We start from the raw sequence: 72089 nt of genomic DNA, 5'->3' as shown, positions 1-72089 counted from the left end.
CTTTGGTTCTGTTTATATGCTGTATTACATTTATTGCTTTGCGTATATTGAACCAGCCTTGCATCCCAGGGATGAAGCCCACTTGATCATGGTGGATAAGCTGTTTGATGTGCTGCGAGATTCGGTTTGCCAGTAATTTATTGAGGAATTTTGCATCAATATTCATCAAGGATATTGGTCTAAAATTCTCTTTTTTGGTTGTGTCTCTGCCCAGCTTTGGTATCAGCATGATGCTGGCCTCATAAAATGAGTTAGGAAGGATTCCCTCTTTTTCTATTGATTGGAATAGTTTCTGAAGTAATGGTTCCAGTTCCTCCTTGTACCTCTGGTAGAATTCGGCTGTGAACGCATCTGATCCTGGACTCCTTTTGGTTGGTAAGCTATTGATTATTGCCGCAATTTCAGCTCCTGTTATTAGTCTATTCAGAGATTCAACTTCTTCCTGGTTTAGTCATGGGAGAGTGTATGTGTCGAGGAATTTATACCTTTCTCTTTTTTTTAATTTTTTTTCTTTTTATCATTATTATTATGATTATTACCATTATTATTATTGTTATACTTTAGGCTCTATGGTACATGTGCGCAACGTGCAGGTAAGCTACATATGTATACATGCGCCATGCTGGTGCGCTGCACCCAGCAACTCGTCATCTAGCATTAGGTATATCTCCCAATGCTGTCCCTCCCCCCTCCCCCCACCCCACAACAGTCCCCGAAGTGTGATGTTCCCCTTCCTGTGTCCATGTGTTCTCATTGTTCAATTCCCACCTATGAGTGAGAATATGTGGTGTTTGGTTTTTTGTTCTTGCGATAGTTTACTGAGAACGATGATTTCCAATTTCATCCATGTCCCTACAAAGGATATGAACTCATCAGTTTTTATGGCTGCCTAGTATTCCATGGTGTATATGTGCCATATTTTCTTAATCCAGTCTATCATTGTTGGACATTTGGGTTGGTTCCAAATCTTTGCTATTGTGTATAATGCCGCAATAAACATACGTGTGCATGTGTCTTTATAGCAGCATGATTTATAGTCCTTTGGGTATATACCCAGTAATGGGATGGCTGGGTCAAATGGAATTTCTAGTTCTAGATCCCTGAGGAATCGCCACAGTGACCTGCACAAGGGTTGAACTAGTTTACAGTCCCACCAACAGTGTAAAGTGTTCCTATTTCTCCACATCCTCTCCAGCACCTGTTGTTCCCTGACTTTTTAATGATTGCCATTCTAACTGGTGTGAGATGGTATCTCATTGTGGTTTTGATTTGCATTTCTCTGATGGCCAGTGATGGTGAGCTTTTTTTCACGTGTTTTTTGGCTGCATAAATGTCTTCTTTTGAGGAGTGTCTGTTCATGTCCTTCGCCCACTTTTTGATGGGGTTGTTTGGTGTTTTCTTGTAAATTTGTTGGAGTTCATTGTAGATTCTGGATATTAGCCGTTTGTCAGATGAGTAGGTTGCGAAAATTTTCTCCCATTTTGTAGGTTGCCTGTTCACTCTGATGGTAGTTTCCTTTGCTGTGCAGAAGCTCTTTAGTTTAATTAGATCCCATTTGTCAATTTTGGCTTTTGTTGCCATTGCTTTTGGTGTTTTAGACATGAAGTCCTTGCCCATGCCTATGTCCTGAATGGTATTGCCTAGGTTTTCTTCTAGGGTTTTTATGGGTTTAGGTCTAACGTTTAAGTCTTTAATCCATCTTGAGTTGACTTTTGTATAAGGTGTAAGGAAGGGATCCAGTTTCAGCTTTCTACACGTGGCTAGCCAGTTTTCCCAGCACCATTTATTAAATAGGGAATCCTTTCTCCATTTCTTGTTTTTGTCAGGTTTGTCAAAGATCAGATAGTTGTAGATATGTGGCATTATTTCTGACGGCTCTGTTCTGTTCCATTGATCTATATCTCTGTTTTGGTACCATTACCATGCTGTTTGGGTTACTGTAGCCTTGTAGTATAGTTTGAAGTCAGGTAGCGTGATGCCTCCAGCTTTGTTCTTTTGGCTTAGGATTGACTTGGTGATGCGGGCTCTTTTTTGGTTCCCTATGAACTTTAAAGTAGTTTTTTCCAATTCTGTGAAGAAAGTCATTGGTAACTTGATGGGGATGGCATTGAATCTGTAAATTACCTTGGGAAGGATGGCCATTTTCATGATATTGATTCTTCCTACCCATGAGCATGGAATGTTCTTCCATTTGTTTGTATCCTCTTTTATTTCCTTGAGCAGTGGTTTGTAGTTTTCTCCTTGAAGAGGTCCTTCACATCCCTTGTAAGTTGGATTCCTAGGTATTTTATTCTCTTTGAAGCAATTGTGAATGGGAGTTCACTCATGATTTGGCTCTCTGTTTGTCTGTTATTGATGTATAAGAATGCTTGTGATTTTTGTACATTGATGTTGTATCCTGAGACTTTGCTGAAGTTGCTTATCAGCTTAAGGAGATTTTGGGCTGAGACAATGGGGTTTTCTACATATACTATCACGTCATCTGCAAACAGGGACAATTTGACTTCCTTTTTTCCTAATTGAATACCCTTGATTTCCTTCTCTTGCCTAATTGCCCTGGCCAGAACTTCCAACACTATGTTGAATAGAAGTGGTGAGAGAGGGCATCCCTGTCTTGTGCCAGTTTTCAAAGTGAATGCTTCCAGTTTCTGCCCATTCGGTATGATATTGGCTGTGGGTTTGTCATAAATAGCTCTTATTATTTTGAGATACGACCCGTCAATACCTAATTTATTGAGAGTTTTTAGCATGAAGGGTTGTTGAATTTTGTCAAAGGCCTTTTCTTCATGTATTGAGATAATCATGTGGTTTTTGACTTTGGTTCTGTTTATATGCTGTATTACATTTATTGCTTTGCGTATATTGAACCAGCCTTGCATCCCAGGGATGAAGCCCACTTGATCATGGTGGATAAGCTGTTTGATGTGCTGCGAGATTCGGTTTGCCAGTAATTTATTGAGGAATTTTGCATCAATATTCATCAAGGATATTGGTCTAAAATTCTCTTTTTTGGTTGTGTCTCTGCCCAGCTTTGGTATCAGCATGATGCTGGCCTCATAAAATGAGTTAGGAAGGATTCCCTCTTTTTCTATTGATTGGAATAGTTTCTGAAGTAATGGTTCCAGTTCCTCCTTGTACCTCTGGTAGAATTCGGCTGTGAACGCATCTGATCCTGGACTCCTTTTGGTTGGTAAGCTATTGATTATTGCCGCAATTTCAGCTCCTGTTATTAGTCTATTCAGAGATTCAACTTCTTCCTGGTTTAGTCATGGGAGAGTGTATGTGTCGAGGAATTTATACCTTTCTCTTTTTTTTAATTTTTTTTCTTTTTATCATTATTATTATTATTATTACCATTATCATTATTGTTATACTTTAGGCTCTATGGTACATGTGCGCAACGTGCAGGTAAGCTACATATGTATACATGCGCCATGCTGGTGCGCTGCACCCAGCAACTCGTCATCTAGCATTAGGTATATCTCCCAATGCTGTCCCTCCCCCCTCCCCCCACCCCACAACAGTCCCCGAAGTGTGATGTTCCCCTTCCTGTGTCCATGTGTTCTCATTGTTCAATTCCCACCTATGAGTGAGAATATGTGGTGTTTGGTTTTTTGTTCTTGCGATAGTTTACTGAGAACGATGATTTCCTATTTCATCCATGTCCCTACAAAGGATATGAACTCATCAGTTTTTATGGCTGCCTAGTATTCCATGGTGTATATGTGCCATATTTTCTTAATCCAGTCTATCATTGTTGGACATTTGGGTTGGTTCCAAATCTTTGCTATTGTGTATAATGCCGCAATAAACATACGTGTGCATGTGTCTTTATAGCAGCATGATTTATAGTCCTTTGGGTATATACCCAGTAATGGGATGGCTGGGTCAAATGGAATTTCTAGTTCTAGATCCCTGAGGAATCGCCACAGTGACCTGCACAAGGGTTGAACTAGTTTACAGTCCCACCAACAGTGTAAAGTGTTCCTATTTCTCCACATCCTCTCCAGCACCTGTTGTTTCCTGACTTTTTAATGATTGCCATTCTATCTGGTGTGAGATGGTATCTCATTGTGGTTTTGATTTGCATTTCTCTGATGGCCAGTGATGGTGAGCTTTTTTTCACGTGTTTTTTGGCTGCATAAATGTCTTCTTTTGAGGAGTGTCTGTTCATGTCCTTCGCCCACTTTTTGATGGGGTTGTTTGGTGTTTTCTTGTAAATTTGTTGGAGTGCATTGTAGATTCTGGATATTAGCCGTTTGTCAGATGAGTAGGTTGCGAAAATTTTCTCCCATTTTGTAGGTTGCCTGATCACTCTCATGGTAGTTTCCTTTGCTGTGCAGAAGCTCTTTAGTTTAATTAGATCCCATTTGTCAATTTTGGCTTTTGTTGCCATTGCTTTTGGTGTTTTAGACATGAAGTCCTTGCCCATGCCTATGTCCTGAATGGTATTGCCTAGGTTTTCTTCTAGGGTTTTTATGGGTTTAGGTCTAACGTTTAAGTCTTTAATCCATCTTGAGTTGACTTTTGTATAAGGTGTAAGGAAGGGATCCAGTTTCAGCTTTCTACACGTGGCTAGCCAGTTTTCCCAGCACCATTTATTAAATAGGGAATCCTTTCTCCATTTCTTGTTTTTGTCAGGTTTGTCAAAGATCAGATAGTTGTAGATATGTGGCATTATTTCTGACGGCTCTGTTCTGTTCCATTGATCTATATCTCTGTTTTGGTACCATTACCATGCTGTTTGGGTTACTGTAGCCTTGTAGTATAGTTTGAAGTCAGGTAGCGTGATGCCTCCAGCTTTGTTCTTTTGGCTTAGGATTGACTTGGTGATGCGGGCTCTTTTTTGGTTCCCTATGAACTTTAAAGTAGTTTTTTCCAATTCTGTGAAGAAAGTCATTGGTAACTTGATGGGGATGGCATTGAATCTGTAAATTACCTTGGGAAGGATGGCCATTTTCATGATATTGATTCTTCCTACCCATGAGCATGGAATGTTCTTCCATTTGTTTGTATCCTCTTTTATTTCCTTGAGCAGTGGTTTGTAGTTTTCTCCTTGAAGAGGTCCTTCACATCCCTTGTAAGTTGGATTCCTAGGTATTTTATTCTCTTTGAAGCAATTGTGAATGGGAGTTCACTCATGATTTGGCTCTCTGTTTGTCTGTTATTGATGTATAAGAATGCTTGTGATTTTTGTACATTGATGTTGTATCCTGAGACTTTGCTGAAGTTGCTTATCAGCTTAAGGAGATTTTGGGCTGAGACAATGGGGTTTTCTACATATACTATCACGTCATCTGCAAACAGGGACAATTTGACTTCCTTTTTTCCTAATTGAATACCCTTGATTTCCTTCTCTTGCCTAATTGCCCTGGCCAGAACTTCCAACACTATGTTGAATAGAAGTGGTGAGAGAGGGCATCCCTGTCTTGTGCCAGTTTTCAAAGTGAATGCTTCCAGTTTCTGCCCATTCAGTATGATATTGGCTGTGGGTTTGTCATAAATAGCTCTTATTATTTTGAGATACGACCCGTCAATACCTAATTTATTGAGAGTATTTAGCATGAAGGGTTGTTGAATTTTGTCAAAGGCCTTTTCTTCATGTATTGAGATAATCATGTGGTTTTTGACTTTGGTTCTGGTTATATGCTGTATTACATTTATTGCTTTGCGTATATTGAACCAGCCTTGCATCCCAGGGATGAAGCCCACTTGATCATGGTGGATAAGCTGTTTGATGTGCTGCGAGATTCGGTTTGCCAGTAATTTATTGAGGAATTTTGCATCAATATTCATCAAGGATATTGGTCTAAAATTCTCTTTTTTGGTTGTGTCTCTGCCCAGCTTTGGTATCAGCATGATGCTGGCCTCATAAAATGAGTTAGGAAGGATTCCCTCTTTTTCTATTGATTGGAATAGTTTCTGAAGTAATGGTTCCAGTTCCTCCTTGTACCTCTGGTAGAATTCGGCTGTGAACGTATCTGATCCTGGACTCCTTTTGGTTGGTAAGCTATTGATTATTGCCGCAATTTCAGCTCCTGTTATTAGTCTATTCAGAGATTCAACTTCTTCCTGGTTTAGTCATGGGAGAGTGTATGTGTCGAGGAATTTATACCTTTCTCTTTTTTTTAATTTTTTTCTTTTTATCATTATTATTATTATTATTACCATTATTATTATTGTTATACTTTAGGCTCTATGGTACATGTGCGCAACGTGCAGGTAAGCTACATATGTATACATGCGCCATGCTGGTGCGCTGCACCCAGCAACTCGTCATCTAGCATTAGGTATATCTCCCAATGCTGTCCCTCCCCCCTCCCCCCACCCCACAACAGTCCCCGAAGTGTGATGTTCCCCTTCCTGTGTCCATGTGTTCTCATTGTTCAATTCCCACCTATGAGTGAGAATATGTGGTGTTTGGTTTTTTGTTCTTGCGATAGTTTACTGAGAACGATGATTTCCTATTTCATCCATGTCCCTACAAAGGATATGAACTCATCAGTTTTTATGGCTGCCTAGTATTCCATGGTGTATATGTGCCATATTTTCTTAATCCAGTCTATCATTGTTGGACATTTGGGTTGGTTCCAAATCTTTGCTATTGTGTATAATGCCGCAATAAACATACGTGTGCATGTGTCTTTATAGCAGCATGATTTATAGTCCTTTGGGTATATACCCAGTAATGGGATGGCTGGGTCAAATGGAATTTCTAGTTCTAGATCCCTGAGGAATCGCCACAGTGACCTGCACAAGGGTTGAACTAGTTTACAGTCCCACCAACAGTGTAAAGTGTTCCTATTTCTCCACATCCTCTCCAGCACCTGTTGTTTCCTGACTTTTTAATGATTGCCATTCTAACTGGTGTGAGATGGTATCTCATTGTGGTTTTGATTTGCATTTCTCTGATGGCCAGTGATGGTGAGCTTTTTTTCACGTGTTTTTTGGCTGCATAAATGTCTTCTTTTGAGGAGTGTCTGTTCATGTCCTTCGCCCACTTTTTGATGGGGTTGTTTGGTGTTTTCTTGTAAATTTGTTGGAGTTCATTGTAGATTCTGGATATTAGCCGTTTGTCAGATGAGTAGGTTGCGAAAATTTTCTCCCATTTTGTAGGTTGCCTGTTCACTCTGATGGTAGTTTCCTTTGCTGTGCAGAAGCTCTTTAGTTTAATTAGATCCCATTTGTCAATTTTGGCTTTTGTTGCCATTGCTTTTGGTGTTTTAGACATGAAGTCCTTGCCCATGCCTATGTCCTGAATGGTATTGCCTAGGTTTTCTTCTAGGGTTTTTATGGGTTTAGGTCTAACGTTTAAGTCTTTAATCCATCTTGAGTTGACTTTTGTATAAGGTGTAAGGAAGGGATCCAGTTTCAGCTTTCTACACGTGGCTAGCCAGTTTTCCCAGCACCATTTATTAAATAGGGAATCCTTTCTCCATTTCTTGTTTTTGTCAGGTTTGTCAAAGATCAGATAGTTGTAGATATGTGGCATTATTTCTGACGGCTCTGTTCTGTTCCATTGATCTATATCTCTGTTTTGGTACCAGTACCATGCTGTTTGGGTTACTGTAGGCTTGTAGTATAGTTTGAAGTCAGGTAGCGTGATGCCTCCAGCTTTGTTCTTTTGGCTTAGGATTGACTTGGTGATGCGGGCTCTTTTTTGGTTCCCTATGAACTTTAAAGTAGTTTTTTCCAATTCTGTGAAGAAAGTCATTGGTAACTTGATGGGGATGGCATTGAATCTGTAAATTACCTTGGGAAGGATGGCCATTTTCATGATATTGATTCTTCCTACCCATGAGCATGGAATGTTCTTCCATTTGTTTGTATCCTCTTTTATTTCCTTGAGCAGTGGTTTGCAGTTTTCTCCTTGAAGAGGTCCTTCACATCCCTTGTAAGTTGGATTCCTAGGTATTTTATTCTCTTTGAAGCAATTGTGAATGGGAGTTCACTCATGATTTGGCTCTCTGTTTGTCTGTTATTGATGTATAAGAATGCTTGTGATTTTTGTACATTGATGTTGTATCCTGAGACTTTGCTGAAGTTGCTTATCAGCTTAAGGAGATTTTGGGCTGAGACAATGGGGTTTTCTAGATATACTATCACGTCATCTGCAAACAGGGACAATTTGACTTCCTTTTTTCCTAATTGAATACCCTTGATTTCCTTCTCTTGCCTAATTGCCCTGGCGAGAACTTCCAACACTATGTTGAATAGAAGTGGTGAGAGAGGGCATCCCTGTCTTGTGCCAGTTTTCAAAGTGAATGCTTCCAGTTTTTGCCCATTCAGTATGATATTGGCTGTGGGTTTGTCATAAATAGCTCTTATTATTTTGAGATACGACCCGTCAATACCTAATTTATTGAGAGTTTTTAGCATGAAGGGTTGTTGAATTTTGTCAAAGGCCTTTTCTTCATGTATTGAGATAATCATGTGGTTTTTGACTTTGGTTCTGTTTATATGCTGTATTACATTTATTGCTTTGCGTATATTGAACCAGCCTTGCATCCCAGGGATGAAGCCCACTTGATCATGGTGGATAAGCTGTTTGATGTGCTGCGAGATTCGGTTTGCCAGTAATTTATTGAGGAATTTTGCATCAATATTCATCAAGGATATTGGTCTAAAATTCTCTTTTTTGGTTGTGTCTCTGCCCAGCTTTGGTATCAGCATGATGCTGGCCTCATAAAATGAGTTAGGAAGGATTCCCTCTTTTTCTATTGATTGGAATAGTTTCTGAAGTAATGGTTCCAGTTCCTCCTTGTACCTCTGGTAGAATTCGGCTGTGAACGCATCTGATCCTGGACTCCTTTTGGTTGGTAAGCTATTGATTATTGCCGCAATTTCAGCTCCTGTTATTAGTCTATTCAGAGATTCAACTTCTTCCTGGTTTAGTCATGGGAGAGTGTATGTGTCGAGGAATTTATACCTTTCTCTTTTTTTTAATTTTTTTTCTTTTTATCATTATTATTATTATTATTACCATTATTATTATTGTTATACTTTAGGCTCTATGGTACATGTGCGCAACGTGCAGGTAAGCTACATATGTATACATGCGCCATGCTGGTGCGCTGCACCCACCAACTCGTCATCTAGCATTAGGTATATCTCCCAATGCTGTCCCTCCCCCCTCCCCCCACCCCACAACAGTCCCCGAAGTGTGATGTTCCCCTTCCTGTGTCCATGTGTTCTCATTGTTCAATTCCCACCTATGAGTGAGAATATGTGGTGTTTGGTTTTTTGTTCTTGCGATAGTTTACTGAGAACGATGATTTCCTATTTCATCCATGTCCCTACAAAGGATATGAACTCATCAGTTTTTATGGCTGCCTAGTATTCCATGGTGTATATGTGCCATATTTTCTTAATCCAGTCTATCATTGTTGGACATTTGGGTTGGTTCCAAATCTTTGCTATTGTGTATAATGCCGCAATAAACATACGTGTGCATGTGTCTTTATAGCAGCATGATTTATAGTCCTTTGGGTATATACCCAGTAATGGGATGGCTGGGTCAAATGGAATTTCTAGTTCTAGATCCCTGAGGAATCGCCACAGTGACCTGCACAAGGGTTGAACTAGTTTACAGTCCCACCAACAGTGTAAAGTGTTCCTATTTCTCCACATCCTCTCCAGCACCTGTTGTTTCCTGACTTTTTAATGATTGCCATTCTAACTGGTGTGAGATGGTATCTCATTGTGGTTTTGATTTGCATTTCTCTGATGGCCAGTGATGGTGAGCTTTTTTTCACGTGTTTTTTGGCTGCATAAATGTCTTCTTTTGAGGAGTGTCTGTTCATGTCCTTCGCCCACTTTTTGATGGGGTTGTTTGGTGTTTTCTTGTAAATTTGTTGGAGTGCATTGTAGATTCTGGATATTAGCCGTTTGTCAGATGAGTAGGTTGCGAAAATTTTCTCCCATTTTGTAGGTTGCCTGTTCACTCTGATGGTAGTTTCCTTTGCTGTGCAGAAGCTCTTTAGTTTAATTAGATCCCATTTGTCAATTTTGGCTTTTGTTGCCATTGCTTTTGGTGTTTTAGACATGAAGTCCTTGCCCATGCCTATGTCCTGAATGGTATTGCCTAGGTTTTCTTCTAGGGTTTTTATGGGTTTAGGTCTAACGTTTAAGTCTTTAATCCATCTTGAGTTGACTTTTGTATAAGGTGTAAGGAAGGGATCCAGTTTCAGCTTTCTACACGTGGCTAGCCAGTTTTCCCAGCACCATTTATTAAATAGGGAATCCTTTCTCCATTTCTTGTTTTTGTCAGGTTTGTCAAAGATCAGATAGTTGTAGATATGTGGCATTATTTCTGACGGCTCTGTTCTGTTCCATTGATCTATATCTCTGTTTTGGTACCAGTACCATGCTGTTTGGGTTACTGTAGCCTTGTAGTATAGTTTGAAGTCAGGTAGCGTGATGCCTCCAGCTTTGTTCTTTTGGCTTAGGATTGACTTGGTGATGCGGGCTCTTTTTTGGTTCCCTATGAACTTTAAAGTAGTTTTTTCCAATTCTGTGAAGAAAGTCATTGGTAACTTGATGGGGATGGCATTGAATCTGTAAATTACCTTGGGAAGGATGGCCATTTTCATGATATTGATTCTTCCTACCCATGAGCATGGAATGTTCTTCCATTTGTTTGTATCCTCTTTTATTTCCTTGAGCAGTGGTTTGCAGTTTTCTCCTTGAAGAGGTCCTTCACATCCCTTGTCAGTTGGATTCCTAGGTATTTTATTCTCTTTGAAGCAATTGTGAATGGGAGTTCACTCATGATTTGGCTCTCTGTTTGTCTGTTATTGATGTATAAGAATGCTTGTGATTTTTGTACATTGATGTTGTATCCTGAGACTTTGCTGAAGTTGCTTATCAGCTTAAGGAGATTTTGGGCTGAGACAATGGGGTTTTCTAGATATACTATCACGTCATCTGCAAACAGGGACAATTTGACTTCCTTTTTTCCTAATTGAATACCCTTGATTTCCTTCTCTTGCCTAATTGCCCTGGCGAGAACTTCCAACACTATGTTGAATAGAAGTGGTGAGAGAGGGCATCCCTGTCTTGTGCCAGTTTTCAAAGTGAATGCTTCCAGTTTTTGCCCATTCAGTATGATATTGGCTGTGGGTTTGTCATAAATAGCTCTTATTATTTTGAGATACGACCCGTCAATACCTAATTTATTGAGAGTTTTTAGCATGAAGGGTTGTTGAATTTTGTCAAAGGCCTTTTCTTCATGTATTGAGATAATCATGTGGTTTTTGACTTTGGTTCTGTTTATATGCTGTATTACATTTATTGCTTTGCGTATATTGAACCAGCCTTGCATCCCAGGGATGAAGCCCACTTGATCATGGTGGATAAGCTGTTTGATGTGCTGCGAGATTCGGTTTGCCAGTAATTTATTGAGGAATTTTGCATCAATATTCATCAAGGATATTGGTCTAAAATTCTCTTTTTTGGTTGTGTCTCTGCCCAGCTTTGGTATCAGCATGATGCTGGCCTCATAAAATGAGTTAGGAAGGATTCCCTCTTTTTCTATTGATTGGAATAGTTTCTGAAGTAATGGTTCCAGTTCCTCCTTGTACCTCTGGTAGAATTCGGCTGTGAACGCATCTGATCCTGGACTCCTTTTGGTTGGTAAGCTATTGATTATTGCCGCAATTTCAGCTCCTGTTATTAGTCTATTCAGAGATTCAACTTCTTCCTGGTTTAGTCATGGGAGAGTGTATGTGTCGAGGAATTTATACCTTTCTCTTTTTTTTAATTTTTTTTCTTTTTATCATTATTATTATTATTACCATTATTATTATTGTTATACTTTAGGCTCTATGGTACATGTGCGCAACGTGCAGGTAAGCTACATATGTATACATGCGCCATGCTGGTGCGCTGCACCCAGCAACTCGTCATCTAGCATTAGGTATATCTCCCAATGCTGTCCCTCCCCCCTCCCCCCACCCCACAACAGTCCCCGAAGTGTGATGTTCCCCTTCCTGTGTCCATGTGTTCTCATTGTTCAATTCCCACCTATGAGTGAGAATATGTGGTGTTTGGTTTTTTGTTCTTGCGATAGTTTACTGAGAACGATGATTTCCTATTTCATCCATGTCCCTACAAAGGATATGAACTCATCAGTTTTTATGGCTGCCTAGTATTCCATGGTGTATATGTGCCATATTTTCTTAATCCAGTCTATCATTGTTGGACATTTGGGTTGGTTCCAAATCTTTGCTATTGTGTATAATGCCGCAATAAACATACGTGTGCATGTGTCTTTATAGCAGCATGATTTATAGTCCTTTGGGTATATACCCAGTAATGGGATGGCTGGGTCAAATGGAATTTCTAGTTCTAGATCCCTGAGGAATCGCCACAGTGACCTGCACAAGGGTTGAACTAGTTTACAGTCCCACCAACAGTGTAAAGTGTTCCTATTTCTCCACATCCTCTCCAGCACCTGTTGTTTCCTGACTTTTTAATGATTGCCATTCTAACTGGTGTGAGATGGTATCTCATTGTGGTTTTGATTTGCATTTCTCTGATGGCCAGTGATGGTGAGCTTTTTTTCACGTGTTTTTTGGCTGCATAAATGTCTTCTTTTGAGGAGTGTCTGTTCATGTCCTTCGCCCACTTTTTGATGGGGTTGTTTGGTGTTTTCTTGTAAATTTGTTGGAGTTCATTGTAGATTCTGGATATTAGCCGTTTGTCAGATGAGTAGGTTGCGAAAATTTTCTCCCATTTTGTAGGTTGCCTGTTCACTCTGATGGTAGTTTCCTTTGCTGTGCAGAAGCTCTTTAGTTTAATTAGATCCCATTTGTCAATTTTGGCTTTTGTTGCCATTGCTTTTGGTGTTTTAGACATGAAGTCCTTGCCCATGCCTATGTCCTGAATGGTATTGCCTAGGTTTTCTTCTAGGGTTTTTATGGGTTTAGGTCTAACGTTTAAGTCTTTAATCCATCTTGAGTTGACTTTTGTATAAGGTGTAAGGAAGGGATCCAGTTTCAGCTTTCTACACGTGGCTAGCCAGTTTTCCCAGCACCATTTATTAAATAGGGAATCCTTTCTCCATTTCTTGTTTTTGTCAGGTTTGTCAAAGATCAGATAGTTGTAGATATGTGGCATTATTTCTGACGGCTCTGTTCTGTTCCATTGATCTATATCTCTGTTTTGGTACCAGTACCATGCTGTTTGGGTTACTGTAGCCTTGTAGTATAGTTTGAAGTCAGGTAGCGTGATGCCTCCAGCTTTGTTCTTTTGGCTTAGGATTGACTTGGTGATGCGGGCTCTTTTTTGGTTCCCTATGAACTTTAAAGTAGTTTTTTCCAATTCTGTGAAGAAAGTCATTGGTAACTTGATGGGGATGGCATTGAATCTGTAAATTACCTTGGGAAGGATGGCCATTTTCATGATATTGATTCTTCCTACCCATGAGCATGGAATGTTCTTCCATTTGTTTGTATCCTCTTTTATTTCCTTGAGCAGTGGTTTGTAGTTTTCTCCTTGAAGAGGTCCTTCACATCCCTTGTAAGTTGGATTCCTAGGTATTTTATTCTCTTTGAAGCAATTGTGAATGGGAGTTCACTCATGATTTGGCTCTCTGTTTGTCTGTTATTGATGTATAAGAATGCTTGTGATTTTTGTACATTGATGTTGTATCCTGAGACTTTGCTGAAGTTGCTTATCAGCTTAAGGAGATTTTGGGCTGAGACAATGGGGTTTTCTAGATATACTATCACGTCATCTGCAAACAGGGACAATTTGACTTCCTTTTTTCCTAATTGAATACCCTTGATTTCCTTCTCTTGCCTAATTGCCCTGGCCAGAACTTCCAACACTATGTTGAATAGAAGTGGTGAGAGAGGGCATCCCTGTCTTGTGCCAGTTTTCAAAGTGAATGCTTCCAGTTTTTGCCCATTCAGTATGATATTGGCTGTGGGTTTGTCATAAATAGCTCTTATTATTTTGAGATACGACCCGTCAATACCTAATTTATTGAGAGTTTTTAGCATGAAGGGTTGTTGAATTTTGTCAAAGGCCTTTTCTTCATGTATTGAGATAATCATGTGGTTTTTGACTTTGGTTCTGTTTATATGCTGTATTACATTTATTGCTTTGCGTATATTGAACCAGCCTTGCATCCCAGGGATGAAGCCCACTTGATCATGGTGGATAAGCTGTTTGATGTGCTGCGAGATTCGGTTTGCCAGTAATTTATTGAGGAATTTTGCATCAATATTCATCAAGGATATTGGTCTAAAATTCTCTTTTTTGGTTGTGTCTCTGCCCAGCTTTGGTATCAGCATGATGCTGGCCTCATAAAATGAGTTAGGAAGGATTCCCTCTTTTTCTATTGATTGGAATAGTTTCTGAAGTAATGGTTCCAGTTCCTCCTTGTACCTCTGGTAGAATTCGGCTGTGAACGCATCTGATCCTGGACTCCTTTTGGTTGGTAAGCTATTGATTATTGCCGCAATTTCAGCTCCTGTTATTAGTCTATTCAGAGATTCAACTTCTTCCTGGTTTAGTCATGGGAGAGTGTATGTGTCGAGGAATTTATACCTTTCTTTTTTTTTTAATTTTTTTTCTTTTTATCATTATTATTATTATTATTACCATTATTATTATTGTTATACTTTAGGCTCTATGGTACATGTGCGCAACGTGCAGGTAAGCTACATATGTATACATGCGCCATGCTGGTGCGCTGCACCCAGCAACTCGTCATCTAGCATTAGGTATATCTCCCAATGCTGTCCCTCCCCCCTCCCCCCACCCCACAACAGTCCCCGAAGTGTGATGTTCCCCTTCCTGTGTCCATGTGTTCTCATTGTTCAATTCCCACCTATGAGTGAGAATATGTGGTGTTTGGTTTTTTGTTCTTGCGATAGTTTACTGAGAACGATGATTTCCAATTTCATCCATGTCCCTACAAAGGATATGAACTCATCAGTTTTTATGGCTGCCTAGTATTCCATGGTGTATATGTGCCATATTTTCTTAATCCAGTCTATCATTGTTGGACATTTGGGTTGGTTCCAAATCTTTGCTATTGTGTATAATGCCGCAATAAACATACGTGTGCATGTGTCTTTATAGCAGCATGATTTATAGTCCTTTGGGTATATACCCAGTAATGGGATGGCTGGGTCAAATGGAATTTCTAGTTCTAGATCCCTGAGGAATCGCCACAGTGACCTGCACAAGGGTTGAACTAGTTTACAGTCCCACCAACAGTGTAAAGTGTTCCTATTTCTCCACATCCTCTCCAGCACCTGTTGTTTCCTGACTTTTTAATGATTGCCATTCTAACTGGTGTGAGATGGTATCTCATTGTGGTTTTGATTTGCATTTCTCTGATGGCCAGTGATGGTGAGCTTTTTTTCACGTGTTTTTTGGCTGCATAAATGTCTTCTTTTGAGGAGTGTCTGTTCATGTCCTTCGCCCACTTTTTGATGGGGTTGTTTGGTGTTTTCTTGTAAATTTGTTGGAGTTCATTGTAGATTCTGGATATTAGCCGTTTGTCAGATGAGTAGGTTGCGAAAATTTTCTCCCATTTTGTAGGTTGCCTGTTCACTCTGATGGTAGTTTCCTTTGCTGTGCAGAAGCTCTTTAGTTTAATTAGATCCCATTTGTCAATTTTGGCTTTTGTTGCCATTGCTTTTGGTGTTTTAGACATGAAGTCCTTGCCCATGCCTATGTCCTGAATGGTATTGCCTAGGTTTTCTTCTAGGGTTTTTATGGTTTTAGGTCTAACGTTTAAGTCTTTAATCCATGTTGAGTTGATTTTTGTAGAAGGTGTAAGGAAGGGATCCAGTTTCAGCTTTCTACATGTGGCTAGCCAGTTTTCCCAGCACCATTTATTAAATAGGGATTCCTTTCTCCATTTCTTGTTTTTGTCAGGTTTGTCAAAGGTCAGATAGTTGTAGATATGTGGCATTATTTCTGACGGCTCTGTTCTGTTCCATTGATCTATATCTCTGTTTTGGTACCAGTACCATGCTGTTTGGGTTACTGTAGCCTTGTAGTATAGTTGGAAGTCAGGTAGCGTGATGCCTCCAGCTTTGTTCTTTTGGCTTAGGATTGACTTGGTGATGCGGGCTCTTTTTTGGTTCCATATGAACTTTAAAGTAGTTTTTTCCAATTCTGTGAAGAAAGTCATTGGTAACTTGGTGGGGATGGCATTGAATCTGTAAATTACCTTGGGAAGGATGGCCATTTTCATGATATTGATTCTTCCTACCCATGAGCATGGAATGTTCTTCCATTTGTTTGTATCCTCTTTTATTTCCTTGAGCAGTGGTTTGTAGTTTTCTCCTTGAAGAGGTCCTTCACATCCCTTGTAAGTTGGATTCCTAGGTATTTTATTCTCTTTGAAGCAATTGTGAATGGGAGTTCACTCATGATTTGGCTCTCTGTTTGTCTGTTATTGATGTATAAGAATGCTTGTGATTTTTGTACATTGATGTTGTATCCTGAGACTTTGCTGAAGTTGCTTATCAGCTTAAGGAGATTTTGGGCTGAGACAATGGGGTTTTCTAGATATACTATCACGTCATCTGCAAACAGGGACAATTTGACTTCCTTTTCTCCTAATTGAATACCCTTGATTTCCTTCTCTTGCCTAATTGCCCTGGCCAGAACTTCCAACACTATGTTGAATAGAAGTGGTGAGAGAGGGCATCCCTGTCTTGTGCCAGTTTTCAAAGTGAATGCTTCCAGTTTTTGCCCATTCAGTATGATATTGGCTGTGGGTTTGTCATAAATAGCTCTTATTATTTTGAGATACGACCCATCAATACCTAATTTATTGAGAGTTTTTAGCATGAAGGGTTGTTGAATTTTGTCAAAGGCCTTTTCTTCATGTATTGAGATAATCATGTGGTTTTTGACTTTGGTTCTGTTTATATGCTGGATTACATTTATTGATTTGCGTATCTTGAACCAGCCTTGCATCCCAGGGATGAAGCCCACTTGATCATGGTGCATAAGCTGTTTGATGTGCTGCTGGATTCGGTTTGCCAGTAATTTATTGAGGATTTTTACGTCAATATTCATCAAGGATATTGGTCTAAAATTCTCTTTTTTGGTTGTGTCTCTGCCCAGCTTTGGTATCAGCATGATGCTGGCCTCATAAAATGAGTTAGGAAGGATTCCCTCTTTTTCTACTGATTGGAATAGTTTCTGAAGTAATGGTTCCAGTTCCTCCTTGTACCTCCGGTAGAATTCGGCTGTGAACCCATCTGATCCTGGACTCTTTTTGGTTGGTAAGCCATTGATTATTGCCGCAATTTCAGCTCCTGTTATTAGTCTATTCAGAGATTCAACTTCTTCCTGGTTTAGTCAGGGGAGAGTGTATGTGTCGAGGAATTTATACCTTTCTTTTTTTTTTTAATTTTTCTTCTTTTTGTCATTATTATTATTATTATTATCATTATTATTATTATTATACTTTAGGCTCTATGGTACATGTGCGCAACGTGCAGGTAAGCTACATATGTATACATGTGCCATGCTGGTGCGCTGCACCCACCAACTCGTCATCTAGCATTAGGTATATCTCCCAATGCTGTCCCTCCCCCCTCCCCCCACGCCACCACAGTCCCCGAAGTGTGATGTTCCCCTTCCTGTGTCCATGTGTTCTCATTGTTCAATTCCCACCTATGAGTGAGAATATGTGGTGTTTGGTTTTTTGTTCTTGCGATAGTTTACTGAGAACGATGATTTCCAATTTCATCCATGTCCCTACAAAGGATATGAACTCATCCTTTTTTATGGCTGCCTGGTATTCCATGGTGTATATGTGCCACATTTTCTTAATCCAGTCTATCACTGTTGGACATTTGGGTTGGTTCCAAGTCTTTGCTGTTGTGTATAATGCCGCAATAAACATACGTGTGCATGTGTCTTTATAGCAGCATGATTTATAGTCCTTTGGGTATATACCCAGTAATGGGATGGCTGGGTCAAATGGAATTTCTAGTTCTAGATCCCTGAGGAATCGCCACAGTGACCTCCACAAAGGTTGAACTAGTTTACAGTCCCACCAACAGTGTATAAGTGTTCCTATTTCTCCACATCCTCTCCAGCACCTGTTGTTTCCTGACTTTTTAATGATTGCCATTCTATCTGGTGTGAGATGGTATCTCATTGTGGTTTTGATTTGCATTTCTCTCATGGCCAGTGATGGTGAGCATTTTTTCACGTGTTTTTTGGCTGCATAAATGTCTTCTTTTGAGGAGTGTCTGTTCATGTCCTTCGCCCACTTTTTGATGGGGTTGTTTGGTGTTTTCTTGAAAATTTGTTGGAGTGCATTGTAGATTCTGGATATTAGCCCTTTGTCAGATGAGTAGGTTGCGAAAATTTTCTCCCATTTTGTAGGTTGCCTGTTCACTCTGACGGTAGTTTCCTTTGCTGTGCAGAAGCTCTTTAGTTTAATTAGATCCCATTTGTCAATTTTGGCTTTTGTTGCCATTGCTTTTGGTGTTTTAGACATGAACTCCTTGCCCATGCCTATGTCCTGAATGGTATTGCCTAGGTTTTCTTCTAGGGTTTTTATGGTTTTAGGTCTAACGTTTAAGTCTTTAATCCATGTTGAGTTGATTTTTGTAGAAGGTGTAAGGAAGGGATCCAGTTTCAGCTTTCTACATGTGGCTAGCCAGTTTTCCCAGCACCATTTATTAAATAGGGATTCCTTTCTCCATTTCTTGTTTTTGTCAGGTTTGTCAAAGGTCAGATAGTTGTAGATATGTGGCATTATTTCTGAAGGCTCTGTTCTGTTCCATTGATCTATATCTCTGTTTTGGTACCAGTACCATGCTGTTTGGGTTACTGTAGCCTTGTAGTATAGTTGGAAGTCAGGTAGCGTGATGCCTCCAGCTTTGTTCTTTTGGCTTAGGATTGACTTGGTGATGCGGGCTCTTTTTTGGTTCCATATGAACTTTAAAGTAGTTTTTTCCAATTCTGTGAAGAAAGTCATTGGTAACTTGGTGGGGATGGCATTGAATCTGTAAATTACCTTGGGAAGGATGGCCATTTTCATGATATTGATTCTTCCTACCCATGAGCATGGAATGTTCTTCCATTTGTTTGTATCCTCTTTTATTTCCTTGAGCAGTGGTTTGTAGTTTTCTCCTTGAAGAGGTCCTTCACATCCCTTGTAAGTTGGATTCCTAGGTATTTTATTCTCTTTGAAGCAATTGTGAATGGGAGTTCACTCATGATTTGGCTCTCTGTTTGTCTGTTATTGATGTATAAGAATGCTTGTGATTTTTGTACATTGATGTTGTATCCTGAGACTTTGCTGAAGTTGCTTATCAGCTTAAGGAGATTTTGGGCTGAGACAATGGGGTTTTCTAGATATACTATCACGTCATCTGCAAACAGGGACAATTTGACTTCCTTTTCTCCTAATTGAATACCCTTGATTTCCTTCTCTTGCCTAATTGCCCTGGCCAGAACTTCCAACACTATGTTGAATAGAAGTGGTGAGAGAGGGCATCCCTGTCTTGTGCCAGTTTTCAAAGTGAATGCTTCCAGTTTTTGCCCATTCAGTATGATATTGGCTGTGGGTTTGTCATAAATAGCTCTTATTATTTTGAGATACGACCCATCAATACCTAATTTATTGAGAGTTTTTAGCATGAAGGGTTGTTGAATTTTGTCAAAGGCCTTTTCTTCATGTATTGAGATAATCATGTGGTTTTTGACTTTGGTTCTGTTTATATGCTGGATTACATTTATTGATTTGCGTATCTAGAACCAGCCTTGCATCCCAGGGATGAAGCCCACTTGATCATGGTGAATAAGCTGTTTGATGTGCTGCTGGATTCGGTTTGCCAGTAATTTATTGAGGATTTTTACATCAATATTCATCAAGGATATTGGTCTAAAATTCTCTTTTTTGGTTGTGTCTCTGCCCAGCTTTGGTATCAGCATGATGCTGGCCTCATAAAATGAGTTAGGAAGGATTCCCTCTTTTTCTATTGATTGGAATAGTTTCTGAAGTAATGGTTCCAGTTCCTCCTTGCACCTCCGGTAGAATTCGGCTGTGAACCCATCTGATCCTGGACTCTTTTTGGTTGGTAAGCCATTGATTATTGCCGCAATTTCAGCTCCTGTTATTAGTCTATTCAGAGATTCAACTTCTTCCTGGTTTAGTCATGGGAGAGTGTATGTGTCGAGGAATTTATACCTTTCTTTTTTTTTTTAATTTTTCTTCTTTTTGTCATTATTATTATTATTATTATCATTATTATTATTATTATACTTTAGGCTCTATGGTACATGTGCGCAACGTGCAGGTAAGCTACATATGTATACATGTGCCATGCTGGTGCGCTGCACCCACCAACTCGTCATCTAGCATTAGGTATATCTCCAAATGCTGTCCCTCCCCCCTCCCCCCACCCCACAACAGTCCCCGAAGTGTGATGTTCCCCTTCCTGTGTCCATGTGTTCTCATTGTTCAATTCCCACCTATGAGTGAGAATATGTGGTGTTTGGTTTTTTGTTCTTGCGATAGTTTACTGAGAACGATGATTTCCAATTTCATCCATGTCCCTACAAAGGATATGAACTCATCAGTTTTTATGGCTGCCTAGTATTCCATGGTGTATATGTGCCATATTTTCTTAATCCAGTCTATCATTGTTGGACATTTGGGTTGGTTCCAAATCTTTGCTATTGTGTATAATGCCGCAATAAACATACGTGTGCATGTGTCTTTATAGCAGCATGATTTATAGTCCTTTGGGTATATACCCAGTAATGGGATGGCTGGGTCAAATGGAATTTCTAGTTCTAGATCCCTGAGGAATCGCCACAGTGACCTGCACAAGGGTTGAACTAGTTTACAGTCCCACCAACAGTGTAAAGTGTTCCTATTTCTCCACATCCTCTCCAGCACCTGTTGTTTCCTGACTTTTTAATGATTGCCATTCTAACTGGTGTGAGATGGTATCTCATTGTGGTTTTGATTTGCATTTCTCTGATGGCCAGTGATGGTGAGCTTTTTTTCACGTGTTTTTTGGCTGCATAAATGTCTTCTTTTGAGGAGTGTCTGTTCATGTCCTTCGCCCACTTTTTGATGGGGTTGTTTGGTGTTTTCTTGTAAATTTGTTGGAGTTCATTGTAGATTCTGGATATTAGCCGTTTGTCAGATGAGTAGGTTGCGAAAATTTTCTCCCATTTTGTAGGTTGCCTGTTCACTCTGATGGTAGTTTCCTTTGCTGTGCAGAAGCTCTTTAGTTTAATTAGATCCCATTTGTCAATTTTGGCTTTTGTTGCCATTGCTTTTGGTGTTTTAGACATGAAGTCCTTGCCCATGCCTATGTCCTGAATGGTATTGCCTAGGTTTTCTTCTAGGGTTTTTATGGGTTTAGGTCTAACGTTTAAGTCTTTAATCCATCTTGAGTTGACTTTTGTATAAGGTGTAAGGAAGGGATCCAGTTTCAGCTTTCTACACGTGGCTAGCCAGTTTTCCCAGCACCATTTATTAAATAGGGAATCCTTTCTCCATTTCTTGTTTTTGTCAGGTTTGTCAAAGATCAGATAGTTGTAGATATGTGGCATTATTTCTGACGGCTCTGTTCTGTTCCATTGATCTATATCTCTGTTTTGGTACCAGTACCATGCTGTTTGGGTTACTGTAGCCTTGTAGTATAGTTTGAAGTCAGGTAGCGTGATGCCTCCAGCTTTGTTCTTTTGGCTTAGGATTGACTTGGTGATGCGGGCTCTTTTTTGGTTCCCTATGAACTTTAAAGTAGTTTTTTCCAATTCTGTGAAGAAAGTCATTGGTAACTTGATGGGGATGGCATTGAATCTGTAAATTACCTTGGGAAGGATGGCCATTTTCATGATATTGATTCTTCCTACCCATGAGCATGGAATGTTCTTCCATTTGTTTGTATCCTCTTTTATTTCCTTGAGCAGTTGTTTGTAGTTTTCTCCTTGAAGAGGTCCTTCACATCCCTTGTAAGTTGGATTCCTAGGTATTTTATTCTCTTTGAAGCAATTGTGAATGGGAGTTCACTCATGATTTGGCTCTCTGTTTGTCTGTTATTGATGTATAAGAATGCTTGTGATTTTTGTACATTGATGTTGTATCCTGAGACTTTGCTGAAGTTGCTTATCAGCTTAAGGAGATTTTGGGCTGAGACAATGGGGTTTTCTAGATATACTATCACGTCATCTGCAAACAGGGACAATTTGACTTCCTTTTTTCCTAATTGAATACCCTTGATTTCCTTCTCTTGCCTAATTGCCCTGGCCAGAACTTCCAACACTATGTTGAATAGAAGTGGTGAGAGAGGGCATCCCTGTCTTGTGCCAGTTTTCAAAGTGAATGCTTCCAGTTTTTGCCCATTCAGTATGATATTGGCTGTGGGTTTGTCATAAATAGCTCTTATTATTTTGAGATACGACCCGTCAATACCTAATTTATTGAGAGTTTTTAGCATGAAGGGTTGTTGAATTTTGTCAAAGGCCTTTTCTTCATGTATTGAGATAATCATGTGGTTTTTGACTTTGGTTCTGTTTATATGCTGTATTACATTTATTGCTTTGCGTATATTGAACCAGCCTTGCATCCCAGGGATGAAGCCCACTTGATCATGGTGGATAAGCTGTTTGATGTGCTGCGAGATTCGGTTTGCCAGTAATTTATTGAGGAATTTTGCATCAATATTCATCAAGGATATTGGTCTAAAATTCTCTTTTTTGGTTGTGTCTCTGCCCAGCTTTGGTATCAGCATGATGCTGGCCTCATAAAATGAGTTAGGAAGGATTCCCTCTTTTTCTATTGATTGGAATAGTTTCTGAAGTAATGGTTCCAGTTCCTCCTTGTACCTCTGGTAGAATTCGGCTGTGAACGCATCTGATCCTGGACTCCTTTTGGTTGGTAAGCTATTGATTATTGCCGCAATTTCAGCTCCTGTTATTAGTCTATTCAGAGATTCAACTTCTTCCTGGTTTAGTCATGGGAGAGTGTATGTGTCGAGGAATTTATACCTTTCTCTTTTTTTTAATTTTTTTTCTTTTTATCATTATTATTATTATTATTACCATTATTATTATTGTTATACTTTAGGCTCTATGGTACATGTGCGCAACGTGCAGGTAAGCTACATATGTATACATGCGCCATGCTGGTGCGCTGCACCCACCAACTCGTCATCTAGCATTAGGTATATCTCCCAATGCTGTCCCTCCCCCCTCCCCCCACCCCACAACAGTCCCCGAAGTGTGATGTTCCCCTTCCTGTGTCCATGTGTTCTCATTGTTCAATTCCCACCTATGAGTGAGAATATGTGGTGTTTGGTTTTTTGTTCTTGCGATAGTTTACTGAGAACGATGATTTCCTATTTCATCCATGTCCCTACAAAGGATATGAACTCATCAGTTTTTATGGCTGCCTAGTATTCCATGGTGTATATGTGCCATATTTTCTTAATCCAGTCTATCATTGTTGGACATTTGGGTTGGTTCCAAATCTTTGCTATTGTGTATAATGCCGCAATAAACATACGTGTGCATGTGTCTTTATAGCAGCATGATTTATAGTCCTTTGGGTATATACCCAGTAATGGGATGGCTGGGTCAAATGGAATTTCTAGTTCTAGATCCCTGAGGAATCGCCACAGTGACCTGCACAAGGGTTGAACTAGTTTACAGTCCCACCAACAGTGTAAAGTGTTCCTATTTCTCCACATCCTCTCCAGCACCTGTTGTTTCCTGACTTTTTAATGATTGCCATTCTAACTGGTGTGAGATGGTATCTCATTGTGGTTTTGATTTGCATTTCTCTGATGGCCAGTGATGGTGAGCTTTTTTTCACGTGTTTTTTGGCTGCATAAATGTCTTCTTTTGAGGAGTGTCTGTTCATGTCCTTCGCCCACTTTTTGATGGGGTTGTTTGGTGTTTTCTTGTAAATTTGTTGGAGTGCATTGTAGATTCTGGATATTAGCCGTTTGTCAGATGAGTAGGTTGCGAAAATTTTCTCCCATTTTGTAGGTTGCCTGTTCACTCTGATGGTAGTTTCCTTTGCTGTGCAGAAGCTCTTTAGTTTAATTAGATCCCATTTGTCAATTTTGGCTTTTGTTGCCATTGCTTTTGGTGTTTTAGACATGAAGTCCTTGCCCATGCCTATGTCCTGAATGGTATTGCCTAGGTTTTCTTCTAGGGTTTTTATGGGTTTAGGTCTAACGTTTAAGTCTTTAATCCATCTTGAGTTGACTTTTGTATAAGGTGTAAGGAAGGGATCCAGTTTCAGCTTTCTACACGTGGCTAGCCAGTTTTCCCAGCACCATTTATTAAATAGGGAATCCTTTCTCCATTTCTTGTTTTTGTCAGGTTTGTCAAAGATCAGATAGTTGTAGATATGTGGCATTATTTCTGACGGCTCTGTTCTGTTCCATTGATCTATATCTCTGTTTTGGTACCAGTACCATGCTGTTTGGGTTACTGTAGGCTTGTAGTATAGTTTGAAGTCAGGTAGCGTGATGCCTCCAGCTTTGTTCTTTTGGCTTAGGATTGACTTGGTGATGCGGGCTCTTTTTTGGTTCCCTATGAACTTTAAAGTAGTTTTTTCCAATTCTGTGAAGAAAGTCATTGGTAACTTGATGGGGATGGCATTGAATCTGTAAATTACCTTGGGAAGGATGGCCATTTTCATGATATTGATTCTTCCTACCCATGAGCATGGAATGTTCTTCCATTTGTTTGTATCCTCTTTTATTTCCTTGAGCAGTGGTTTGCAGTTTTCTCCTTGAAGAGGTCCTTCACATCCCTTGTCAGTTGGATTCCTAGGTATTTTATTCTCTTTGAAGCAATTGTGAATGGGAGTTCACTCATGATTTGGCTCTCTGTTTGTCTGTTATTGATGTATAAGAATGCTTGTGATTTTTGTACATTGATGTTGTATCCTGAGACTTTGCTGAAGTTGCTTATCAGCTTAAGGAGATTTTGGGCTGAGACAATGGGGTTTTCTAGATATACTATCACGTCATCTGCAAACAGGGACAATTTGACTTCCTTTTTTCCTAATTGAATACCCTTGATTTCCTTCTCTTGCCTAATTGCCCTGGCGAGAACTTCCAACACTATGTTGAATAGAAGTGGTGAGAGAGGGCATCCCTGTCTTGTGCCAGTTTTCAAAGTGAATGCTTCCAGTTTTTGCCCATTCAGTATGATATTGGCTGTGGGTTTGTCATAAATAGCTCTTATTATTTTGAGATACGACCCGTCAATACCTAATTTATTGAGAGTTTTTAGCATGAAGGGTTGTTGAATTTTGTCAAAGGCCTTTTCTTCATGTATTGAGATAATCATGTGGTTTTTGACTTTGGTTCTGTTTATATGCTGTATTACATTTATTGCTTTGCGTATATTGAACCAGCCTTGCATCCCAGGGATGAAGCCCACTTGATCATGGTGGATAAGCTGTTTGATGTGCTGCGAGATTCGGTTTGCCAGTAATTTATTGAGGAATTTTGCATCAATATTCATCAAGGATATTGGTCTAAAATTCTCTTTTTTGGTTGTGTCTCTGCCCAGCTTTGGTATCAGCATGATGCTGGCCTCATAAAATGAGTTAGGAAGGATTCCCTCTTTTTCTATTGATTGGAATAGTTTCTGAAGTAATGGTTCCAGTTCCTCCTTGTACCTCTGGTAGAATTCGGCTGTGAACGCATCTGATCCTGGACTCCTTTTGGTTGGTAAGCTATTGATTATTGCCGCAATTTCAGCTCCTGTTATTAGTCTATTCAGAGATTCAACTTCTTCCTGGTTTAGTCATGGGAGAGTGTATGTGTCGAGGAATTTATACCTTTCTCTTTTTTTTAATTTTTTTTCTTTTTATCATTATTATTATTATTACCATTATTATTATTGTTATACTTTAGGCTCTATGGTACATGTGCGCAACGTGCAGGTAAGCTACATATGTATACATGCGCCATGCTGGTGCGCTGCACCCAGCAACTCGTCATCTAGCATTAGGTATATCTCCCAATGCTGTCCCTCCCCCCTCCCCCCACCCCACAACAGTCCCCGAAGTGTGATGTTCCCCTTCCTGTGTCCATGTGTTCTCATTGTTCAATTCCCACCTATGAGTGAGAATATGTGGTGTTTGGTTTTTTGTTCTTGCGATAGTTTACTGAGAACGATGATTTCCTATTTCATCCATGTCCCTACAAAGGATATGAACTCATCAGTTTTTATGGCTGCCTAGTATTCCATGGTGTATATGTGCCATATTTTCTTAATCCAGTCTATCATTGTTGGACATTTGGGTTGGTTCCAAATCTTTGCTATTGTGTATAATGCCGCAATAAACATACGTGTGCATGTGTCTTTATAGCAGCATGATTTATAGTCCTTTGGGTATATACCCAGTAATGGGATGGCTGGGTCAAATGGAATTTCTAGTTCTAGATCCCTGAGGAATCGCCACAGTGACCTGCACAAGGGTTGAACTAGTTTACAGTCCCACCAACAGTGTAAAGTGTTCCTATTTCTCCACATCCTCTCCAGCACCTGTTGTTTCCTGACTTTTTAATGATTGCCATTCTAACTGGTGTGAGATGGTATCTCATTGTGGTTTTGATTTGCATTTCTCTGATGGCCAGTGATGGTGAGCTTTTTTTCACGTGTTTTTTGGCTGCATAAATGTCTTCTTTTGAGGAGTGTCTGTTCATGTCCTTCGCCCACTTTTTGATGGGGTTGTTTGGTGTTTTCTTGTAAATTTGTTGGAGTTCATTGTAGATTCTGGATATTAGCCGTTTGTCAGATGAGTAGGTTGCGAAAATTTTCTCCCATTTTGTAGGTTGCCTGTTCACTCTGATGGTAGTTTCCTTTGCTGTGCAGAAGCTCTTTAGTTTAATTAGATCCCATTTGTCAATTTTGGCTTTTGTTGCCATTGCTTTTGGTGTTTTAGACATGAAGTCCTTGCCCATGCCTATGTCCTGAATGGTATTGCCTAGGTTTTCTTCTAGGGTTTTTATGGGTTTAGGTCTAACGTTTAAGTCTTTAATCCATCTTGAGTTGACTTTTGTATAAGGTGTAAGGAAGGGATCCAGTTTCAGCTTTCTACACGTGGCTAGCCAGTTTTCCCAGCACCATTTATTAAATAGGGAATCCTTTCTCCATTTCTTGTTTTTGTCAGGTTTGTCAAAGATCAGATAGTTGTAGATATGTGGCATTATTTCTGACGGCTCTGTTCTGTTCCATTGATCTATATCTCTGTTTTGGTACCAGTACCATGCTGTTTGGGTTACTGTAGCCTTGTAGTATAGTTTGAAGTCAGGTAGCGTGATGCCTCCAGCTTTGTTCTTTTGGCTTAGGATTGACTTGGTGATGCGGGCTCTTTTTTGGTTCCCTATGAACTTTAAAGTAGTTTTTTCCAATTCTGTGAAGAAAGTCATTGGTAACTTGATGGGGATGGCATTGAATCTGTAAATTACCTTGGGAAGGATGGCCATTTTCATGATATTGATTCTTCCTACCCATGAGCATGGAATGTTCTTCCATTTGTTTGTATCCTCTTTTATTTCCTTGAGCAGTGGTTTGTAGTTTTCTCCTTGAAGAGGTCCTTCACATCCCTTGTAAGTTGGATTCCTAGGTATTTTATTCTCTTTGAAGCAATTGTGAATGGGAGTTCACTCATGATTTGGCTCTCTGTTTGTCTGTTATTGATGTATAAGAATGCTTGTGATTTTTGTACATTGATGTTGTATCCTGAGACTTTGCTGAAGTTGCTTATCAGCTTAAGGAGATTTTGGGCTGAGACAATGGGGTTTTCTAGATATACTATCACGTCATCTGCAAACAGGGACAATTTGACTTCCTTTTTTCCTAATTGAATACCCTTGATTTCCTTCTCTTGCCTAATTGCCCTGGCCAGAACTTCCAACACTATGTTGAATAGAAGTGGTGAGAGAGGGCATCCCTGTCTTGTGCCAGTTTTCAAAGTGAATGCTTCCAGTTTTTGCCCATTCAGTATGATATTGGCTGTGGGTTTGTCATAAATAGCTCTTATTATTTTGAGATACGACCCGTCAATACCTAATTTATTGAGAGTTTTTAGCATGAAGGGTTGTTGAATTTTGTCAAAGGCCTTTTCTTCATGTATTGAGATAATCATGTGGTTTTTGACTTTGGTTCTGTTTATATGCTGTATTACATTTATTGCTTTGCGTATATTGAACCAGCCTTGCATCCCAGGGATGAAGCCCACTTGATCATGGTGGATAAGCTGTTTGATGTGCTGCGAGATTCGGTTTGCCAGTAATTTATTGAGGAATTTTGCATCAATATTCATCAAGGATATTGGTCTAAAATTCTCTTTTTTGGTTGTGTCTCTGCCCAGCTTTGGTATCAGCATGATGCTGGCCTCATAAAATGAGTTAGGAAGGATTCCCTCTTTTTCTATTGATTGGAATAGTTTCTGAAGTAATGGTTCCAGTTCCTCCTTGTACCTCTGGTAGAATTCGGCTGTGAACGCATCTGATCCTGGACTCCTTTTGGTTGGTAAGCTATTGATTATTGCCGCAATTTCAGCTCCTGTTATTAGTCTATTCAGAGATTCAACTTCTTCCTGGTTTAGTCATGGGAGAGTGTATGTGTCGAGGAATTTATACCTTTCTTTTTTTTTTAATTTTTTTTCTTTTTATCATTATTATTATTATTATTACCATTATTATTATTGTTATACTTTAGGCTCTATGGTACATGTGCGCAACGTGCAGGTAAGCTACATATGTATACATGCGCCATGCTGGTGCGCTGCACCCAGCAACTCGTCATCTAGCATTAGGTATATCTCCCAATGCTGTCCCTCCCCCCTCCCCCCACCCCACAACAGTCCCCGAAGTGTGATGTTCCCCTTCCTGTGTCCATGTGTTCTCATTGTTCAATTCCCACCTATGAGTGAGAATATGTGGTGTTTGGTTTTTTGTTCTTGCGATAGTTTACTGAGAACGATGATTTCCAATTTCATCCATGTCCCTACAAAGGATATGAACTCATCAGTTTTTATGGCTGCCTAGTATTCCATGGTGTATATGTGCCATATTTTCTTAATCCAGTCTATCATTGTTGGACATTTGGGTTGGTTCCAAATCTTTGCTATTGTGTATAATGCCGCAATAAACATACGTGTGCATGTGTCTTTATAGCAGCATGATTTATAGTCCTTTGGGTATATACCCAGTAATGGGATGGCTGGGTCAAATGGAATTTCTAGTTCTAGATCCCTGAGGAATCGCCACAGTGACCTGCACAAGGGTTGAACTAGTTTACAGTCCCACCAACAGTGTAAAGTGTTCCTATTTCTCCACATCCTCTCCAGCACCTGTTGTTTCCTGACTTTTTAATGATTGCCATTCTAACTGGTGTGAGATGGTATCTCATTGTGGTTTTGATTTGCATTTCTCTGATGGCCAGTGATGGTGAGCTTTTTTTCACGTGTTTTTTGGCTGCATAAATGTCTTCTTTTGAGGAGTGTCTGTTCATGTCCTTCGCCCACTTTTTGATGGGGTTGTTTGGTGTTTTCTTGTAAATTTGTTGGAGTTCATTGTAGATTCTGGATATTAGCCGTTTGTCAGATGAGTAGGTTGCGAAAATTTTCTCCCATTTTGTAGGTTGCCTGTTCACTCTGATGGTAGTTTCCTTTGCTGTGCAGAAGCTCTTTAGTTTAATTAGATCCCATTTGTCAATTTTGGCTTTTGTTGCCATTGCTTTTGGTGTTTTAGACATGAAGTCCTTGCCCATGCCTATGTCCTGAATGGTATTGCCTAGGTTTTCTTCTAGGGTTTTTATGGTTTTAGGTCTAACGTTTAAGTCTTTAATCCATGTTGAGTTGATTTTTGTAGAAGGTGTAAGGAAGGGATCCAGTTTCAGCTTTCTACATGTGGCTAGCCAGTTTTCCCAGCACCATTTATTAAATAGGGATTCCTTTCTCCATTTCTTGTTTTTGTCAGGTTTGTCAAAGGTCAGATAGTTGTAGATATGTGGCATTATTTCTGACGGCTCTGTTCTGTTCCATTGATCTATATCTCTGTTTTGGTACCAGTACCATGCTGTTTGGGTTACTGTAGCCTTGTAGTATAGTTGGAAGTCAGGTAGCGTGATGCCTCCAGCTTTGTTCTTTTGGCTTAGGATTGACTTGGTGATGCGGGCTCTTTTTTGGTTCCATATGAACTTTAAAGTAGTTTTTTCCAATTCTGTGAAGAAAGTCATTGGTAACTTGGTGGGGATGGCATTGAATCTGTAAATTACCTTGGGAAGGATGGCCATTTTCATGATATTGATTCTTCCTACCCATGAGCATGGAATGTTCTTCCATTTGTTTGTATCCTCTTTTATTTCCTTGAGCAGTGGTTTGTAGTTTTCTCCTTGAAGAGGTCCTTCACATCCCTTGTAAGTTGGATTCCTAGGTATTTTATTCTCTTTGAAGCAATTGTGAATGGGAGTTCACTCATGATTTGGCTCTCTGTTTGTCTGTTATTGATGTATAAGAATGCTTGTGATTTTTGTACATTGATGTTGTATCCTGAGACTTTGCTGAAGTTGCTTATCAGCTTAAGGAGATTTTGGGCTGAGACAATGGGGTTTTCTAGATATACTATCACGTCATCTGCAAACAGGGACAATTTGACTTCCTTTTCTCCTAATTGAATACCCTTGATTTCCTTCTCTTGCCTAATTGCCCTGGCCAGAACTTCCAACACTATGTTGAATAGAAGTGGTGAGAGAGGGCATCCCTGTCTTGTGCCAGTTTTCAAAGTGAATGCTTCCAGTTTTTGCCCATTCAGTATGATATTGGCTGTGGGTTTGTCATAAATAGCTCTTATTATTTTGAGATACGACCCATCAATACCTAATTTATTGAGAGTTTTTAGCATGAAGGGTTGTTGAATTTTGTCAAAGGCCTTTTCTTCATGTATTGAGATAATCATGTGGTTTTTGACTTTGGTTCTGTTTATATGCTGGATTACATTTATTGATTTGCGTATCTAGAACCAGCCTTGCATCCCAGGGATGAAGCCCACTTGATCATGGTGAATAAGCTGTTTGATGTGCTGCTGGATTCGGTTTGCCAGTAATTTATTGAGGATTTTTACATCAATATTCATCAAGGATATTGGTCTAAAATTCTCTTTTTTGGTTGTGTCTCTGCCCAGCTTTGGTATCAGCATGATGCTGGCCTCATAAAATGAGTTAGGAAGGATTCCCTCTTTTTCTATTGATTGGAATAGTTTCTGAAGTAATGGTTCCAGTTCCTCCTTGCACCTCCGGTAGAATTCGGCTGTGAACCCATCTGATCCTGGACTCTTTTTGGTTGGTAAGCCATTGATTATTGCCGCAATTTCAGCTCCTGTTATTAGTCTATTCAGAGATTCAACTTCTTCCTGGTTTAGTCATGGGAGAGTGTATGTGTCGAGGAATTTATACCTTTCTTTTTTTTTTTAATTTTTCTTCTTTTTGTCATTATTATTATTATTATTATCATTATTATTATTATTATACTTTAGGCTCTATGGTACATGTGCGCAACGTGCAGGTAAGCTACATATGTATACATGTGCCATGCTGGTGCGCTGCACCCACCAACTCGTCATCTAGCATTAGGTATATCTCCAAATGCTGTCCCTCCCCCCTCCCCCCACCCCACAACAGTCCCCGAAGTGTGATGTTCCCCTTCCTGTGTCCATGTGTTCTCATTGTTCAATTCCCACCTATGAGTGAGAATATGTGGTGTTTGGTTTTTTGTTCTTGCGATAGTTTACTGAGAACGATGATTTCCAATTTCATCCATGTCCCTACAAAGGATATGAACTCATCAGTTTTTATGGCTGCCTAGTATTCCATGGTGTATATGTGCCATATTTTCTTAATCCAGTCTATCATTGTTGGACATTTGGGTTGGTTCCAAATCTTTGCTATTGTGTATAATGCCGCAATAAACATACGTGTGCATGTGTCTTTATAGCAGCATGATTTATAGTCCTTTGGGTATATACCCAGTAATGGGATGGCTGGGTCAAATGGAATTTCTAGTTCTAGATCCCTGAGGAATCGCCACAGTGACCTGCACAAGGGTTGAACTAGTTTACAGTCCCACCAACAGTGTAAAGTGTTCCTATTTCTCCACATCCTCTCCAGCACCTGTTGTTTCCTGACTTTTTAATGATTGCCATTCTAACTGGTGTGAGATGGTATCTCATTGTGGTTTTGATTTGCATTTCTCTGATGGCCAGTGATGGTGAGCTTTTTTTCACGTGTTTTTTGGCTGCATAAATGTCTTCTTTTGAGGAGTGTCTGTTCATGTCCTTCGCCCACTTTTTGATGGGGTTGTTTGGTGTTTTCTTGTAAATTTGTTGGAGTTCATTGTAGATTCTGGATATTAGCCGTTTGTCAGATGAGTAGGTTGCGAAAATTTTCTCCCATTTTGTAGGTTGCCTGTTCACTCTGATGGTAGTTTCCTTTGCTGTGCAGAAGCTCTTTAGTTTAATTAGATCCCATTTGTCAATTTTGGCTTTTGTTGCCATTGCTTTTGGTGTTTTAGACATGAAGTCCTTGCCCATGCCTATGTCCTGAATGGTATTGCCTAGGTTTTCTTCTAGGGTTTTTATGGGTTTAGGTCTAACGTTTAAGTCTTTAATCCATCTTGAGTTGACTTTTGTATAAGGTGTAAGGAAGGGATCCAGTTTCAGCTTTCTACACGTGGCTAGCCAGTTTTCCCAGCACCATTTATTAAATAGGGAATCCTTTCTCCATTTCTTGTTTTTGTCAGGTTTGTCAAAGATCAGATAGTTGTAGATATGTGGCATTATTTCTGACGGCTCTGTTCTGTTCCATTGATCTATATCTCTGTTTTGGTACCAGTACCATGCTGTTTGGGTTACTGTAGCCTTGTAGTATAGTTTGAAGTCAGGTAGCGTGATGCCTCCAGCTTTGTTCTTTTGGCTTAGGATTGACTTGGTGATGCGGGCTCTTTTTTGGTTCCCTATGAACTTTAAAGTAGTTTTTTCCAATTCTGTGAAGAAAGTCATTGGTAACTTGATGGGGATGGCATTGAATCTGTAAATTACCTTGGGAAGGATGGCCATTTTCATGATATTGATTCTTCCTACCCATGAGCATGGAATGTTCTTCCATTTGTTTGTATCCTCTTTTATTTCCTTGAGCAGTGGTTTGTAGTTTTCTCCTTGAAGAGGTCCTTCACATCCCTTGTAAGTTGGATTCCTAGGTATTTTATTCTCTTTGAAGCAATTGTGAATGGGAGTTCACTCATGATTTGGCTCTCTGTTTGTCTGTTATTGATGTATAAGAATGCTTGTGATTTTTGTACATTGATGTTGTATCCTGAGACTTTGCTGAAGTTGCTTATCAGCTTAAGGAGATTTTGGGCTGAGACAATGGGGTTTTCTAGATATACTATCACGTCATCTGCAAACAGGGACAATTTGACTTCCTTTTTTCCTAATTGAATACCCTTGATTTCCTTCTCTTGCCTAATTGCCCTGGCCAGAACTTCCAACACTATGTTGAATAGAAGTGGTGAGAGAGGGCATCCCTGTCTTGTGCCAGTTTTCAAAGTGAATGCTTCCAGTTTTTGCCCATTCAGTATGATATTGGCTGTGGGTTTGTCATAAATAGCTCTTATTATTTTGAGATACGACCCGTCAATACCTAATTTATTGAGAGTTTTTAGCATGAAGGGTTGTTGAATTTTGTCAAAGGCCTTTTCTTCATGTATTGAGATAATCATGTGGTTTTTGACTTTGGTTCTGTTTATATGCTGTATTACATTTATTGCTTTGCGTATATTGAACCAGCCTTGCATCCCAGGGATGAAGCCCACTTGATCATGGTGGATAAGCTGTTTGATGTGCTGCGAGATTCGGTTTGCCAGTAATTTATTGAGGAATTTTGCATCAATATTCATCAAGGATATTGGTCTAAAATTCTCTTTTTTGGTTGTGTCTCTGCCCAGCTTTGGTATCAGCATGATGCTGGCCTCATAAAATGAGTTAGGAAGGATTCCCTCTTTTTCTATTGATTGGAATAGTTTCTGAAGTAATGGTTCCAGTTCCTCCTTGTACCTCTGGTAGAATTCGGCTGTGAACGCATCTGATCCTGGACTCCTTTTGGTTGGTAAGCTATTGATTATTGCCGCAATTTCAGCTCCTGTTATTAGTCTATTCAGAGATTCAACTTCTTCCTGGTTTAGTCATGGGAGAGTGTATGTGTCGAGGAATTTATACCTTTCTCTTTTTTTTAATTTTTTTTCTTTTTATCATTATTATTATTATTATTACCATTATTATTATTGTTATACTTTAGGCTCTATGGTACATGTGCGCAACGTGCAGGTAAGCTACATATGTATACATGCGCCATGCTGGTGCGCTGCACCCACCAACTCGTCATCTAGCATTAGGTATATCTCCCAATGCTGTCCCTCCCCCCTCCCCCCACCCCACAACAGTCCCCGAAGTGTGATGTTCCCCTTCCTGTGTCCATGTGTTCTCATTGTTCAATTCCCACCTATGAGTGAGAATATGTGGTGTTTGGTTTTTTGTTCTTGCGATAGTTTACTGAGAACGATGATTTCCTATTTCATCCATGTCCCTACAAAGGATATGAACTCATCAGTTTTTATGGCTGCCTAGTATTCCATGGTGTATATGTGCCATATTTTCTTAATCCAGTCTATCATTGTTGGACATTTGGGTTGGTTCCAAATCTTTGCTATTGTGTATAATGCCGCAATAAACATACGTGTGCATGTGTCTTTATAGCAGCATGATTTATAGTCCTTTGGGTATATACCCAGTAATGGGATGGCTGGGTCAAATGGAATTTCTAGTTCTAGATCCCTGAGGAATCGCCACAGTGACCTGCACAAGGGTTGAACTAGTTTACAGTCCCACCAACAGTGTAAAGTGTTCCTATTTCTCCACATCCTCTCCAGCACCTGTTGTTTCCTGACTTTTTAATGATTGCCATTCTAACTGGTGTGAGATGGTATCTCATTGTGGTTTTGATTTGCATTTCTCTGATGGCCAGTGATGGTGAGCTTTTTTTCACGTGTTTTTTGGCTGCATAAATGTCTTCTTTTGAGGAGTGTCTGTTCATGTCCTTCGCCCACTTTTTGATGGGGTTGTTTGGTGTTTTCTTGTAAATTTGTTGGAGTGCATTGTAGATTCTGGATATTAGCCGTTTGTCAGATGAGTAGGTTGCGAAAATTTTCTCCCATTTTGTAGGTTGCCTGTTCACTCTGATGGTAGTTTCCTTTGCTGTGCAGAAGCTCTTTAGTTTAATTAGATCCCATTTGTCAATTTTGGCTTTTGTTGCCATTGCTTTTGGTGTTTTAGACATGAAGTCCTTGCCCATGCCTATGTCCTGAATGGTATTGCCTAGGTTTTCTTCTAGGGTTTTTATGGGTTTAGGTCTAACGTTTAAGTCTTTAATCCATCTTGAGTTGACTTTTGTATAAGGTGTAAGGAAGGGATCCAGTTTCAGCTTTCTACACGTGGCTAGCCAGTTTTCCCAGCACCATTTATTAAATAGGGAATCCTTTCTCCATTTCTTGTTTTTGTCAGGTTTGTCAAAGATCAGATAGTTGTAGATATGTGGCATTATTTCTGACGGCTCTGTTCTGTTCCATTGATCTATATCTCTGTTTTGGTACCAGTACCATGCTGTTTGGGTTACTGTAGGCTTGTAGTATAGTTTGAAGTCAGGTAGCGTGATGCCTCCAGCTTTGTTCTTTTGGCTTAGGATTGACTTGGTGATGCGGGCTCTTTTTTGGTTCCCTATGAACTTTAAAGTAGTTTTTTCCAATTCTGTGAAGAAAGTCATTGGTAACTTGATGGGGATGGCATTGAATCTGTAAATTACCTTGGGAAGGATGGCCATTTTCATGATATTGATTCTTCCTACCCATGAGCATGGAATGTTCTTCCATTTGTTTGTATCCTCTTTTATTTCCTTGAGCAGTGGTTTGCAGTTTTCTCCTTGAAGAGGTCCTTCACATCCCTTGTCAGTTGGATTCCTAGGTATTTTATTCTCTTTGAAGCAATTGTGAATGGGAGTTCACTCATGATTTGGCTCTCTGTTTGTCTGTTATTGATGTATAAGAATGCTTGTGATTTTTGTACATTGATGTTGTATCCTGAGACTTTGCTGAAGTTGCTTATCAGCTTAAGGAGATTTTGGGCTGAGACAATGGGGTTTTCTAGATATACTATCACGTCATCTGCAAACAGGGACAATTTGACTTCCTTTTTTCCTAATTGAATACCCTTGATTTCCTTCTCTTGCCTAATTGCCCTGGCGAGAACTTCCAACACTATGTTGAATAGAAGTGGTGAGAGAGGGCATCCCTGTCTTGTGCCAGTTTTCAAAGTGAATGCTTCCAGTTTTTGCCCATTCAGTATGATATTGGCTGTGGGTTTGTCATAAATAGCTCTTATTATTTTGAGATACGACCCGTCAATACCTAATTTATTGAGAGTTTTTAGCATGAAGGGTTGTTGAATTTTGTCAAAGGCCTTTTCTTCATGTATTGAGATAATCATGTGGTTTTTGACTTTGGTTCTGTTTATATGCTGTATTACATTTATTGCTTTGCGTATATTGAACCAGCCTTGCATCCCAGGGATGAAGCCCACTTGATCATGGTGGATAAGCTGTTTGATGTGCTGCGAGATTCGGTTTGCCAGTAATTTATTGAGGAATTTTGCATCAATATTCATCAAGGATATTGGTCTAAAATTCTCTTTTTTGGTTGTGTCTCTGCCCAGCTTTGGTATCAGCATGATGCTGGCCTCATAAAATGAGTTAGGAAGGATTCCCTCTTTTTCTATTGATTGGAATAGTTTCTGAAGTAATGGTTCCAGTTCCTCCTTGTACCTCTGGTAGAATTCGGCTGTGAACGCATCTGATCCTGGACTCCTTTTGGTTGGTAAGCTATTGATTATTGCCGCAATTTCAGCTCCTGTTATTAGTCTATTCAGAGATTCAACTTCTTCCTGGTTTAGTCATGGGAGAGTGTATGTGTCGAGGAATTTATACCTTTCTCTTTTTTTTAATTTTTTTTCTTTTTATCATTATTATTATTATTACCATTATTATTATTGTTATACTTTAGGCTCTATGGTACATGTGCGCAACGTGCAGGTAAGCTACATATGTATACATGCGCCATGCTGGTGCGCTGCACCCAGCAACTCGTCATCTAGCATTAGGTATATCTCCCAATGCTGTCCCTCCCCCCTCCCCCCACCCCACAACAGTCCCCGAAGTGTGATGTTCCCCTTCCTGTGTCCATGTGTTCTCATTGTTCAATTCCCACCTATGAGTGAGAATATGTGGTGTTTGGTTTTTTGTTCTTGCGATAGTTTACTGAGAACGATGATTTCCTATTTCATCCATGTCCCTACAAAGGATATGAACTCATCAGTTTTTATGGCTGCCTAGTATTCCATGGTGTATATGTGCCATATTTTCTTAATCCAGTCTATCATTGTTGGACATTTGGGTTGGTTCCAAATCTTTGCTATTGTGTATAATGCCGCAATAAACATACGTGTGCATGTGTCTTTATAGCAGCATGATTTATAGTCCTTTGGGTATATACCCAGTAATGGGATGGCTGGGTCAAATGGAATTTCTAGTTCTAGATCCCTGAGGAATCGCCACAGTGACCTGCACAAGGGTTGAACTAGTTTACAGTCCCACCAACAGTGTAAAGTGTTCCTATTTCTCCACATCCTCTCCAGCACCTGTTGTTTCCTGACTTTTTAATGATTGCCATTCTAACTGGTGTGAGATGGTATCTCATTGTGGTTTTGATTTGCATTTCTCTGATGGCCAGTGATGGTGAGCTTTTTTTCACGTGTTTTTTGGCTGCATAAATGTCTTCTTTTGAGGAGTGTCTGTTCATGTCCTTCGCCCACTTTTTGATGGGGTTGTTTGGTGTTTTCTTGTAAATTTGTTGGAGTTCATTGTAGATTCTGGATATTAGCCGTTTGTCAGATGAGTAGGTTGCGAAAATTTTCTCCCATTTTGTAGGTTGCCTGTTCACTCTGATGGTAGTTTCCTTTGCTGTGCAGAAGCTCTTTAGTTTAATTAGATCCCATTTGTCAATTTTGGCTTTTGTTGCCATTGCTTTTGGTGTTTTAGACATGAAGTCCTTGCCCATGCCTATGTCCTGAATGGTATTGCCTAGGTTTTCTTCTAGGGTTTTTATGGGTTTAGGTCTAACGTTTAAGTCTTTAATCCATCTTGAGTTGACTTTTGTATAAGGTGTAAGGAAGGGATCCAGTTTCAGCTTTCTACACGTGGCTAGCCAGTTTTCCCAGCACCATTTATTAAATAGGGAATCCTTTCTCCATTTCTTGTTTTTGTCAGGTTTGTCAAAGATCAGATAGTTGTAGATATGTGGCATTATTTCTGACGGCTCTGTTCTGTTCCATTGATCTATATCTCTGTTTTGGTACCAGTACCATGCTGTTTGGGTTACTGTAGCCTTGTAGTATAGTTTGAAGTCAGGTAGCGTGATGCCTCCAGCTTTGTTCTTTTGGCTTAGGATTGACTTGGTGATGCGGGCTCTTTTTTGGTTCCCTATGAACTTTAAAGTAGTTTTTTCCAATTCTGTGAAGAAAGTCATTGGTAACTTGATGGGGATGGCATTGAATCTGTAAATTACCTTGGGAAGGATGGCCATTTTCATGATATTGATTCTTCCTACCCATGAGCATGGAATGTTCTTCCATTTGTTTGTATCCTCTTTTATTTCCTTGAGCAGTGGTTTGTAGTTTTCTCCTTGAAGAGGTCCTTCACATCCCTTGTAAGTTGGATTCCTAGGTATTTTATTCTCTTTGAAGCAATTGTGAATGGGAGTTCACTCATGATTTGGCTCTCTGTTTGTCTGTTATTGATGTATAAGAATGCTTGTGATTTTTGTACATTGATGTTGTATCCTGAGACTTTGCTGAAGTTGCTTATCAGCTTAAGGAGATTTTGGGCTGAGACAATGGGGTTTTCTAGATATACTATCACGTCATCTGCAAACAGGGACAATTTGACTTCCTTTTTTCCTAATTGAATACCCTTGATTTCCTTCTCTTGCCTAATTGCCCTGGCCAGAACTTCCAACACTATGTTGAATAGAAGTGGTGAGAGAGGGCATCCCTGTCTTGTGCCAGTTTTCAAAGTGAATGCTTCCAGTTTTTGCCCATTCAGTATGATATTGGCTGTGGGTTTGTCATAAATAGCTCTTATTATTTTGAGATACGACCCGTCAATACCTAATTTATTGAGAGTTTTTAGCATGAAGGGTTGTTGAATTTTGTCAAAGGCCTTTTCTTCATGTATTGAGATAATCATGTGGTTTTTGACTTTGGTTCTGTTTATATGCTGTATTACATTTATTGCTTTGCGTATATTGAACCAGCCTTGCATCCCAGGGATGAAGCCCACTTGATCATGGTGGATAAGCTGTTTGATGTGCTGCGAGATTCGGTTTGCCAGTAATTTATTGAGGAATTTTGCATCAATATTCATCAAGGATATTGGTCTAAAATTCTCTTTTTTGGTTGTGTCTCTGCCCAGCTTTGGTATCAGCATGATGCTGGCCTCATAAAATGAGTTAGGAAGGATTCCCTCTTTTTCTATTGATTGGAATAGTTTCTGAAGTAATGGTTCCAGTTCCTCCTTGTACCTCTGGTAGAATTCGGCTGTGAACGCATCTGATCCTGGACTCCTTTTGGTTGGTAAGCTATTGATTATTGCCGCAATTTCAGCTCCTGTTATTAGTCTATTCAGAGATTCAACTTCTTCCTGGTTTAGTCATGGGAGAGTGTATGTGTCGAGGAATTTATACCTTTCTTTTTTTTTTAATTTTTTTTCTTTTTATCATTATTATTATTATTATTACCATTATTATTATTGTTATACTTTAGGCTCTATGGTACATGTGCGCAACGTGCAGGTAAGCTACATATGTATACATGCGCCATGCTGGTGCGCTGCACCCAGCAACTCGTCATCTAGCATTAGGTATATCTCCCAATGCTGTCCCTCCCCCCTCCCCCCACCCCACAACAGTCCCCGAAGTGTGATGTTCCCCTTCCTGTGTCCATGTGTTCTCATTGTTCAATTCCCACCTATGAGTGAGAATATGTGGTGTTTGGTTTTTTGTTCTTGCGATAGTTTACTGAGAACGATGATTTCCAATTTCATCCATGTCCCTACAAAGGATATGAACTCATCAGTTTTTATGGCTGCCTAGTATTCCATGGTGTATATGTGCCATATTTTCTTAATCCAGTCTATCATTGTTGGACATTTGGGTTGGTTCCAAATCTTTGCTATTGTGTATAATGCCGCAATAAACATACGTGTGCATGTGTCTTTATAGCAGCATGATTTATAGTCCTTTGGGTATATACCCAGTAATGGGATGGCTGGGTCAAATGGAATTTCTAGTTCTAGATCCCTGAGGAATCGCCACAGTGACCTGCACAAGGGTTGAACTAGTTTACAGTCCCACCAACAGTGTAAAGTGTTCCTATTTCTCCACATCCTCTCCAGCACCTGTTGTTTCCTGACTTTTTAATGATTGCCATTCTAACTGGTGTGAGATGGTATCTCATTGTGGTTTTGATTTGCATTTCTCTGATGGCCAGTGATGGTGAGCTTTTTTTCACGTGTTTTTTGGCTGCATAAATGTCTTCTTTTGAGGAGTGTCTGTTCATGTCCTTCGCCCACTTTTTGATGGGGTTGTTTGGTGTTTTCTTGTAAATTTGTTGGAGTTCATTGTAGATTCTGGATATTAGCCGTTTGTCAGATGAGTAGGTTGCGAAAATTTTCTCCCATTTTGTAGGTTGCCTGTTCACTCTGATGGTAGTTTCCTTTGCTGTGCAGAAGCTCTTTAGTTTAATTAGATCCCATTTGTCAATTTTGGCTTTTGTTGCCATTGCTTTTGGTGTTTTAGACATGAAGTCCTTGCCCATGCCTATGTCCTGAATGGTATTGCCTAGGTTTTCTTCTAGGGTTTTTATGGTTTTAGGTCTAACGTTTAAGTCTTTAATCCATGTTGAGTTGATTTTTGTAGAAGGTGTAAGGAAGGGATCCAGTTTCAGCTTTCTACATGTGGCTAGCCAGTTTTCCCAGCACCATTTATTAAATAGGGATTCCTTTCTCCATTTCTTGTTTTTGTCAGGTTTGTCAAAGGTCAGATAGTTGTAGATATGTGGCATTATTTCTGACGGCTCTGTTCTGTTCCATTGATCTATATCTCTGTTTTGGTACCAGTACCATGCTGTTTGGGTTACTGTAGCCTTGTAGTATAGTTGGAAGTCAGGTAGCGTGATGCCTCCAGCTTTGTTCTTTTGGCTTAGGATTGACTTGGTGATGCGGGCTCTTTTTTGGTTCCATATGAACTTTAAAGTAGTTTTTTCCAATTCTGTGAAGAAAGTCATTGGTAACTTGGTGGGGATGGCATTGAATCTGTAAATTACCTTGGGAAGGATGGCCATTTTCATGATATTGATTCTTCCTACCCATGAGCATGGAATGTTCTTCCATTTGTTTGTATCCTCTTTTATTTCCTTGAGCAGTGGTTTGTAGTTTTCTCCTTGAAGAGGTCCTTCACATCCCTTGTAAGTTGGATTCCTAGGTATTTTATTCTCTTTGAAGCAATTGTGAATGGGAGTTCACTCATGATTTGGCTCTCTGTTTGTCTGTTATTGATGTATAAGAATGCTTGTGATTTTTGTACATTGATGTTGTATCCTGAGACTTTGCTGAAGTTGCTTATCAGCTTAAGGAGATTTTGGGCTGAGACAATGGGGTTTTCTAGATATACTATCACGTCATCTGCAAACAGGGACAATTTGACTTCCTTTTCTCCTAATTGAATACCCTTGATTTCCTTCTCTTGCCTAATTGCCCTGGCCAGAACTTCCAACACTATGTTGAATAGAAGTGGTGAGAGAGGGCATCCCTGTCTTGTGCCAGTTTTCAAAGTGAATGCTTCCAGTTTTTGCCCATTCAGTATGATATTGGCTGTGGGTTTGTCATAAATAGCTCTTATTATTTTGAGATACGACCCATCAATACCTAATTTATTGAGAGTTTTTAGCATGAAGGGTTGTTGAATTTTGTCAAAGGCCTTTTCTTCATGTATTGAGATAATCATGTGGTTTTTGACTTTGGTTCTGTTTATATGCTGGATTACATTTATTGATTTGCGTATCTTGAACCAGCCTTGCATCCCAGGGATGAAGCCCACTTGATCATGGTGCATAAGCTGTTTGATGTGCTGCTGGATTCGGTTTGCCAGTAATTTATTGAGGATTTTTACGTCAATATTCATCAAGGATATTGGTCTAAAATTCTCTTTTTTGGTTGTGTCTCTGCCCAGCTTTGGTATCAGCATGATGCTGGCCTCATAAAATGAGTTAGGAAGGATTCCCTCTTTTTCTACTGATTGGAATAGTTTCTGAAGTAATGGTTCCAGTTCCTCCTTGTACCTCCGGTAGAATTCGGCTGTGAACCCATCTGATCCTGGACTCTTTTTGGTTGGTAAGCCATTGATTATTGCCGCAATTTCAGCTCCTGTTATTAGTCTATTCAGAGATTCAACTTCTTCCTGGTTTAGTCAGGAGAGAGTGTATGTGTCGAGGAATTTATACCTTTCTTTTTTTTTTTAATTTTTCTTCTTTTTGTCATTATTATTATTATTATTATCATTATTATTATTATTATACTTTAGGCTCTATGGTACATGTGCGCAACGTGCAGGTAAGCTACATATGTATACATGTGCCATGCTGGTGCGCTGCACCCACCAACTCGTCATCTAGCATTAGGTATATCTCCCAATGCTGTCCCTCCCCCCTCCCCCCACGCCACCACAGTCCCCGAAGTGTGATGTTCCCCTTCCTGTGTCCATGTGTTCTCATTGTTCAATTCCCACCTATGAGTGAGAATATGTGGTGTTTGGTTTTTTGTTCTTGCGATAGTTTACTGAGAACGATGATTTCCAATTTCATCCATGTCCCTACAAAGGATATGAACTCATCCTTTTTTATGGCTGCCTGGTATTCCATGGTGTATATGTGCCACATTTTCTTAATCCAGTCTATCACTGTTGGACATTTGGGTTGGTTCCAAGTCTTTGCTGTTGTGTATAATGCCGCAATAAACATACGTGTGCATGTGTCTTTATAGCAGCATGATTTATAGTCCTTTGGGTATATACCCAGTAATGGGATGGCTGGGTCAAATGGAATTTCTAGTTCTAGATCCCTGAGGAATCGCCACAGTGACCTCCACAAAGGTTGAACTAGTTTACAGTCCCACCAACAGTGTATAAGTGTTCCTATTTCTCCACATCCTCTCCAGCACCTGTTGTTTCCTGACTTTTTAATGATTGCCATTCTATCTGGTGTGAGATGGTATCTCATTGTGGTTTTGATTTGCATTTCTCTCATGGCCAGTGATGGTGAGCATTTTTTCACGTGTTTTTTGGCTGCATAAATGTCTTCTTTTGAGGAGTGTCTGTTCATGTCCTTCGCCCACTTTTTGATGGGGTTGTTTGGTGTTTTCTTGAAAATTTGTTGGAGTGCATTGTAGATTCTGGATATTAGCCCTTTGTCAGATGAGTAGGTTGCGAAAATTTTCTCCCATTTTGTAGGTTGCCTGTTCACTCTGACGGTAGTTTCCTTTGCTGTGCAGAAGCTCTTTAGTTTAATTAGATCCCATTTGTCAATTTTGGCTTTTGTTGCCATTGCTTTTGGTGTTTTAGACATGAACTCCTTGCCCATGCCTATGTCCTGAATGGTATTGCCTAGGTTTTCTTCTAGGGTTTTTATGGTTTTAGGTCTAACGTTTAAGTCTTTAATCCATGTTGAGTTGATTTTTGTAGAAGGTGTAAGGAAGGGATCCAGTTTCAGCTTTCTACATGTGGCTAGCCAGTTTTCCCAGCACCATTTATTAAATAGGGATTCCTTTCTCCATTTCTTGTTTTTGTCAGGTTTGTCAAAGGTCAGATAGTTGTAGATATGTGGCATTATTTCTGACGGCTCTGTTCTGTTCCATTGATCTATATCTCTGTTTTGGTACCAGTACCATGCTGTTTGGGTTACTGTAGCCTTGTAGTATAGTTGGAAGTCAGGTAGCGTGATGCCTCCAGCTTTGTTCTTTTGGCTTAGGATTGACTTGGTGATGCGGGCTCTTTTTTGGTTCCATATGAACTTTAAAGTAGTTTTTTCCAATTCTGTGAAGAAAGTCATTGGTAACTTGGTGGGGATGGCATTGAATCTGTAAATTACCTTGGGAAGGATGGCCATTTTCATGATATTGATTCTTCCTACCCATGAGCATGGAATGTTCTTCCATTTGTTTGTATCCTCTTTTATTTCCTTGAGCAGTGGTTTGTAGTTTTCTCCTTGAAGAGGTCCTTCACATCCCTTGTAAGTTGGATTCCTAGGTATTTTATTCTCTTTGAAGCAATTGTGAATGGGAGTTCACTCATGATTTGGCTCTCTGTTTGTCTGTTATTGATGTATAAGAATGCTTGTGATTTTTGTACATTGATGTTGTATCCTGAGACTTTGCTGAAGTTGCTTATCAGCTTAAGGAGATTTTGGGCTGAGACAATGGGGTTTTCTAGATATACTATCACGTCATCTGCAAACAGGGACAATTTGACTTCCTTTTCTCCTAATTGAATACCCTTGATTTCCTTCTCTTGCCTAATTGCCCTGGCCAGAACTTCCAACACTATGTTGAATAGAAGTGGTGAGAGAGGGCATCCCTGTCTTGTGCCAGTTTTCAAAGTGAATGCTTCCAGTTTTTGCCCATTCAGTATGATATTGGCTGTGGGTTTGTCATAAATAGCTCTTATTATTTTGAGATACGACCCATCAATACCTAATTTATTGAGAGTTTTTAGCATGAAGGGTTGTTGAATTTTGTCAAAGGCCTTTTCTTCATGTATTGAGATAATCATGTGGTTTTTGACTTTGGTTCTGTTTATATGCTGGATTACATTTATTGATTTGCGTATCTAGAACCAGCCTTGCATCCCAGGGATGAAGCCCACTTGATCATGGTGAATAAGCTGTTTGATGTGCTGCTGGATTCGGTTTGCCAGTAATTTATTGAGGATTTTTACATCAATATTCATCAAGGATATTGGTCTAAAATTCTCTTTTTTGGTTGTGTCTCTGCCCAGCTTTGGTATCAGCATGATGCTGGCCTCATAAAATGAGTTAGGAAGGATTCCCTCTTTTTCTATTGATTGGAATAGTTTCTGAAGTAATGGTTCCAGTTCCTCCTTGCACCTCCGGTAGAATTCGGCTGTGAACCCATCTGATCCTGGACTCTTTTTGGTTGGTAAGCCATTGATTATTGCCGCAATTTCAGCTCCTGTTATTAGTCTATTCAGAGATTCAACTTCTTCCTGGTTTAGTCATGGGAGAGTGTATGTGTCGAGGAATTTATACCTTTCTTTTTTTTTTTAATTTTTCTTCTTTTTGTCATTATTATTATTATTATTATCATTATTATTATTATTATACTTTAGGCTCTATGGTACATGTGCGCAACGTGCAGGTAAGCTACATATGTATACATGTGCCATGCTGGTGCGCTGCACCCACCAACTCGTCATCTAGCATTAGGTATATCTCCAAATGCTGTCCCTCCCCCCTCCCCCCACCCCACAACAGTCCCCGAAGTGTGATGTTCCCCTTCCTGTGTCCATGTGTTCTCATTGTTCAATTCCCACCTATGAGTGAGAATATGTGGTGTTTGGTTTTTTGTTCTTGCGATAGTTTACTGAGAACGATGATTTCCAATTTCATCCATGTCCCTACAAAGGATATGAACTCATCAGTTTTTATGGCTGCCTAGTATTCCATGGTGTATATGTGCCATATTTTCTTAATCCAGTCTATCATTGTTGGACATTTGGGTTGGTTCCAAATCTTTGCTATTGTGTATAATGCCGCAATAAACATACGTGTGCATGTGTCTTTATAGCAGCATGATTTATAGTCCTTTGGGTATATACCCAGTAATGGGATGGCTGGGTCAAATGGAATTTCTAGTTCTAGATCCCTGAGGAATCGCCACAGTGACCTGCACAAGGGTTGAACTAGTTTACAGTCCCACCAACAGTGTAAAGTGTTCCTATTTCTCCACATCCTCTCCAGCACCTGTTGTTTCCTGACTTTTTAATGATTGCCATTCTAACTGGTGTGAGATGGTATCTCATTGTGGTTTTGATTTGCATTTCTCTGATGGCCAGTGATGGTGAGCTTTTTTTCACGTGTTTTTTGGCTGCATAAATGTCTTCTTTTGAGGAGTGTCTGTTCATGTCCTTCGCCCACTTTTTGATGGGGTTGTTTGGTGTTTTCTTGTAAATTTGTTGGAGTTCATTGTAGATTCTGGATATTAGCCGTTTGTCAGATGAGTAGGTTGCGAAAATTTTCTCCCATTTTGTAGGTTGCCTGTTCACTCTGATGGTAGTTTCCTTTGCTGTGCAGAAGCTCTTTAGTTTAATTAGATCCCATTTGTCAATTTTGGCTTTTGTTGCCATTGCTTTTGGTGTTTTAGACATGAAGTCCTTGCCCATGCCTATGTCCTGAATGGTATTGCCTAGGTTTTCTTCTAGGGTTTTTATGGGTTTAGGTCTAACGTTTAAGTCTTTAATCCATCTTGAGTTGACTTTTGTATAAGGTGTAAGGAAGGGATCCAGTTTCAGCTTTCTACACGTGGCTAGCCAGTTTTCCCAGCACCATTTATTAAATAGGGAATCCTTTCTCCATTTCTTGTTTTTGTCAGGTTTGTCAAAGATCAGATAGTTGTAGATATGTGGCATTATTTCTGACGGCTCTGTTCTGTTCCATTGATCTATATCTCTGTTTTGGTACCAGTACCATGCTGTTTGGGTTACTGTAGCCTTGTAGTATAGTTTGAAGTCAGGTAGCGTGATGCCTCCAGCTTTGTTCTTTTGGCTTAGGATTGACTTGGTGATGCGGGCTCTTTTTTGGTTCCCTATGAACTTTAAAGTAGTTTTTTCCAATTCTGTGAAGAAAGTCATTGGTAACTTGATGGGGATGGCATTGAATCTGTAAATTACCTTGGGAAGGATGGCCATTTTCATGATATTGATTCTTCCTACCCATGAGCATGGAATGTTCTTCCATTTGTTTGTATCCTCTTTTATTTCCTTGAGCAGTGGTTTGTAGTTTTCTCCTTGAAGAGGTCCTTCACATCCCTTGTAAGTTGGATTCCTAGGTATTTTATTCTCTTTGAAGCAATTGTGAATGGGAGTTCACTCATGATTTGGCTCTCTGTTTGTCTGTTATTGATGTATAAGAATGCTTGTGATTTTTGTACATTGATGTTGTATCCTGAGACTTTGCTGAAGTTGCTTATCAGCTTAAGGAGATTTTGGGCTGAGACAATGGGGTTTTCTAGATATACTATCACGTCATCTGCAAACAGGGACAATTTGACTTCCTTTTCTCCTAATTGAATACCCTTGATTTCCTTCTCTTGCCTAATTGCCCTGGCCAGAACTTCCAACACTATGTTGAATAGAAGTGGTGAGAGAGGGCATCCCTGTCTTGTGCCAGTTTTCAAAGTGAATGCTTCCAGTTTTTGCCCATTCAGTATGATATTGGCTGTGGGTTTGTCATAAATAGCTCTTATTATTTTGAGATACGACCCATCAATACCTAATTTATTGAGAGTTTTTAGCATGAAGGGTTGTTGAATTTTGTCAAAGGCCTTTTCTTCATGTATTGAGATAATCATGTGGTTTTTGACTTTGGTTCTGTTTATATGCTGGATTACATTTATTGATTTGCGTATCTTGAACCAGCCTTGCATCCCAGGGATGAAGCCCACTTGATCATGGTGCATAAGCTGTTTGATGTGCTGCTGGATTCGGTTTGCCAGTAATTTATTGAGGATTTTTACGTCAATATTCATCAAGGATATTGGTCTAAAATTCTCTTTTTTGGTTGTGTCTCTGCCCAGCTTTGGTATCAGCATGATGCTGGCCTCATAAAATGAGTTAGGAAGGATTCCCTCTTTTTCTACTGATTGGAATAGTTTCTGAAGTAATGGTTCCAGTTCCTCCTTGTACCTCCGGTAGAATTCGGCTGTGAACCCATCTGATCCTGGACTCTTTTTGGTTGGTAAGCCATTGATTATTGCCGCAATTTCAGCTCCTGTTATTAGTCTATTCAGAGATTCAACTTCTTCCTGGTTTAGTCAGGGGAGAGTGTATGTGTCGAGGAATTTATACCTTTCTTTTTTTTTTTAATTTTTCTTCTTTTTGTCATTATTATTATTATTATTATCATTATTATTATTATTATACTTTAGGCTCTATGGTACATGTGCGCAACGTGCAGGTAAGCTACATATGTATACATGTGCCATGCTGGTGCGCTGCACCCACCAACTCGTCATCTAGCATTAGGTATATCTCCCAATGCTGTCCCTCCCCCCTCCCCCCACGCCACCACAGTCCCCGAAGTGTGATGTTCCCCTTCCTGTGTCCATGTGTTCTCATTGTTCAATTCCCACCTATGAGTGAGAATATGTGGTGTTTGGTTTTTTGTTCTTGCGATAGTTTACTGAGAACGATGATTTCCAATTTCATCCATGTCCCTACAAAGGATATGAACTCATCCTTTTTTATGGCTGCCTGGTATTCCATGGTGTATATGTGCCACATTTTCTTAATCCAGTCTATCACTGTTGGACATTTGGGTTGGTTCCAAGTCTTTGCTGTTGTGTATAATGCCGCAATAAACATACGTGTGCATGTGTCTTTATAGCAGCATGATTTATAGTCCTTTGGGTATATACCCAGTAATGGGATGGCTGGGTCAAATGGAATTTCTAGTTCTAGATCCCTGAGGAATCGCCACAGTGACCTCCACAAAGGTTGAACTAGTTTACAGTCCCACCAACAGTGTATAAGTGTTCCTATTTCTCCACATCCTCTCCAGCACCTGTTGTTTCCTGACTTTTTAATGATTGCCATTCTATCTGGTGTGAGATGGTATCTCATTGTGGTTTTGATTTGCATTTCTCTCATGGCCAGTGATGGTGAGCATTTTTTCACGTGTTTTTTGGCTGCATAAATGTCTTCTTTTGAGGAGTGTCTGTTCATGTCCTTCGCCCACTTTTTGATGGGGTTGTTTGGTGTTTTCTTGAAAATTTGTTGGAGTGCATTGTAGATTCTGGATATTAGCCCTTTGTCAGATGAGTAGGTTGCGAAAATTTTCTCCCATTTTGTAGGTTGCCTGTTCACTCTGACGGTAGTTTCCTTTGCTGTGCAGAAGCTCTTTAGTTTAATTAGATCCCATTTGTCAATTTTGGCTTTTGTTGCCATTGCTTTTGGTGTTTTAGACATGAACTCCTTGCCCATGCCTATGTCCTGAATGGTATTGCCTAGGTTTTCTTCTAGGGTTTTTATGGTTTTAGGTCTAACGTTTAAGTCTTTAATCCATGTTGAGTTGATTTTTGTAGAAGGTGTAAGGAAGGGATCCAGTTTCAGCTTTCTACATGTGGCTAGCCAGTTTTCCCAGCACCATTTATTAAATAGGGATTCCTTTCTCCATTTCTTGTTTTTGTCAGGTTTGTCAAAGGTCAGATAGTTGTAGATATGTGGCATTATTTCTGAAGGCTCTGTTCTGTTCCATTGATCTATATCTCTGTTTTGGTACCAGTACCATGCTGTTTGGGTTACTGTAGCCTTGTAGTATAGTTGGAAGTCAGGTAGCGTGATGCCTCCAGCTTTGTTCTTTTGGCTTAGGATTGACTTGGTGATGCGGGCTCTTTTTTGGTTCCATATGAACTTTAAAGTAGTTTTTTCCAATTCTGTGAAGAAAGTCATTGGTAACTTGGTGGGGATGGCATTGAATCTGTAAATTACCTTGGGAAGGATGGCCATTTTCATGATATTGATTCTTCCTACCCATGAGCATGGAATGTTCTTCCATTTGTTTGTATCCTCTTTTATTTCCTTGAGCAGTGGTTTGTAGTTTTCTCCTTGAAGAGGTCCTTCACATCCCTTGTAAGTTGGATTCCTAGGTATTTTATTCTCTTTGAAGCAATTGTGAATGGGAGTTCACTCATGATTTGGCTCTCTGTTTGTCTGTTATTGATGTATAAGAATGCTTGTGATTTTTGTACATTGATGTTGTATCCTGAGACTTTGCTGAAGTTGCTTATCAGCTTAAGGAGATTTTGGGCTGAGACAATGGGGTTTTCTAGATATACTATCACGTCATCTGCAAACAGGGACAATTTGACTTCCTTTTCTCCTAATTGAATACCCTTGATTTCCTTCTCTTGCCTAATTGCCCTGGCCAGAACTTCCAACACTATGTTGAATAGAAGTGGTGAGAGAGGGCATCCCTGTCTTGTGCCAGTTTTCAAAGTGAATGCTTCCAGTTTTTGCCCATTCAGTATGATATTGGCTGTGGGTTTGTCATAAATAGCTCTTATTATTTTGAGATACGACCCATCAATACCTAATTTATTGAGAGTTTTTAGCATGAAGGGTTGTTGAATTTTGTCAAAGGCCTTTTCTTCATGTATTGAGATAATCATGTGGTTTTTGACTTTGGTTCTGTTTATATGCTGGATTACATTTATTGATTTGCGTATCTAGAACCAGCCTTGCATCCCAGGGATGAAGCCCACTTGATCATGGTGAATAAGCTGTTTGATGTGCTGCTGGATTCGGTTTGCCAGTAATTTATTGAGGATTTTTACATCAATATTCATCAAGGATATTGGTCTAAAATTCTCTTTTTTGGTTGTGTCTCTGCCCAGCTTTGGTATCAGCATGATGCTGGCCTCATAAAATGAGTTAGGAAGGATTCCCTCTTTTTCTATTGATTGGAATAGTTTCTGAAGTAATGGTTCCAGTTCCTCCTTGCACCTCCGGTAGAATTCGGCTGTGAACCCATCTGATCCTGGACTCTTTTTGGTTGGTAAGCCATTGATTATTGCCGCAATTTCAGCTCCTGTTATTAGTCTATTCAGAGATTCAACTTCTTCCTGGTTTAGTCATGGGAGAGTGTATGTGTCGAGGAATTTATACCTTTCTTTTTTTTTTTAATTTTTCTTCTTTTTGTCATTATTATTATTATTATTATCATTATTATTATTATTATACTTTAGGCTCTATGGTACATGTGCGCAACGTGCAGGTAAGCTACATATGTATACATGTGCCATGCTGGTGCGCTGCACCCACCAACTCGTCATCTAGCATTAGGTATATCTCCAAATGCTGTCCCTCCCCCCTCCCCCCACCCCACAACAGTCCCCGAAGTGTGATGTTCCCCTTCCTGTGTCCATGTGTTCTCATTGTTCAATTCCCACCTATGAGTGAGAATATGTGGTGTTTGGTTTTTTGTTCTTGCGATAGTTTACTGAGAACGATGATTTCCAATTTCATCCATGTCCCTACAAAGGATATGAACTCATCAGTTTTTATGGCTGCCTAGTATTCCATGGTGTATATGTGCCATATTTTCTTAATCCAGTCTATCATTGTTGGACATTTGGGTTGGTTCCAAATCTTTGCTATTGTGTATAATGCCGCAATAAACATACGTGTGCATGTGTCTTTATAGCAGCATGATTTATAGTCCTTTGGGTATATACCCAGTAATGGGATGGCTGGGTCAAATGGAATTTCTAGTTCTAGATCCCTGAGGAATCGCCACAGTGACCTGCACAAGGGTTGAACTAGTTTACAGTCCCACCAACAGTGTAAAGTGTTCCTATTTCTCCACATCCTCTCCAGCACCTGTTGTTTCCTGACTTTTTAATGATTGCCATTCTAACTGGTGTGAGATGGTATCTCATTGTGGTTTTGATTTGCATTTCTCTGATGGCCAGTGATGGTGAGCTTTTTTTCACGTGTTTTTTGGCTGCATAAATGTCTTCTTTTGAGGAGTGTCTGTTCATGTCCTTCGCCCACTTTTTGATGGGGTTGTTTGGTGTTTTCTTGTAAATTTGTTGGAGTTCATTGTAGATTCTGGATATTAGCCGTTTGTCAGATGAGTAGGTTGCGAAAATTTTCTCCCATTTTGTAGGTTGCCTGTTCACTCTGATGGTAGTTTCCTTTGCTGTGCAGAAGCTCTTTAGTTTAATTAGATCCCATTTGTCAATTTTGGCTTTTGTTGCCATTGCTTTTGGTGTTTTAGACATGAAGTCCTTGCCCATGCCTATGTCCTGAATGGTATTGCCTAGGTTTTCTTCTAGGGTTTTTATGGGTTTAGGTCTAACGTTTAAGTCTTTAATCCATCTTGAGTTGACTTTTGTATAAGGTGTAAGGAAGGGATCCAGTTTCAGCTTTCTACACGTGGCTAGCCAGTTTTCCCAGCACCATTTATTAAATAGGGAATCCTTTCTCCATTTCTTGTTTTTGTCAGGTTTGTCAAAGATCAGATAGTTGTAGATATGTGGCATTATTTCTGACGGCTCTGTTCTGTTCCATTGATCTATATCTCTGTTTTGGTACCAGTACCATGCTGTTTGGGTTACTGTAGCCTTGTAGTATAGTTTGAAGTCAGGTAGCGTGATGCCTCCAGCTTTGTTCTTTTGGCTTAGGATTGACTTGGTGATGCGGGCTCTTTTTTGGTTCCCTATGAACTTTAAAGTAGTTTTTTCCAATTCTGTGAAGAAAGTCATTGGTAACTTGATGGGGATGGCATTGAATCTGTAAATTACCTTGGGAAGGATGGCCATTTTCATGATATTGATTCTTCCTACCCATGAGCATGGAATGTTCTTCCATTTGTTTGTATCCTCTTTTATTTCCTTGAGCAGTGGTTTGTAGTTTTCTCCTTGAAGAGGTCCTTCACATCCCTTGTAAGTTGGATTCCTAGGTATTTTATTCTCTTTGAAGCAATTGTGAATGGGAGTTCACTCATGATTTGGCTCTCTGTTTGTCTGTTATTGATGTATAAGAATGCTTGTGATTTTTGTACATTGATGTTGTATCCTGAGACTTTGCTGAAGTTGCTTATCAGCTTAAGGAGATTTTGGGCTGAGACAATGGGGTTTTCTAGATATACTATCACGTCATCTGCAAACAGGGACAATTTGACTTCCTTTTTTCCTAATTGAATACCCTTGATTTCCTTCTCTTGCCTAATTGCCCTGGCCAGAACTTCCAACACTATGTTGAATAGAAGTGGTGAGAGAGGGCATCCCTGTCTTGTGCCAGTTTTCAAAGTGAATGCTTCCAGTTTTTGCCCATTCAGTATGATATTGGCTGTGGGTTTGTCATAAATAGCTCTTATTATTTTGAGATACGACCCGTCAATACCTAATTTATTGAGAGTTTTTAGCATGAAGGGTTGTTGAATTTTGTCAAAGGCCTTTTCTTCATGTATTGAGATAATCATGTGGTTTTTGACTTTGGTTCTGTTTATATGCTGTATTACATTTATTGCTTTGCGTATATTGAACCAGCCTTGCATCCCAGGGATGAAGCCCACTTGATCATGGTGGATAAGCTGTTTGATGTGCTGCGAGATTCGGTTTGCCAGTAATTTATTGAGGAATTTTGCATCAATATTCATCAAGGATATTGGTCTAAAATTCTCTTTTTTGGTTGTGTCTCTGCCCAGCTTTGGTATCAGCATGATGCTGGCCTCATAAAATGAGTTAGGAAGGATTCCCTCTTTTTCTATTGATTGGAATAGTTTCTGAAGTAATGGTTCCAGTTCCTCCTTGTACCTCTGGTAGAATTCGGCTGTGAACGCATCTGATCCTGGACTCCTTTTGGTTGGTAAGCTATTGATTATTGCCGCAATTTCAGCTCCTGTTATTAGTCTATTCAGAGATTCAACTTCTTCCTGGTTTAGTCATGGGAGAGTGTATGTGTCGAGGAATTTATACCTTTCTCTTTTTTTTAATTTTTTTTCTTTTTATCATTATTATTATTATTATTACCATTATTATTATTGTTATACTTTAGGCTCTATGGTACATGTGCGCAACGTGCAGGTAAGCTACATATGTATACATGCGCCATGCTGGTGCGCTGCACCCACCAACTCGTCATCTAGCATTAGGTATATCTCCCAATGCTGTCCCTCCCCCCTCCCCCCACCCCACAACAGTCCCCGAAGTGTGATGTTCCCCTTCCTGTGTCCATGTGTTCTCATTGTTCAATTCCCACCTATGAGTGAGAATATGTGGTGTTTGGTTTTTTGTTCTTGCGATAGTTTACTGAGAACGATGATTTCCTATTTCATCCATGTCCCTACAAAGGATATGAACTCATCAGTTTTTATGGCTGCCTAGTATTCCATGGTGTATATGTGCCATATTTTCTTAATCCAGTCTATCATTGTTGGACATTTGGGTTGGTTCCAAATCTTTGCTATTGTGTATAATGCCGCAATAAACATACGTGTGCATGTGTCTTTATAGCAGCATGATTTATAGTCCTTTGGGTATATACCCAGTAATGGGATGGCTGGGTCAAATGGAATTTCTAGTTCTAGATCCCTGAGGAATCGCCACAGTGACCTGCACAAGGGTTGAACTAGTTTACAGTCCCACCAACAGTGTAAAGTGTTCCTATTTCTCCACATCCTCTCCAGCACCTGTTGTTTCCTGACTTTTTAATGATTGCCATTCTAACTGGTGTGAGATGGTATCTCATTGTGGTTTTGATTTGCATTTCTCTGATGGCCAGTGATGGTGAGCTTTTTTTCACGTGTTTTTTGGCTGCATAAATGTCTTCTTTTGAGGAGTGTCTGTTCATGTCCTTCGCCCACTTTTTGATGGGGTTGTTTGGTGTTTTCTTGTAAATTTGTTGGAGTGCATTGTAGATTCTGGATATTAGCCGTTTGTCAGATGAGTAGGTTGCGAAAATTTTCTCCCATTTTGTAGGTTGCCTGTTCACTCTGATGGTAGTTTCCTTTGCTGTGCAGAAGCTCTTTAGTTTAATTAGATCCCATTTGTCAATTTTGGCTTTTGTTGCCATTGCTTTTGGTGTTTTAGACATGAAGTCCTTGCCCATGCCTATGTCCTGAATGGTATTGCCTAGGTTTTCTTCTAGGGTTTTTATGGGTTTAGGTCTAACGTTTAAGTCTTTAATCCATCTTGAGTTGACTTTTGTATAAGGTGTAAGGAAGGGATCCAGTTTCAGCTTTCTACACGTGGCTAGCCAGTTTTCCCAGCACCATTTATTAAATAGGGAATCCTTTCTCCATTTCTTGTTTTTGTCAGGTTTGTCAAAGATCAGATAGTTGTAGATATGTGGCATTATTTCTGACGGCTCTGTTCTGTTCCATTGATCTATATCTCTGTTTTGGTACCAGTACCATGCTGTTTGGGTTACTGTAGGCTTGTAGTATAGTTTGAAGTCAGGTAGCGTGATGCCTCCAGCTTTGTTCTTTTGGCTTAGGATTGACTTGGTGATGCGGGCTCTTTTTTGGTTCCCTATGAACTTTAAAGTAGTTTTTTCCAATTCTGTGAAGAAAGTCATTGGTAACTTGATGGGGATGGCATTGAATCTGTAAATTACCTTGGGAAGGATGGCCATTTTCATGATATTGATTCTTCCTACCCATGAGCATGGAATGTTCTTCCATTTGTTTGTATCCTCTTTTATTTCCTTGAGCAGTGGTTTGCAGTTTTCTCCTTGAAGAGGTCCTTCACATCCCTTGTCAGTTGGATTCCTAGGTATTTTATTCTCTTTGAAGCAATTGTGAATGGGAGTTCACTCATGATTTGGCTCTCTGTTTGTCTGTTATTGATGTATAAGAATGCTTGTGATTTTTGTACATTGATGTTGTATCCTGAGACTTTGCTGAAGTTGCTTATCAGCTTAAGGAGATTTTGGGCTGAGACAATGGGGTTTTCTAGATATACTATCACGTCATCTGCAAACAGGGACAATTTGACTTCCTTTTTTCCTAATTGAATACCCTTGATTTCCTTCTCTTGCCTAATTGCCCTGGCGAGAACTTCCAACACTATGTTGAATAGAAGTGGTGAGAGAGGGCATCCCTGTCTTGTGCCAGTTTTCAAAGTGAATGCTTCCAGTTTTTGCCCATTCAGTATGATATTGGCTGTGGGTTTGTCATAAATAGCTCTTATTATTTTGAGATACGACCCGTCAATACCTAATTTATTGAGAGTTTTTAGCATGAAGGGTTGTTGAATTTTGTCAAAGGCCTTTTCTTCATGTATTGAGATAATCATGTGGTTTTTGACTTTGGTTCTGTTTATATGCTGTATTACATTTATTGCTTTGCGTATATTGAACCAGCCTTGCATCCCAGGGATGAAGCCCACTTGATCATGGTGGATAAGCTGTTTGATGTGCTGCGAGATTCGGTTTGCCAGTAATTTATTGAGGAATTTTGCATCAATATTCATCAAGGATATTGGTCTAAAATTCTCTTTTTTGGTTGTGTCTCTGCCCAGCTTTGGTATCAGCATGATGCTGGCCTCATAAAATGAGTTAGGAAGGATTCCCTCTTTTTCTATTGATTGGAATAGTTTCTGAAGTAATGGTTCCAGTTCCTCCTTGTACCTCTGGTAGAATTCGGCTGTGAACGCATCTGATCCTGGACTCCTTTTGGTTGGTAAGCTATTGATTATTGCCGCAATTTCAGCTCCTGTTATTAGTCTATTCAGAGATTCAACTTCTTCCTGGTTTAGTCATGGGAGAGTGTATGTGTCGAGGAATTTATACCTTTCTCTTTTTTTTAATTTTTTTTCTTTTTATCATTATTATTATTATTACCATTATTATTATTGTTATACTTTAGGCTCTATGGTACATGTGCGCAACGTGCAGGTAAGCTACATATGTATACATGCGCCATGCTGGTGCGCTGCACCCAGCAACTCGTCATCTAGCATTAGGTATATCTCCCAATGCTGTCCCTCCCCCCTCCCCCCACCCCACAACAGTCCCCGAAGTGTGATGTTCCCCTTCCTGTGTCCATGTGTTCTCATTGTTCAATTCCCACCTATGAGTGAGAATATGTGGTGTTTGGTTTTTTGTTCTTGCGATAGTTTACTGAGAACGATGATTTCCTATTTCATCCATGTCCCTACAAAGGATATGAACTCATCAGTTTTTATGGCTGCCTAGTATTCCATGGTGTATATGTGCCATATTTTCTTAATCCAGTCTATCATTGTTGGACATTTGGGTTGGTTCCAAATCTTTGCTATTGTGTATAATGCCGCAATAAACATACGTGTGCATGTGTCTTTATAGCAGCATGATTTATAGTCCTTTGGGTATATACCCAGTAATGGGATGGCTGGGTCAAATGGAATTTCTAGTTCTAGATCCCTGAGGAATCGCCACAGTGACCTGCACAAGGGTTGAACTAGTTTACAGTCCCACCAACAGTGTAAAGTGTTCCTATTTCTCCACATCCTCTCCAGCACCTGTTGTTTCCTGACTTTTTAATGATTGCCATTCTAACTGGTGTGAGATGGTATCTCATTGTGGTTTTGATTTGCATTTCTCTGATGGCCAGTGATGGTGAGCTTTTTTTCACGTGTTTTTTGGCTGCATAAATGTCTTCTTTTGAGGAGTGTCTGTTCATGTCCTTCGCCCACTTTTTGATGGGGTTGTTTGGTGTTTTCTTGTAAATTTGTTGGAGTTCATTGTAGATTCTGGATATTAGCCGTTTGTCAGATGAGTAGGTTGCGAAAATTTTCTCCCATTTTGTAGGTTGCCTGTTCACTCTGATGGTAGTTTCCTTTGCTGTGCAGAAGCTCTTTAGTTTAATTAGATCCCATTTGTCAATTTTGGCTTTTGTTGCCATTGCTTTTGGTGTTTTAGACATGAAGTCCTTGCCCATGCCTATGTCCTGAATGGTATTGCCTAGGTTTTCTTCTAGGGTTTTTATGGGTTTAGGTCTAACGTTTAAGTCTTTAATCCATCTTGAGTTGACTTTTGTATAAGGTGTAAGGAAGGGATCCAGTTTCAGCTTTCTACACGTGGCTAGCCAGTTTTCCCAGCACCATTTATTAAATAGGGAATCCTTTCTCCATTTCTTGTTTTTGTCAGGTTTGTCAAAGATCAGATAGTTGTAGATATGTGGCATTATTTCTGACGGCTCTGTTCTGTTCCATTGATCTATATCTCTGTTTTGGTACCAGTACCATGCTGTTTGGGTTACTGTAGCCTTGTAGTATAGTTTGAAGTCAGGTAGCGTGATGCCTCCAGCTTTGTTCTTTTGGCTTAGGATTGACTTGGTGATGCGGGCTCTTTTTTGGTTCCCTATGAACTTTAAAGTAGTTTTTTCCAATTCTGTGAAGAAAGTCATTGGTAACTTGATGGGGATGGCATTGAATCTGTAAATTACCTTGGGAAGGATGGCCATTTTCATGATATTGATTCTTCCTACCCATGAGCATGGAATGTTCTTCCATTTGTTTGTATCCTCTTTTATTTCCTTGAGCAGTGGTTTGTAGTTTTCTCCTTGAAGAGGTCCTTCACATCCCTTGTAAGTTGGATTCCTAGGTATTTTATTCTCTTTGAAGCAATTGTGAATGGGAGTTCACTCATGATTTGGCTCTCTGTTTGTCTGTTATTGATGTATAAGAATGCTTGTGATTTTTGTACATTGATGTTGTATCCTGAGACTTTGCTGAAGTTGCTTATCAGCTTAAGGAGATTTTGGGCTGAGACAATGGGGTTTTCTAGATATACTATCACGTCATCTGCAAACAGGGACAATTTGACTTCCTTTTTTCCTAATTGAATACCCTTGATTTCCTTCTCTTGCCTAATTGCCCTGGCCAGAACTTCCAACACTATGTTGAATAGAAGTGGTGAGAGAGGGCATCCCTGTCTTGTGCCAGTTTTCAAAGTGAATGCTTCCAGTTTTTGCCCATTCAGTATGATATTGGCTGTGGGTTTGTCATAAATAGCTCTTATTATTTTGAGATACGACCCGTCAATACCTAATTTATTGAGAGTTTTTAGCATGAAGGGTTGTTGAATTTTGTCAAAGGCCTTTTCTTCATGTATTGAGATAATCATGTGGTTTTTGACTTTGGTTCTGTTTATATGCTGTATTACATTTATTGCTTTGCGTATATTGAACCAGCCTTGCATCCCAGGGATGAAGCCCACTTGATCATGGTGGATAAGCTGTTTGATGTGCTGCGAGATTCGGTTTGCCAGTAATTTATTGAGGAATTTTGCATCAATATTCATCAAGGATATTGGTCTAAAATTCTCTTTTTTGGTTGTGTCTCTGCCCAGCTTTGGTATCAGCATGATGCTGGCCTCATAAAATGAGTTAGGAAGGATTCCCTCTTTTTCTATTGATTGGAATAGTTTCTGAAGTAATGGTTCCAGTTCCTCCTTGTACCTCTGGTAGAATTCGGCTGTGAACGCATCTGATCCTGGACTCCTTTTGGTTGGTAAGCTATTGATTATTGCCGCAATTTCAGCTCCTGTTATTAGTCTATTCAGAGATTCAACTTCTTCCTGGTTTAGTCATGGGAGAGTGTATGTGTCGAGGAATTTATACCTTTCTTTTTTTTTTAATTTTTTTTCTTTTTATCATTATTATTATTATTATTACCATTATTATTATTGTTATACTTTAGGCTCTATGGTACATGTGCGCAACGTGCAGGTAAGCTACATATGTATACATGCGCCATGCTGGTGCGCTGCACCCAGCAACTCGTCATCTAGCATTAGGTATATCTCCCAATGCTGTCCCTCCCCCCTCCCCCCACCCCACAACAGTCCCCGAAGTGTGATGTTCCCCTTCCTGTGTCCATGTGTTCTCATTGTTCAATTCCCACCTATGAGTGAGAATATGTGGTGTTTGGTTTTTTGTTCTTGCGATAGTTTACTGAGAACGATGATTTCCAATTTCATCCATGTCCCTACAAAGGATATGAACTCATCAGTTTTTATGGCTGCCTAGTATTCCATGGTGTATATGTGCCATATTTTCTTAATCCAGTCTATCATTGTTGGACATTTGGGTTGGTTCCAAATCTTTGCTATTGTGTATAATGCCGCAATAAACATACGTGTGCATGTGTCTTTATAGCAGCATGATTTATAGTCCTTTGGGTATATACCCAGTAATGGGATGGCTGGGTCAAATGGAATTTCTAGTTCTAGATCCCTGAGGAATCGCCACAGTGACCTGCACAAGGGTTGAACTAGTTTACAGTCCCACCAACAGTGTAAAGTGTTCCTATTTCTCCACATCCTCTCCAGCACCTGTTGTTTCCTGACTTTTTAATGATTGCCATTCTAACTGGTGTGAGATGGTATCTCATTGTGGTTTTGATTTGCATTTCTCTGATGGCCAGTGATGGTGAGCTTTTTTTCACGTGTTTTTTGGCTGCATAAATGTCTTCTTTTGAGGAGTGTCTGTTCATGTCCTTCGCCCACTTTTTGATGGGGTTGTTTGGTGTTTTCTTGTAAATTTGTTGGAGTTCATTGTAGATTCTGGATATTAGCCGTTTGTCAGATGAGTAGGTTGCGAAAATTTTCTCCCATTTTGTAGGTTGCCTGTTCACTCTGATGGTAGTTTCCTTTGCTGTGCAGAAGCTCTTTAGTTTAATTAGATCCCATTTGTCAATTTTGGCTTTTGTTGCCATTGCTTTTGGTGTTTTAGACATGAAGTCCTTGCCCATGCCTATGTCCTGAATGGTATTGCCTAGGTTTTCTTCTAGGGTTTTTATGGTTTTAGGTCTAACGTTTAAGTCTTTAATCCATGTTGAGTTGATTTTTGTAGAAGGTGTAAGGAAGGGATCCAGTTTCAGCTTTCTACATGTGGCTAGCCAGTTTTCCCAGCACCATTTATTAAATAGGGATTCCTTTCTCCATTTCTTGTTTTTGTCAGGTTTGTCAAAGGTCAGATAGTTGTAGATATGTGGCATTATTTCTGACGGCTCTGTTCTGTTCCATTGATCTATATCTCTGTTTTGGTACCAGTACCATGCTGTTTGGGTTACTGTAGCCTTGTAGTATAGTTGGAAGTCAGGTAGCGTGATGCCTCCAGCTTTGTTCTTTTGGCTTAGGATTGACTTGGTGATGCGGGCTCTTTTTTGGTTCCATATGAACTTTAAAGTAGTTTTTTCCAATTCTGTGAAGAAAGTCATTGGTAACTTGGTGGGGATGGCATTGAATCTGTAAATTACCTTGGGAAGGATGGCCATTTTCATGATATTGATTCTTCCTACCCATGAGCATGGAATGTTCTTCCATTTGTTTGTATCCTCTTTTATTTCCTTGAGCAGTGGTTTGTAGTTTTCTCCTTGAAGAGGTCCTTCACATCCCTTGTAAGTTGGATTCCTAGGTATTTTATTCTCTTTGAAGCAATTGTGAATGGGAGTTCACTCATGATTTGGCTCTCTGTTTGTCTGTTATTGATGTATAAGAATGCTTGTGATTTTTGTACATTGATGTTGTATCCTGAGACTTTGCTGAAGTTGCTTATCAGCTTAAGGAGATTTTGGGCTGAGACAATGGGGTTTTCTAGATATACTATCACGTCATCTGCAAACAGGGACAATTTGACTTCCTTTTCTCCTAATTGAATACCCTTGATTTCCTTCTCTTGCCTAATTGCCCTGGCCAGAACTTCCAACACTATGTTGAATAGAAGTGGTGAGAGAGGGCATCCCTGTCTTGTGCCAGTTTTCAAAGTGAATGCTTCCAGTTTTTGCCCATTCAGTATGATATTGGCTGTGGGTTTGTCATAAATAGCTCTTATTATTTTGAGATACGACCCATCAATACCTAATTTATTGAGAGTTTTTAGCATGAAGGGTTGTTGAATTTTGTCAAAGGCCTTTTCTTCATGTATTGAGATAATCATGTGGTTTTTGACTTTGGTTCTGTTTATATGCTGGATTACATTTATTGATTTGCGTATCTTGAACCAGCCTTGCATCCCAGGGATGAAGCCCACTTGATCATGGTGCATAAGCTGTTTGATGTGCTGCTGGATTCGGTTTGCCAGTAATTTATTGAGGATTTTTACGTCAATATTCATCAAGGATATTGGTCTAAAATTCTCTTTTTTGGTTGTGTCTCTGCCCAGCTTTGGTATCAGCATGATGCTGGCCTCATAAAATGAGTTAGGAAGGATTCCCTCTTTTTCTACTGATTGGAATAGTTTCTGAAGTAATGGTTCCAGTTCCTCCTTGTACCTCCGGTAGAATTCGGCTGTGAACCCATCTGATCCTGGACTCTTTTTGGTTGGTAAGCCATTGATTATTGCCGCAATTTCAGCTCCTGTTATTAGTCTATTCAGAGATTCAACTTCTTCCTGGTTTAGTCAGGAGAGAGTGTATGTGTCGAGGAATTTATACCTTTCTTTTTTTTTTTAATTTTTCTTCTTTTTGTCATTATTATTATTATTATTATCATTATTATTATTATTATACTTTAGGCTCTATGGTACATGTGCGCAACGTGCAGGTAAGCTACATATGTATACATGTGCCATGCTGGTGCGCTGCACCCACCAACTCGTCATCTAGCATTAGGTATATCTCCCAATGCTGTCCCTCCCCCCTCCCCCCACGCCACCACAGTCCCCGAAGTGTGATGTTCCCCTTCCTGTGTCCATGTGTTCTCATTGTTCAATTCCCACCTATGAGTGAGAATATGTGGTGTTTGGTTTTTTGTTCTTGCGATAGTTTACTGAGAACGATGATTTCCAATTTCATCCATGTCCCTACAAAGGATATGAACTCATCCTTTTTTATGGCTGCCTGGTATTCCATGGTGTATATGTGCCACATTTTCTTAATCCAGTCTATCACTGTTGGACATTTGGGTTGGTTCCAAGTCTTTGCTGTTGTGTATAATGCCGCAATAAACATACGTGTGCATGTGTCTTTATAGCAGCATGATTTATAGTCCTTTGGGTATATACCCAGTAATGGGATGGCTGGGTCAAATGGAATTTCTAGTTCTAGATCCCTGAGGAATCGCCACAGTGACCTCCACAAAGGTTGAACTAGTTTACAGTCCCACCAACAGTGTATAAGTGTTCCTATTTCTCCACATCCTCTCCAGCACCTGTTGTTTCCTGACTTTTTAATGATTGCCATTCTATCTGGTGTGAGATGGTATCTCATTGTGGTTTTGATTTGCATTTCTCTCATGGCCAGTGATGGTGAGCATTTTTTCACGTGTTTTTTGGCTGCATAAATGTCTTCTTTTGAGGAGTGTCTGTTCATGTCCTTCGCCCACTTTTTGATGGGGTTGTTTGGTGTTTTCTTGAAAATTTGTTGGAGTGCATTGTAGATTCTGGATATTAGCCCTTTGTCAGATGAGTAGGTTGCGAAAATTTTCTCCCATTTTGTAGGTTGCCTGTTCACTCTGACGGTAGTTTCCTTTGCTGTGCAGAAGCTCTTTAGTTTAATTAGATCCCATTTGTCAATTTTGGCTTTTGTTGCCATTGCTTTTGGTGTTTTAGACATGAACTCCTTGCCCATGCCTATGTCCTGAATGGTATTGCCTAGGTTTTCTTCTAGGGTTTTTATGGTTTTAGGTCTAACGTTTAAGTCTTTAATCCATGTTGAGTTGATTTTTGTAGAAGGTGTAAGGAAGGGATCCAGTTTCAGCTTTCTACATGTGGCTAGCCAGTTTTCCCAGCACCATTTATTAAATAGGGATTCCTTTCTCCATTTCTTGTTTTTGTCAGGTTTGTCAAAGGTCAGATAGTTGTAGATATGTGGCATTATTTCTGACGGCTCTGTTCTGTTCCATTGATCTATATCTCTGTTTTGGTACCAGTACCATGCTGTTTGGGTTACTGTAGCCTTGTAGTATAGTTGGAAGTCAGGTAGCGTGATGCCTCCAGCTTTGTTCTTTTGGCTTAGGATTGACTTGGTGATGCGGGCTCTTTTTTGGTTCCATATGAACTTTAAAGTAGTTTTTTCCAATTCTGTGAAGAAAGTCATTGGTAACTTGGTGGGGATGGCATTGAATCTGTAAATTACCTTGGGAAGGATGGCCATTTTCATGATATTGATTCTTCCTACCCATGAGCATGGAATGTTCTTCCATTTGTTTGTATCCTCTTTTATTTCCTTGAGCAGTGGTTTGTAGTTTTCTCCTTGAAGAGGTCCTTCACATCCCTTGTAAGTTGGATTCCTAGGTATTTTATTCTCTTTGAAGCAATTGTGAATGGGAGTTCACTCATGATTTGGCTCTCTGTTTGTCTGTTATTGATGTATAAGAATGCTTGTGATTTTTGTACATTGATGTTGTATCCTGAGACTTTGCTGAAGTTGCTTATCAGCTTAAGGAGATTTTGGGCTGAGACAATGGGGTTTTCTAGATATACTATCACGTCATCTGCAAACAGGGACAATTTGACTTCCTTTTCTCCTAATTGAATACCCTTGATTTCCTTCTCTTGCCTAATTGCCCTGGCCAGAACTTCCAACACTATGTTGAATAGAAGTGGTGAGAGAGGGCATCCCTGTCTTGTGCCAGTTTTCAAAGTGAATGCTTCCAGTTTTTGCCCATTCAGTATGATATTGGCTGTGGGTTTGTCATAAATAGCTCTTATTATTTTGAGATACGACCCATCAATACCTAATTTATTGAGAGTTTTTAGCATGAAGGGTTGTTGAATTTTGTCAAAGGCCTTTTCTTCATGTATTGAGATAATCATGTGGTTTTTGACTTTGGTTCTGTTTATATGCTGGATTACATTTATTGATTTGCGTATCTAGAACCAGCCTTGCATCCCAGGGATGAAGCCCACTTGATCATGGTGAATAAGCTGTTTGATGTGCTGCTGGATTCGGTTTGCCAGTAATTTATTGAGGATTTTTACATCAATATTCATCAAGGATATTGGTCTAAAATTCTCTTTTTTGGTTGTGTCTCTGCCCAGCTTTGGTATCAGCATGATGCTGGCCTCATAAAATGAGTTAGGAAGGATTCCCTCTTTTTCTATTGATTGGAATAGTTTCTGAAGTAATGGTTCCAGTTCCTCCTTGCACCTCCGGTAGAATTCGGCTGTGAACCCATCTGATCCTGGACTCTTTTTGGTTGGTAAGCCATTGATTATTGCCGCAATTTCAGCTCCTGTTATTAGTCTATTCAGAGATTCAACTTCTTCCTGGTTTAGTCATGGGAGAGTGTATGTGTCGAGGAATTTATACCTTTCTTTTTTTTTTTAATTTTTCTTCTTTTTGTCATTATTATTATTATTATTATCATTATTATTATTATTATACTTTAGGCTCTATGGTACATGTGCGCAACGTGCAGGTAAGCTACATATGTATACATGTGCCATGCTGGTGCGCTGCACCCACCAACTCGTCATCTAGCATTAGGTATATCTCCAAATGCTGTCCCTCCCCCCTCCCCCCACCCCACAACAGTCCCCGAAGTGTGATGTTCCCCTTCCTGTGTCCATGTGTTCTCATTGTTCAATTCCCACCTATGAGTGAGAATATGTGGTGTTTGGTTTTTTGTTCTTGCGATAGTTTACTGAGAACGATGATTTCCAATTTCATCCATGTCCCTACAAAGGATATGAACTCATCAGTTTTTATGGCTGCCTAGTATTCCATGGTGTATATGTGCCATATTTTCTTAATCCAGTCTATCATTGTTGGACATTTGGGTTGGTTCCAAATCTTTGCTATTGTGTATAATGCCGCAATAAACATACGTGTGCATGTGTCTTTATAGCAGCATGATTTATAGTCCTTTGGGTATATACCCAGTAATGGGATGGCTGGGTCAAATGGAATTTCTAGTTCTAGATCCCTGAGGAATCGCCACAGTGACCTGCACAAGGGTTGAACTAGTTTACAGTCCCACCAACAGTGTAAAGTGTTCCTATTTCTCCACATCCTCTCCAGCACCTGTTGTTTCCTGACTTTTTAATGATTGCCATTCTAACTGGTGTGAGATGGTATCTCATTGTGGTTTTGATTTGCATTTCTCTGATGGCCAGTGATGGTGAGCTTTTTTTCACGTGTTTTTTGGCTGCATAAATGTCTTCTTTTGAGGAGTGTCTGTTCATGTCCTTCGCCCACTTTTTGATGGGGTTGTTTGGTGTTTTCTTGTAAATTTGTTGGAGTTCATTGTAGATTCTGGATATTAGCCGTTTGTCAGATGAGTAGGTTGCGAAAATTTTCTCCCATTTTGTAGGTTGCCTGTTCACTCTGATGGTAGTTTCCTTTGCTGTGCAGAAGCTCTTTAGTTTAATTAGATCCCATTTGTCAATTTTGGCTTTTGTTGCCATTGCTTTTGGTGTTTTAGACATGAAGTCCTTGCCCATGCCTATGTCCTGAATGGTATTGCCTAGGTTTTCTTCTAGGGTTTTTATGGGTTTAGGTCTAACGTTTAAGTCTTTAATCCATCTTGAGTTGACTTTTGTATAAGGTGTAAGGAAGGGATCCAGTTTCAGCTTTCTACACGTGGCTAGCCAGTTTTCCCAGCACCATTTATTAAATAGGGAATCCTTTCTCCATTTCTTGTTTTTGTCAGGTTTGTCAAAGATCAGATAGTTGTAGATATGTGGCATTATTTCTGACGGCTCTGTTCTGTTCCATTGATCTATATCTCTGTTTTGGTACCAGTACCATGCTGTTTGGGTTACTGTAGCCTTGTAGTATAGTTTGAAGTCAGGTAGCGTGATGCCTCCAGCTTTGTTCTTTTGGCTTAGGATTGACTTGGTGATGCGGGCTCTTTTTTGGTTCCCTATGAACTTTAAAGTAGTTTTTTCCAATTCTGTGAAGAAAGTCATTGGTAACTTGATGGGGATGGCATTGAATCTGTAAATTACCTTGGGAAGGATGGCCATTTTCATGATATTGATTCTTCCTACCCATGAGCATGGAATGTTCTTCCATTTGTTTGTATCCTCTTTTATTTCCTTGAGCAGTGGTTTGTAGTTTTCTCCTTGAAGAGGTCCTTCACATCCCTTGTAAGTTGGATTCCTAGGTATTTTATTCTCTTTGAAGCAATTGTGAATGGGAGTTCACTCATGATTTGGCTCTCTGTTTGTCTGTTATTGATGTATAAGAATGCTTGTGATTTTTGTACATTGATGTTGTATCCTGAGACTTTGCTGAAGTTGCTTATCAGCTTAAGGAGATTTTGGGCTGAGACAATGGGGTTTTCTAGATATACTATCACGTCATCTGCAAACAGGGACAATTTGACTTCCTTTTTTCCTAATTGAATACCCTTGATTTCCTTCTCTTGCCTAATTGCCCTGGCCAGAACTTCCAACACTATGTTGAATAGAAGTGGTGAGAGAGGGCATCCCTGTCTTGTGCCAGTTTTCAAAGTGAATGCTTCCAGTTTTTGCCCATTCGGTATGATATTGGCTGTGGGTTTGTCATAAATAGCTCTCATTATTTTGAGATACGACCCGTCAATACCTAATTTATTGAGAGTTTTTAGCATGAAGGGTTGTTGAATTTTGTCAAAGGCCTTTTCTTCATGTATTGAGATAATCATGTGGTTTTTGACTTTGGTTCTGTTTATATGCTGTATTACATTTATTGCTTTGCGTATATTGAACCAGCCTTGCATCCCAGGGATGAAGCCCACTTGATCATGGTGGATAAGCTGTTTGATGTGCTGCGAGATTCGGTTTGCCAGTAATTTATTGAGGAATTTTGCATCAATATTCATCAAGGATATTGGTCTAAAATTCTCTTTTTTGGTTGTGTCTCTGCCCAGCTTTGGTATCAGCATGATGCTGGCCTCATAAAATGAGTTAGGAAGGATTCCCTCTTTTTCTATTGATTGGAATAGTTTCTGAAGTAATGGTTCCAGTTCCTCCTTGTACCTCTGGTAGAATTCGGCTGTGAACGCATCTGATCCTGGACTCCTTTTGGTTGGTAAGCTATTGATTATTGCCGCAATTTCAGCTCCTGTTATTAGTCTATTCAGAGATTCAACTTCTTCCTGGTTTAGTCATGGGAGAGTGTATGTGTCGAGGAATTTATACCTTTCTCTTTTTTTTAATTTTTTTTCTTTTTATCATTATTGTTATGATTATTACCATTATTATTATTGTTATACTTTAGGCTCTATGGTACTTGTGCGCAACGTGCAGGTAAGCTACATATGTATACATGCGCCATGCTGGTGCGCTGCACCCAGCAACTCGTCATCTAGCATTAGGTATATCTCCCAATGCTGTCCCTCCCCCCTCCCCCCACCCCACAACAGTCCCCGAAGTGTGATGTTCCCCTTCCTGTGTCCATGTGTTCTCATTGTTCAATTCCCACCTATGAGTGAGAATATGTGGTGTTTGGTTTTTTGTTCTTGCGATAGTTTACTGAGAACGATGATTTCCTATTTCATCCATGTCCCTACAAAGGATATGAACTCATCAGTTTTTATGGCTGCCTAGTATTCCATGGTGTATATGTGCCATATTTTCTTAATCCAGTCTATCATTGTTGGACATTTGGGTTGGTTCCAAATCTTTGCTATTGTGTATAATGCCGCAATAAACATACGTGTGCATGTGTCTTTATAGCAGCATGATTTATAGTCCTTTGGGTATATACCCAGTAATGGGATGGCTGGGTCAAATGGAATTTCTAGTTCTAGATCCCTGAGGAATCGCCACAGTGACCTGCACAAGGGTTGAACTAGTTTACAGTCCCACCAACAGTGTAAAGTGTTCCTATTTCTCCACATCCTCTCCAGCACCTGTTGTTCCCTGACTTTTTAATGATTGCCATTCTAACTGGTGTGAGATGGTATCTCATTGTGGTTTTGATTTGCATTTCTCTGATGGCCAGTGATGGTGAGCTTTTTTTCACGTGTTTTTTGGCTGCATAAATGTCTTCTTTTGAGGAGTGTCTGTTCATGTCCTTCGCCCACTTTTTGATGGGGTTGTTTGGTGTTTTCTTGTAAATTTGTTGGAGTTCATTGTAGATTCTGGATATTAGCCGTTTGTCAGATGAGTAGGTTGCGAAAATTTTCTCCCATTTTGTAGGTTGCCTGTTCACTCTGATGGTAGTTTCCTTTGCTGTGCAGAAGCTCTTTAGTTTAATTAGATCCCATTTGTCAATTTTGGCTTTTGTTGCCATTGCTTTTGGTGTTTTAGACATGAAGTCCTTGCCCATGCCTATGTCCTGAATGGTATTGCCTAGGTTTTCTTCTAGGGTTTTTATGGGTTTAGGTCTAACGTTTAAGTCTTTAATCCATCTTGAGTTGACTTTTGTATAAGGTGTAAGGAAGGGATCCAGTTTCAGCTTTCTACACGTGGCTAGCCAGTTTTCCCAGCACCATTTATTAAATAGGGAATCCTTTCTCCATTTCTTGCTTTTGTCAGGTTTGTCAAAGATCAGATAGTTGTAGATATGTGGCATTATTTCTGACGGCTCTGTTCTGTTCCATTGATCTATATCTCTGTTTTGGTACCATTACCATGCTGTTTGGGTTACTGTAGCCTTGTAGTATAGTTTGAAGTCAGGTAGCGTGATGCCTCCAGCTTTGTTCTTTTGGCTTAGGATTGACTTGGTGATGCGGGCTCTTTTTTGGTTCCCTATGAACTTTAAAGTAGTTTTTTCCAATTCTGTGAAGAAAGTCATTGGTAACTTGATGGGGATGGCATTGAATCTGTAAATTACCTTGGGAAGGATGGCCATTTTCATGATATTGATTCTTCCTACCCATGAGCATGGAATGTTCTTCCATTTGTTTGTATCCTCTTTTATTTCCTTGAGCAGTGGTTTGTAGTTTTCTCCTTGAAGAGGTCCTTCACATCCCTTGTAAGTTGGATTCCTAGGTATTTTATTCTCTTTGAAGCAATTGTGAATGGGAGTTCACTCATGATTTGGCTCTCTGTTTGTCTGTTATTGATGTATAAGAATGCTTGTGATTTTTGTACATTGATGTTGTATCCTGAGACTTTGCTGAAGTTGCTTATCAGCTTAAGGAGATTTTGGGCTGAGACAATGGGGTTTTCTACATATACTATCACGTCATCTGCAAACAGGGACAATTTGACTTCCTTTTTTCCTAATTGAATACCCTTGATTTCCTTCTCTTGCCTAATTGCCCTGGCCAGAACTTCCAACACTATGTTGAATAGAAGTGGTGAGAGAGGGCATCCCTGTCTTGTGCCAGTTTTCAAAGTGAATGCTTCCAGTTTCTGCCCATTCGGTATGATATTGGCTGTGGGTTTGTCATAAATAGCTCTTATTATTTTGAGATACGACCCGTCAATACCTAATTTATTGAGAGTTTTTAGCATGAAGGGTTGTTGAATTTTGTCAAAGGCCTTTTCTTCATGTATTGAGATAATCATGTGGTTTTTGACTTTGGTTCTGTTTATATGCTGTATTACATTTATTGCTTTGCGTATATTGAACCAGCCTTGCATCCCAGGGATGAAGCCCACTTGATCATGGTGGATAAGCTGTTTGATGTGCTGCGAGATTCGGTTTGCCAGTAATTTATTGAGGAATTTTGCATCAATATTCATCAAGGATATTGGTCTAAAATTCTCTTTTTTGGTTGTGTCTCTGCCCAGCTTTGGTATCAGCATGATGCTGGCCTCATAAAATGAGTTAGGAAGGATTCCCTCTTTTTCTATTGATTGGAATAGTTTCTGAAGTAATGGTTCCAGTTCCTCCTTGTACCTCTGGTAGAATTCGGCTGTGAACGCATCTGATCCTGGACTCCTTTTGGTTGGTAAGCTATTGATTATTGCCGCAATTTCAGCTCCTGTTATTAGTCTATTCAGAGATTCAACTTCTTCCTGGTTTAGTCATGGGAGAGTGTATGTGTCGAGGAATTTATACCTTTCTCTTTTTTTTAATTTTTTTTCTTTTTATCATTATTATTATTATTATTACCATTATCATTATTGTTATACTTTAGGCTCTATGGTACATGTGCGCAACGTGCAGGTAAGCTACATATGTATACATGCGCCATGCTGGTGCGCTGCACCCAGCAACTCGTCATCTAGCATTAGGTATATCTCCCAATGTTGTCCCTCCCACCTCCCCCCACCCCACAACAGTCCCCGAAGTGTGATGTTCCCCTTCCTGTGTCCATGTGTTCTCATTGTTCAATTCCCACCTATGAGTGAGAATATGTGGTGTTTGGTTTTTTGTTCTTGCGATAGTTTACTGAGAACGATGATTTCCTATTTCATCCATGTCCCTACAAAGGATATGAACTCATCAGTTTTTATGGCTGCCTAGTATTCCATGGTGTATATGTGCCATATTTTCTTAATCCAGTCTATCATTGTTGGACATTTGGGTTGGTTCCAAATCTTTGCTATTGTGTATAATGCCGCAATAAACATACGTGTGCATGTGTCTTTATAGCAGCATGATTTATAGTCCTTTGGGTATATACCCAGTAATGGGATGGCTGGGTCAAATGGAATTTCTAGTTCTAGATCCCTGAGGAATCGCCACAGTGACCTGCACAAGGGTTGAACTAGTTTACAGTCCCACCAACAGTGTAAAGTGTTCCTATTTCTCCACATCCTCTCCAGCACCTGTTGTTTCCTGACTTTTTAATGATTGCCGTTCTAACTGGTGTGAGATGGTATCTCATTGTGGTTTTGATTTGCATTTCTCTGATGGCCAGTGATGGTGAGCTTTTTTTCACGTGTTTTTTGGCTGCATAAATGTCTTCTTTTGAGGAGTGTCTGTTCATGTCCTTCGCCCACTTTTTGATGGGGTTGTTTGGTGTTTTCTTGTAAATTTGTTGGAGTTCATTGTAGATTCTGGATATTAGCCGTTTGTCAGATGAGTAGGTTGCGAAAATTTTCTCCCATTTTGTAGGTTGCCTGTTCACTCTGATGGTAGTTTCCTTTGCTGTGCAGAAGCTCTTTAGTTTAATTAGATCCCATTTGTCAATTTTGGCTTTTGTTGCCATTGCTTTTGGTGTTTTAGACATGAAGTCCTTGCCCATGCCTATGTCCTGAATGGTATTGCCTAGGTTTTCTTCTAGGGTTTTTATGGGTTTAGGTCTAACGTTTAAGTCTTTAATCCATCTTGAGTTGACTTTT

The sequence above is a fragment of the Pongo abelii genome, chromosome 22 (assembly GCF_028885655.2).
Source record: "Pongo abelii isolate AG06213 chromosome 22, NHGRI_mPonAbe1-v2.0_pri, whole genome shotgun sequence".
Classification (NCBI taxonomy): domain Eukaryota; kingdom Metazoa; phylum Chordata; class Mammalia; order Primates; family Hominidae; genus Pongo; species Pongo abelii.
The sequence above is the reverse complement of the archived record's forward strand: the minus strand, read 5'-3'. Positions refer to the sequence as shown.